At 34.2% G+C, this 60,948-nt stretch overlaps 6 protein-coding genes across 9 annotated transcripts; 2 read left to right on the top strand and 4 right to left on the bottom strand.

Annotated features, from left to right (window-relative positions):
• Window positions 1-10,041: 10,041 nt before the first annotated feature.
• Window positions 10,042-12,678, bottom strand: LOC110734259. The gene is made up of 6 exons (XM_021914339.1): window positions 12,613-12,678; window positions 12,363-12,428; window positions 12,208-12,276; window positions 11,348-11,435; window positions 11,038-11,230; window positions 10,042-10,417 (listed from the first exon to the last, which is right to left on the bottom strand). Exons 2-6 carry the CDS (start codon window positions 12,425-12,427, stop codon window positions 10,266-10,268), a joined length of 567 nt encoding a protein of 188 aa, XP_021770031.1. The 5' UTR covers window position 12,428; window positions 12,613-12,678; the 3' UTR covers window positions 10,042-10,265.
• A 3,050-nt stretch (window positions 12,679-15,728) lies between these two features.
• On the bottom strand, window positions 15,729-16,688 carry LOC110734118 (Werner Syndrome-like exonuclease). The gene has a single exon (XM_021914173.1). It carries the CDS (start codon window positions 16,560-16,562, stop codon window positions 15,894-15,896), a length of 669 nt encoding a protein of 222 aa, XP_021769865.1. The 5' UTR covers window positions 16,563-16,688; the 3' UTR covers window positions 15,729-15,893.
• Window positions 16,689-21,004: 4,316 nt separating this feature from the next.
• Window positions 21,005-27,344, bottom strand: LOC110734261 (KH domain-containing protein At4g18375-like). The gene is made up of 8 exons (XM_021914340.1): window positions 27,126-27,344; window positions 25,915-26,513; window positions 24,924-25,403; window positions 23,742-23,978; window positions 23,384-23,659; window positions 22,536-22,585; window positions 22,334-22,430; window positions 21,005-21,510 (listed from the first exon to the last, which is right to left on the bottom strand). The coding sequence occupies exons 2-8, from the start codon at window positions 26,497-26,499 to the stop codon at window positions 21,379-21,381; spliced, it is 1,857 nt and encodes a 618-aa protein (XP_021770032.1). The 5' UTR covers window positions 26,500-26,513; window positions 27,126-27,344; the 3' UTR covers window positions 21,005-21,378.
• Window positions 27,345-28,711: 1,367 nt separating this feature from the next.
• LOC110734262 (transcription factor bHLH160-like) lies at window positions 28,712-33,120 on the top strand. Of its 4 annotated transcripts, none has more exons than XM_021914343.1 (4): window positions 28,712-29,121; window positions 29,932-30,246; window positions 31,866-32,225; window positions 32,624-33,120. In XM_021914343.1, the coding sequence occupies exons 2-4, from the start codon at window positions 30,061-30,063 to the stop codon at window positions 32,693-32,695; spliced, it is 618 nt and encodes a 205-aa protein (XP_021770035.1). In that variant the 5' UTR covers window positions 28,712-29,121; window positions 29,932-30,060; the 3' UTR covers window positions 32,696-33,120. The 4 variants fall into 4 exon arrangements, with proteins under 4 accessions (XP_021770035.1, XP_021770034.1, XP_021770036.1 ...); XM_021914342.1 differs by having other exon boundaries at window positions 29,965-30,246; XM_021914344.1 differs by having other exon boundaries at window positions 29,986-30,246.
• Window positions 33,121-33,741: 621 nt separating this feature from the next.
• Window positions 33,742-45,354, top strand: LOC110734263 (flowering time control protein FCA-like). The gene is made up of 16 exons (XM_021914345.1): window positions 33,742-34,101; window positions 34,467-34,537; window positions 35,447-35,525; window positions 38,839-38,921; window positions 39,020-39,071; window positions 40,473-40,517; window positions 40,615-40,650; window positions 40,777-40,853; window positions 41,021-41,087; window positions 41,686-41,765; window positions 41,850-41,914; window positions 42,873-42,930; window positions 43,440-43,715; window positions 43,832-44,005; window positions 44,093-44,287; window positions 44,961-45,354. Exons 1-16 carry the CDS (start codon window positions 33,870-33,872, stop codon window positions 45,024-45,026), a joined length of 1,656 nt encoding a protein of 551 aa, XP_021770037.1. The 5' UTR covers window positions 33,742-33,869; the 3' UTR covers window positions 45,027-45,354.
• Window positions 45,355-47,343: 1,989 nt separating this feature from the next.
• Window positions 47,344-49,765, bottom strand: LOC110734264 (probable WRKY transcription factor 23). Its single transcript, XM_021914346.1, has 3 exons — window positions 48,871-49,765; window positions 48,318-48,467; window positions 47,344-48,120 (listed from the first exon to the last, which is right to left on the bottom strand). Exons 1-3 carry the CDS (start codon window positions 49,449-49,451, stop codon window positions 47,634-47,636), a joined length of 1,218 nt encoding a protein of 405 aa, XP_021770038.1. The 5' UTR covers window positions 49,452-49,765; the 3' UTR covers window positions 47,344-47,633.
• Window positions 49,766-60,948: the final 11,183 nt, after the last annotated feature.

Genomic DNA, 60,948 nt, shown 5'->3' on the forward strand with positions numbered 1-60,948 from the left:
GAATGTGGTGCTCAAAATATAACAAATCCTAATCCCACTACACATTCAAATGTCGGGTTCAAGCCAACCTTATTTCCTCCAACTTCATACAATATAAACATAGCCCTTTTATTTCTTTCTCTTCTCTTCTTTTTTTTTTTTTTTTCAATCATACTTTTTCCCTTTTTTTTCATTTTTTATTTTTTTTTTCACAAAAAGAAAGGGACTCATAGCAAATTAGGAATTAGGAAGACTTTTAAAGACTTTTAAAACTCTTTTTCTTTCTTTCTTTCTTTTCTTTTCTTCCTTCCTTGCTTCTAATAAATCAATTCCCTTCTTTCTCTTTGTTTTTTATTTTTTTTTCTTCTTTTTTTTCTTTTTCTTTTTTTTTTCATATACATCACTCATAGGGCTTTAACAAGTGTAATGCACCTTCAAAATAAACCTAGAAAAATAGCTCTATGGCTTTAAACGTAGGGTATCAAGAAGGGGTTAAAACACAGCTCAAATTGGCTCAACCTACGGGTGAATGAAAAAATAAAAATGAAATTTATATAGGCCTAGAATGTGGAGGCTCTATTCTCTACAAGGAAATTTCAATCATTTTTTCGCAACATGCATCATTCAAGTCTCAAACAGTCAAAGAGCAAGACCAAGAATTCAATTATGTGAAGGACAATCTAATCGCACATGAAGAAACACGACTGAGATAGAGTGAAATCAGTCAAATATGGCTCAAAACTCTCACCGGGTACACAAACTATTCACATAAGTAAAGCGGGGAGACCATCCTGGCCACAAACCAACTCAATTCCAAGTAAATCGGTGAATGGGTTTTCGAAAACTCTTTTCGCAAAGCACACATATATGATTGTTATCATAGAAGTATAGGCATGTAATGGCATATCAATCAACACTAAAAAGAAATAAACTAACCAAATACTAAAAGAAAACTAATATATACATAGTGAAAAGTGAATCCTCCCCCAAGCTAAACCATATATTGTCCTCAATGTATGCATATAACAGTGTAGATGGACAAGGGGAAGGGGAAACAATCTTACCACAAACCATTGCCATAAAAGGTTATATACCGTCTTACATAATTAATAATCAATCCAATGCCAATCAACTCATGACAAAAACAAAGAAAAACAATTTATTTTCATTCATAATCGCTTGTTTCACAAATTGAATTGGAAATTCAAATAGGACAAGGATGACATCTAATACTACACGGCATGAACAAATCCTAATCTCATAATCAAGTCAAACCAATATCCATGGCAAAAAGAGAGATAGATTCTCACAAACTTGAAAAGATAGATAAAGGGAAGAGTATACCAATGGTGTGGTGGGTGAAAATCCGCAAGTGAACCTCTTGAAATAAGATCAAGGACCTAGAAATAAAATGCAATGAACCATAGTAGGAACTCTTCTTAGATCATCACTTGCATAAAACACTAAAAGTTAGATAAAAATAAAAATAAAATAAAATAAAAAGAAAAAAGAAAAGCAATGTTAGTAAGCTTGGTTCTCCTTGTTAAATAGCTCATCAATGCCCTTAATAGCTTGTCAAATGCATCTGCATGCATCTCACAAAATATTAGATAGCAAAATATAAGAGAAAGAATATACAAGACACAAAGAACTCTAATAAACTTCCAAAAAGAAAAACAAGACTCAAAAGAAGACTCAAAATAAAAAGAAAAGTTATTTACAACTGTATTAGACTCAATAGGAATAACAAAAGACATATTTACATTAGTGACACCCAATTGAGAATCCTTATCTGCAAAAGTATCATGGATTGATGGAGGTGAAAGGATGAAAGATGGAAGATAGAAAGGTAGAGAAGTAGGAACATCAAGTTTCCTTGAGAATGGGACGTGAGGCTCAAAAAACAACGTCTTGGATAAAGACTCACTGATCTCCTCTCTCAAAACCTTACATTCCTCAATAGTGGGCCTCTCATCCTTAAAAACATTTATTTCACCTTTACATTCCTCAAAAACCTCGAGATTCGAAAAATTACCCTCATCAACTTGACTTCCATCCACAATACTCCCTAAATCATCATCATCATCATCTACATATCCAAACTCAAGAGGACTAACAATACCAACATTGGTCTCAAATTCACTAGAAAATTTATTAGACTCTTCCTCATTCAATTGAGCATTTTTAGTTTTAAGATCATGAATTATAGATGATAATTTAGAGTTCATACTAGTAAAACTAGCACTTATCTCTTGTAGAGATCTCTGGTTACTACTAAGGCTAGCACAAAACTCTTGTGTAGATCTCTCAAAACTCTCAGTATGATTTTTCGTACTCTTCAAATGGTTTTTCATATTAAGTTCTGCGGAAGATATGAGCTCTTGCAGACGAGAGACAGTTTCAGAATCATATTGGGGCTCTTGTGGATGAGAGAAATTTTGGAAATCATAATAGCTGGAGGGGTCATAATTGTGCACATAAGAATCACTATACGGGACATGAGATAACTTATAGGAATCCATGCAAAAATTTTGAGAATTTTGATCAGATGTATCAAAATCAGAAACATGATAATCCCAAGCATTATAGCCATAACCCCCATAATAACCATAAGGATAATCCCCATTATAATGATTCCAATCCATGATTAATTAGCAAATAAGCACAAGGAATTAAAAGAAAAAGGAAAAAAAAAAAAATAGTTACAAAAAAAATAAAAAGAGGAAAAAAAAATATTTACAGACTCAACTAATAAACTCAAAGAAAACCAAATTAATCCGTTACCTTCCCCGGCAACGGCGCCAAAATTTGGTAGGCGGTCGCACACCTAACAAAAATAATAAAAACCTAACTAAACCTCCTAATATGTAGTAGGGTAAGTCAGGGTCGATCCCACAGAGAAGGTTGGACTAAACAATGGTTTCTATGAATTACAATAACCGAATCAAGATAAAATAATGAGTTGAATAATATATACTATGAATTAACAAAATAAATCTAATAATAATAAAGACTCTAGAATTAAGTATTACCGCTAATATAATCAATACAAGATAAATTCCTACCCCAATCAATTAATTATATGCTCACAAGGAAAAGTAATCCCTAAATAATACCAAGGACCTCTCTCGAGTATCAATGGCTTCTCTAACCCACAATCAAGCCTATTCTCATGGAATCATGCAAATTAGAGACATTAAGCACATTACTCTAACTTCCTAATTATCCATTCAACTACTCTCGTGATGAATATCAAACCCTTAATTGATCTATTCAAATCCGTTAAAACCCAACTATCGCTGCGATTAAAACAATGGAATAATAACAATACTAATTATCTCTAATCTAGTATTGGCATAAGCGCAATCAATTAAGCATGAACAATATAAATAATTAATTGAGAATTTAAAAGAATAAATCAAGTATTAACCATATTAGGGTTCAACCTAAATCTAGAACAACAATCTACTCTAACATATTAACAAAAAAAACAAGAACAATAAATAATAAAGAAAACATGAATAAATAAAGAGATTAAAAGAAAATACCGAATCTTGAATTGAATTGAAGGTAGAAAGCTTGAATCTTGAATTACAAAAGTAAAGGAAATAAAAATAGAGAACTAGTTCTTAATAATAGGAGTTGAAAAAAATAAATAAATAAATAAACTTAATGAATTAATAAAACACCACTTAGTATAAATATAACCCTAGAAAAGATAAGAAAGTCGGCAAAAAGCTTGGCGCACAAGGATCCCAGGAGGCACGGACGTGCCTAGTGTGAGGCACGGACGTGCCTCTCTAAAAACAAAAACGCTGCTGAGTCTGTCTTCCAGGCACGGACGTGCCTGGTGATGGGCACGGACGTGCCTGCTCTGCTGCGCGTATCACTCATCTTAAATCAGTCATAACTTCATATCCAGAGCTCCGTTTGAGGCGTGTAATATATCGTTGGAAAGGTCTTTAAGTCTACTTTCCAATGCAATTTGAATCACTCTATTATCATTTGTATATCAAAAGTTATGAGCATAATAGTGAACAGGTGTCATAATAGTGGACGAGTAAGGTCTCGTGAAGGTTCGTGGGCCTCGGCTCAGCTTCGTGACTTCATAAAATCTCCAAATTAGCTCCGTTAATCCTGAAAACATCAAAAACAACGAAACTACCCATAAAAGCATTGAATCATTGAAACTAAACCAAATTACACCAAAATGGACTAAAACACTCGACTAAGCTGATAAAATCGACTAAAAATAAGCTAACAAATATGCACAAAACACGACTTATCATGCATTTTTGTTGTTTGTTAGCAATATTTATTGACCCATAGTGTTATGTTACTTGTGATGTGTAATGTATCGTTTATTTAAAGTTCTCAAAGATTTAGAGTTGAGAAGCTCTAGATGAAGGTGTCTTATCACAAGGGCACTATTACGTATATGAGAACCTACCTATATGAGTTCGAAGTTTAGCCGCTTCAAGAAGTCTAGATGGACATATAGACTTTGATGAACTTATGAAAGATACGGACACATGGCTGTATAAAAGTGTCGAGTGATGATTAATTCAATTTGTCTTGTGTGTACTTCACCTTCGAATGGTTGGATATATCCGTGTGATTCAATCCGTATGGAAATCATAGGATATGATCATCGTTAAGTGTGTTGTACTAGGTGTCAATTCAATCCGAATAGACATTGGCATTGATGCATGAGATGTGGCTTAATTGTTAGAAGTGGAGAATGTTTTAAAGGAACACTCTAAATGGGGGAGGACTGTTGGATATTTAGAGTGTTGATGGTTGCGTGCTCGCGCCCATTATGAGCGCCCGCACAACGTAGGCGCGGCCGCGCAGAGAGCGCGTCTAAACCGCGCACCTCTCTGGAAATCAGCAATTTGGAAGGGTGTGGTTGGCGCGCCCGTGCGGCTGGTGGTGCGACCGCGCGTCCTGGTGATAACTTGTTATTTTGTATAATTTTAGAGTGATTTTGAGACTTATAATTGTGAGAAATCAATGCCTTAGTTCACTAATTACTCTATTTTTATGCATTTTTTGTGTATCATATGCTTCACGGGTTTGCTAGCGTTTTGGTGCATATTTAGGTATAAATATGGCACTTTGAAGCTTTTGAACAAAGAAGAAAAGAAGTTTGAGACAAGAAGAAGAAATAAGGGAGCTATGGAAGAATGAAAGAAGCAAGGAAAAGTGTCCAAGAGTGAAATAAGAGCATTTGGAAGGGTTTTGGAAGAATTTTTTCCTTAAGGTCAACTTCAAATGACCATAACTTTTTTTCTACTCAAGTTTTTGAAGTGATTCAAATTGGAGATTAAAGTTCATCTCAAGAGCTTTCCAACGACTACTTACATGCCTTATTCCAATGAGTAATGAAGAAGTTATGACCTTCCGAAACAAAGCTGTTTCGCCAGAAAAAGCTGCACGTCCGTGCCAATTTATGCACGACCGTGCCAATTGATGCACGTCCGTGAAAGGTCAAGCAGAAGCTACTATTCTCATTTTTACAGGTCTGCACGTCCGCGCAACCTTTGGCACGTCCGTGCCGACCTGGAGACGGGCCGCTTCTTGTTTTCTCCGTCCTTTTACTTGGGGGTTATATAATATCCCTTTAGCTTCATTTGTAAGGGGGGATTTTCTTAGTTTTAGTTTTAGCTTAGGTTAGGGTTTTTAGAGAGAGAAACTCTCATTTATTAGAGAGAGAAAGTGAGAAAAGCTTGTTAAGCTTGGAATATGAAGAATTGAAGGAAGGAGACTTGAAGATTTGGATACTCCTTGCAATATCAATGAGAATTTCTTACTCTCTCTCTCCTATTTTGTTATTCTATTTACTTATTTTTGTACCTTTTCATCCTTAATTACTTGTTTATGTTAGATTAGTGTTTGATTTTATGTTTTTAGTTGTTAATTCCTTTAGTTTTGCAATTTATTATGATTTGTGAGTAGTTCTTTTACTTGGGATGGTTGAAACCATTGATGAATTCACAAATACTTGTTTGTATGTGTTGATTTAGCTAATGTGGGATGTTAATTAGTTGAGCTTAAGTGGTTTCATTGTTAGTTCTTGTAAGTGGCCATTGCTAGAACTATTTATCTAAGCTTTCTCAACGAAGGATCGAGAGATGAACTTGAGTTAGCTCCCTTATGCTTAATTGACTTAAAATGCCATGAGAATAGGAATTTCTAGTCAAGGGAATGTTTATGTCATCGTGATTATGCTTTACCACTTGTTTTATGCTTTGTAACCACGAGAGTAGGTTATATTCATGACTCAAGTAATCCCTCTAGCTTGAGAGAGTAGTTGGGTGTCTTAGATGACTTCCCCTAATTTATCCCCAAATTGCTATGTCTTGTATGTTAAATTGTTGTTTGTGAATGACTTAATTGGTGGATACCATCCCAAGATCCTTTTTATTATTGTTTGTAGTTTTTCTTCATAACTCATAACCTAAAAAGACTTGACTTAGCTTATCACAAATCGATATTTGTTAGTGCTCCCCTTAGTCCTTGTGGGATCGACCCTTACTTGCCCTTTCTACCCATTAGAGAGACCAAGTTAGGTTTTTATCTTTGGTAGGCTTGACGACAGCCTATCACCTGGTGGAGCGCCCGTGCTGCTGGTCGCCCCTAAACCGCGCCCCTCACTGCCTTCTTGTGGAATCTCGCAGATTTTGGGTGGCGCGCCCGCGCTGAAAAGTGGCGCGCCCGCGCCTCCCTTTTTTGCGGTTTTTCCTGACGGTTGAGTCTTTTATTAAAAGACATATTTTCATGAAAGAAACATACAGAAGTTAATTCTTCATCTCTCCAAAAAGTATTCTCCACATTTTCTCTCAAATTTCTTGCAAACTTTTGTGAGAAAAACTCTTTCAATTAATCCAATCTTGGTGAATTTGTCATCTTTATTTCGGTTCTTAGTGCAAAGAACGAATTGCTGTCTTTTGTATCTCAAAGAGGATTTTCGGATTGAACCCAAGCACCGTTGTGGGGGAAATTAACCTCTTTAGGAAAGTGTGTACACGCCTAAGACAGAGTATCAAGGATTGAGACTCAAGCGGTCATCAATATTCTCATGTTCATATCTTTCAAGGCTTGGAGTTGAGGCAAGTTTAGTTTTCTTCACATTAGTGTTTTTTATTGTATTTCTGAATAATATGAATTTGGTGCTTGGTTTGTAATACTTTAATTAGTATTTGGTTATTGTACAATTTGATTTGAATTATACTTTATCTAGGTTTTGTTCCCACATTCTTAAGTAGTTCTTGTTGTTGAATTACAATAAAACTTAACAGATCACATAGTATTTTGTTTGAATCTGACCGATGTGGGACTTTTTGTCAATTCAGTTAATAACATGATTTTACATTGTTACATGCCTTTTCTACTTTCTTTGTTTCGTTTTAGATGCATAATTTTCTAAATGACGAAGTTTCAAATTAGATGCATCACTTTCCATTTTAGTAAATATATTCTTTCTATCTCTCTCCAAAATTTGTCTAAAAGTCCGTGTTTTACAAAATACGTGTAATTCATCTACTTTGAAACAGAGGAAGTATTTAAAATTATAAACTGTGGAAATAATTAGGGTTTAACAAAATCAAAAGATCGAAACTACAACTAACTACAAAGTGAGTCTTGAGATCTTGAATGAAACAACGAAAAGATGAAGATGCAGTTGGTCTCTCGGGTTCATCCCTGTCATCTTATGTCTGATGGTAAGAGGCGAATTATATGATTGCATGATACTTATCCTGAAACACAATTTCGTCTTCTCTTTCAATTCAATTTCTTATGTCCTACCAAAATTCAGAACCACCGCAGGACATCAATTAATACAACAAAAGCAACAAGAACAAACCTCAACCAAAAGTTCAATCAATCTAAAAATCGAAAAATAAACAATAAATTGATATCTATGACAGGACCTTCTTATGAATCTCATCCTTTGATACTTAGAAAAATTCTCTCACTTATTTATCCGAATTCCCTAAAACAAACCTAAATTAACAATGATGTATCTCTGGAAACAAGGAAAGAACCGAATTTCACGAAATTAAAACCCTAACAAAACAGTGATCAAAATTCAATTTCGAAAAATATCACGATCAAACAAATTAGGAAAGAAAGAAAGAAAAATGCCAAAATTCTAAAACTGAGAATTGGGAATATGAAAAGTAAATACGGAGTAATCAATATCAATTTAAAGTAAATCAATTAACCTTATACAAGCAAAAACGACCACTTTGGTTTTTGAAATGCCAGATGGCAGCACCAACAACACCACCAATAAATCAGACTCCTGAGACACCACCTCATAGCAATGACGATCATTTCAACTTTTCAATTGCCAAACGGGAAGCTTGACAGACACCAATAAAACTTCCACTAATTTTGACAAAGTTGCACTACTGATCGAGCAAAAATGAGGTGCCAACGAGTCATTTTACAGTTTCTCTGCTCCATAAAAATTGCAAAAGTCTAAAGTTTTTTTTTTACCAACAAGTTGCAATTATTATAAAGCTGAGAAAAGATTTGAAATTATGTCAAGTGCTTATAAATTCAAATTATCTCAAAATCTTAAGCGGTTCTCCCAACTACACTTGCCCGAATAAAATAATATAAAATACGGCTATTTCGCTAAATGCCGCTAAGTAATTTCAAAATTCACCAAATGTCATCAATGTTTTCAAAATCACCAAATAACACTGAGATTTAGTACAATATCACCAAATGCCATTTCCGTTAGTTGACCGTCAGTTGACCCCACCACTTGCCACGTGTCACCTTCTGATTGGTCCGTTTTAAAAATATATTTTTTTAAAAAAATAAAAAAATTAAAATAATAATAATAAAAAAAATGCAGAAAACCCTTGAAACCACCCCAGCCACCACCCCTTCCACCACCCGCTCCCTGCCGCCGAACCCCGAAACCCTGCCGCCGGCGACCTGCACCCTCACCGGCAGGCGCACCGGCGGCCGCCGAAGCAAGCCCTCCCCCTCCCCTCCTCTTTCCCGTCGCGAAACCCCTCCCTCCACTCACCACCAACAATCAACTCCAGCTCGCATCATAGCCACAACCCCACTCATCCGCCAGCCCGCAATAATTGCACCTCCATTATAGCAGCCTATCGTTACCTCTCACCACTACTCACCACTCACACCACAACGCTCAACACCGACCACCCCAACGCCCACAAAACCACCATTGCCGCCCAACAATAGGACAAAAATCAGAGCAAATTAAGAAGCCCAGTGTCGAATTCAGCCCTTATAACCCCCCAAAATCCTTAATTGTACTTCGTATCTCCAATCTTTGAGGCAAATTCTCCTTTTCTAGATTCTAATTTAGGTAGATTTTCTTTAATTTATGTCTCTGTAATGGTTTTTGATTGAAACCTTTTTTCAATTGATAATTTTTATCCCAAGAATTAGTGATTGAAAGTCCAAACTTACCAAATTAGGTTATTTGATGATAAAGTTTTAATGCCCTGTGCAATTCGCCATTAATGTTCATCACAGCTTCTGCAAGTTTTGTCAAATTAGTGTGTTTGAGGGAGTGGTAATGAGGAGAGAGAGGAGATGAACAGTGGTTTTGTCGAAGGGGTTTCGCGACTGGAAATAGGAGGGGAGGGGTTTTGCGTCAGGAAAGAGGAGGAGAAGGGGAGGGGGGTTGCTTCGGCGACCGCCGGCGCACCTGCCGGTGAGGGTGCAGGTCGCCGGCGGTGCGGTTTCGGGGTTCGGCGGTATGGAGTGGGTGGTGGAAGGGGTGGTGGCTGGAGTAGTGAATAGGTTTCAAGGGTTTTTAGTTTTTTTTTTTTTTTTTTTTAATTTTTTACTAGTTTTTTTTTTTAAAAAACGGACCAATTAGAAGGTGACACGTGGCAAGTGGTGGGGTCAACTAACGAACATTGACGGTCAACTAACGGAAATGACATTTGGTGATATTGTACTAAATCTCAGCGGCATTTGGTGAATTTTGAAAACATTATGGCATTTGGTGAATTTTGAAATTACTTAGTGGCATTTGGTGAAATAGCCGTATAAAATATGATATATTTTTCAAAAATTATATATAGAGTAATAAACATAGTTGTAGTAGATTCAACAAACAAAATGCCCAATGACAATCTACAAAAAAAAAAGAAAAAAAAATATGTTTATGACTTGATTCGCAATTATAGTGCTTAGTACATAACATGGTTTTTAGGGCCATCAAACAGGTTGAAACATGCAACCATTGTTTACAGAATTCAAAACTTGGCTGCCAAGTTGACATCCTAGCCGACTGTAGAACCACGAGCTCGAGAGCGTAAAGCATAAGGCTCAGACAAATGCTTCATATGAAATCCATGGGTTGGATGCTTAATGGTGCCAAGTGACTCGTCAAGTGACTCATCAAGTTGACAAAAATCACAGTGGCTAGATTTACCTGTGGACAAATAATTTACTTCGTAAATGAAGTTCATAACGAAATGTAAACATAACTAGTAATTTGAAGAATAAAGGCCAAAAATCTCAAATTTAACGATACGACATAGAGGCTAGCAAACATTATAAGAGCAAGAATTAGAGCAGATATAAACCAATATCTTACATGCTCAACTAGAGGCTAATAAATTTGCAACCTGCACTTTCTCGATTTAAAATTAAACATGATATTGATGCGGCATTGTAAAATATTAATTTTATTTGTCCGGAATCTCATTTTGTTCACATGTTAGCCCTCCTGCCCACCAACTACAAACCTAGAAGCATATCATGAGCAATGAAGGCCAATTACGATGCACCCCCACGATCTCAAACACAATCAATAAATTACATACTTAACTAGCGATGGTAACAGATTTTTAAGCTACACTTTCCCGATCTAAAATGAGACCCGTCAACACAAATTGACACGACGTCTTGCACACCCACTAGTAGAAAAAATCAATTGCTGCAATCATATTGCAGGTATCAGCAAATATGTAACCTACAACAGCCTAAGAATCTAAGATGCTGAACAGGAAAAATTCGGAAGTTTGAGGGCAGAGAGAAGCTTCTTCTTACCTTTAAGGATACGACAGGCATTGACAACCCAGCGACCTGGTTCATGATAAAACTCCACAAAGAAGAGCTTGGCGGAAGAATTGCCATCCCCATCAAGAGCGGATTTCAGCTTAGCCGTGAAGTTTAGATGCATCCACATTGGATGGCTGAAAACTGAGCAATCCATGGGCTCAACAAGTTCATAGTTGGTACGCTGCAAATAACACATGGAAATTTTGACAAGAATGAAATAGATGACACAAGAAAAAAACTAGAAGCATGATGAAAAGGAGGCTAAGCTAAGTACGTGTAATAGAAAGAATTTACATACATGTCTCTTGTTGTAGTATTCCAGTGCTATTTGGGAGAGTTCAAGATTTTGACGACGATAGGCCTCTGTGTAGTCCTTTTGCGGATAACTTAAAATTAGGAAGTAAATATACAGGTACAGAATTAACAGAGAAACATTAGTACCCATAATATTAGCGTAAACTTAATATAATCATAAGAGAGGTGATAATCTGAGAGCTTTGAAGGTGTATCCTATCCGTGTATGACAAATATATCGTATAAGGGGTATAACCAAACAAAAAGGTTAAATAACTCACATTGATATAAAAGAGGAAATGAACTCAAAATTACAGTTTCTAATTAACATAAATTTTAAATTATATTTTGTGAACTTGTTACGAGTTAACACTTAACATAGTTGTAACTTGAATATGGGAAGTCCAGTCCTTTCTTGTAAAATCCCAGTATCAAAATTTTAATACTTGATAATCATGACGCGTTATTTTTGGTTAGGGCAGAAACAATCATCGGGAAAAGCAAGGTTATAGGAATGAATCATGATGCGTTTGCGTTAGGTTAGGGAAGAAACAATCATCGGATAAGCAGGGTTATACGAATGACTCATGATGCGCTTGCGTTAGGTTAGGGAAGAAACAAACATCGGATAAGCAAGGTTATACGGATGAATCATGATGCGTTCGCGTTAGGTTAGGGCAGAAACAATCATCGGGATAAGCAAGGTTATACGTATGAATGGCTACTCCACTAAAGTCTAAGAAGCAAAGAGGGAGCATTATTACTCATGAACAGAATCAGCCATTGCTAAGCTATGAGCTACTCCACTAAAGTCCTTTATTATAAGCTCAAACAAACAAATTAATGATAAACAAGATAACTTACACATAGTCCTCTGGTACATCAGGATAAGGATCAGTTACATCACGAAAATCATCGTCGTCTTCAGCTGGACTGACCCAAGAAAAAAAAAATCAAAATCACTGGATGATTTTATTACTGGTAGAATAATTCAATTAAACAAAAAAAATTAAATTAACCTGGACCCTGTATTCTTCTGATTTTTCAGCGCCCTGGACCTTGTATCCTTCTGATTCATCTTCATCCTCGTTAATTGAATTGAATTACAAACCCAAACTCGTAAAAAATAAAATTAAGCAAGCAAATTAAACCGTTTTTAAAAAATAAAAAATAAGATAAGATAATCTCAATTTCAATTGTGCAAATTATGCGCTAAATCATCAGAAAATCGCTATAATAAATCGAGGAAGAAGACCGCCATTGACATACCTTGCTCCTGGGTTCGTTGTTTCGCGTTTTCCCCAATTTGCTCTCCTCTGATATATATAAGCCGTATACGAGTAACTCATAGATATTGTATGGGCCTTAAACATTTGGGCTAATGATGCTTCTTACTATTGATATAGATTAAACTTCTTAGTAGCCCATTTAATCTATTTAAATTCAATTGAAAACAATTACATTTCATATTATTTGTGAGATATAAAAAATTTTAAAGTTGCAAATAATATAAAAAATTCTAAGGGTGGATAAATATTGTCTTGCAATAATTTTAATGTTGTTGAACTATTGTATTGGTTATTTTACAATAATGTAACTTGTTATGTTTGCTTTATGGATAACACGTTATGTTTTTATTTTTGCTTCATTGATTATTGTATTGTGTTGATATTGGTAATAAATTTAAGCTCTTACCCAAATTAAATTAAATTTATTTTGATTTTTTCATTGTCCTTCTTTTATACGAATTGTGCAATAACTTGTTTTCTTAACTTTCGACATTTCCTCCTTTTTCTCCATCCAACTTTTTTATCCTTTTCTTGGTCACCAAACCCCTTCCCATTTGCTCAATATAATTTAGGGTTCTAATTTGTTAAATAATTGGGGAAAGTGATATGTTATGGATAAAATTAAAATGTAACAAGAAGTAATAAAGATCAAAAAAAAAAATTAACTTTAATTATATAAGAAATCAAAAAACTACAAGAGAAAAGGATAAAATTTAGTAGTTTGAAGCTCCAAAGTCGAGTATAATTACTGATAATAAGCGAACCAGTCTTGAAATCCTTGAAAAAAATAGTCTACAACATAAGAAAAGTCCAAGTGGTTAATACTCGCATGTATTAGAAGTTGGTTTAGTTATGTTGATATTATGTTGATAATATTGTATATTTGGATGTATATCCTTTAGGAGTTTTAGGCAAGTTAGGTTTTCTAATGTATTGTACTATATATGTCTTTGTGATCATCAATACAAGGTTAGGCCATTTTCTCCTAATATTCTTGAGTTTAACATATCACAACCTCTGTAATTTCTAGAGATTTTTTTTTCGATCCTGGTTTGTTTCTCACATTCGTAATTTTTCTTCTTTATTTTTCTGCAAATTTGTGAGATTAGGGCTTAATTTTTTTTTTTTTTAATTTTTCCATATAATTGGGTGTAGTCGAAATAAGGGTTTTTATTCCCTAATTTTTGCTACGTTTATTTACAAGTGTGGTGTGTGCTGCACTCGATTGATCGAGGTTCGGTGTGTGGTACGCCGTGGTGTTTGGTGTGCGTGCTTGAGGTGCGTTGTTGTCTGCTACTATGTGCTAGGCGGGTGCTTGTGCGCAAGTGCAGTGTGTGGGTTGTTACTTGCGTGTGGTGATTCGAATGCGGTTTCTAGTTCGGATACCGTAACAGAGCAAATTATTTCTGATGAAAATAATTCGTTTACGCCTTTGAATTTGAGTGGGAGTTCGACGGAAAATCTTGGTTGTGGTCAACGTGAGAAACGTCCACCTTCGTGGATGCGTCATTATGTCACAAACACATTCATTACGGAAAATATAGACACCACTTCTTCGTCAACTGTCGCCCCTTCACAATCTCGTTCTTTAGGTAAACCTTTCTTATAGCTTGTCATGTTGAATATAATAATTTTTCTTTGAGACATAGGTGTTTTTTGATGGGAATTACGAAGGGAAAGGAACCGTCTTTATTTAAAGAGGGGTTAAATGTGCGGGTTGGCGCAAGGCGATGCAAGATGAGATTGATGCCTTAGAGCAAAATGGTTCATGGACCGTTGAGGATCTTCCTCCCAGCAAGAAAGCGATTGGCAGTGGTTAAGTATATAAAATAAAATATACCGACAAGTCTTAAGTGGAGCGTTTGAATGCGCGTTTAGTTGTTCATGGAAATCGACAAGTTGAAGGTGTTGATTATAATGAAACATTTTCTCCTGTTGCTAAGATGGGTACGGTACGTCTTTTTCTTCCTGTTGTTGTTTCTTTGAATTGGGAATTGCATCAGATGAATGTTCATAATGCTTTTCTTCAAGGTGATTTGGATGAGGAGGTTTATATGCATTTTCTGTCGGGCTATGGTACTCCAGTTCTGAGGAAAGTTTGCAAGTTGAGAAAGTCTCTTTATGGTTTGAAACAGGCTCCGCGTCAATGGTTCGCTAAGCTGTCAAGCGTTTTGCGACACTTTGGTTTTAAACCATCTTATGCTGATTATTCTCTATCCAGTTATGTTCAGGGTGGTGTCTCATTGCATGTGCTTGTCTATGTGGACGACTTGATTATTGCAAGTTCTTCTCATGATGCTATTGTTCGTTTCAAAGCATATTCCTTCTATATGAAGGATTTAGGCGTTCTTAAATTCTTCTATATGATGCTATTGTTCGTTTCAAACCATTTAAAACTCCATTTTTGTTACCCAAAAGAAATGAATATAGATAGATATACATTGGATAAAACATACAAGGAACTGGAGAACGGTCCTCTACTGCACTAGTGATTCGAAGATCAATGGTTGCCGTTAATCACGCTCTGATCGAACGGTCATAATTCATCCACCAGACTTGGTTTTCTGTCTCCTTAGAACTCAAGGTTACATAGGTACGATCCTATAGAACAGCTCCTGTTCAAGTAAGGTCGTATCCTATTGTCTACTTGTCTTGGTTGATAACACAGTATTTTGTTTGTATATGACCGTTGCGGGACTTTTTGTCAATTCAGTTAATAACATGATTTTACATTGTTTCATGCCTTTTCTACTTTCTTTGTTTCGTTTTAGATGCATAATTTTCTAAATGACGAAGTTTTAAATTAGATGCATCACTTTCCATTTTAGTAAATCTATTCTCTCTATCTCTCTCCAAAATTTGTCTAAAAGTCCATGTTTTACAAAATACGAGTAATACATCTAATATGAAACGGAGGAAGTATTTAAAATTTGGCCTCTCTTTTAAGTGGTACACTTTTGTAATGCAAAGTTTATGCATCATTCGCGCTGAACAGAATGTTTCGTTGAGATTTTGTATTTCATTCGTGTTTATGTTTTATAAGAAATAAAAGTACGAAGAAGCCGTATAACCTCCACACAACTCATATAGCCTATATAAAAGAACATAATCAAAGTCATCTGAACTTTGAAGCCCTAGTATAATCAAATGATATCAAATTAAGTTACAATCTTAATAATTCATAATACTTGTAGACAACAATTGACAACTATCTATCATAATAATAAGTACTCGAACTCCGAATAGCTCACGTAATCAGTTTTAAAATGGAGTAGTACCTATGTACCCTCCGAACAAGCCATTGCCTAAATAAAAGCATATGAAAGCATCTGAAGTGGCTGCTTCAATCTGTTTTAGGGATAATGTGGTAACACCCCAGTTACTCAGAGCTGCAGCCGTAAAACTATCCATCAGATGCTTCTTCACATCTGAAAAACACAACTCTTTCACTAAATCCAGCAGGCCAAACCCTTTATACACTTCTTTCTCCTTGATAGTTGCAGCCAACTGGCCTAAATCAACAGCATTCCTACACTTGATCCCGTAATCCCTCTCCAAAGCCTCGAGGCAGTGTCTAATCCCGACACCCACAAAGGATAACCCTCGGAGTTGGAGGAAGTTGGCCAGTGAACAAGGTGCTGCTTTCAGTTGCAACAGCTGGATAATCAGACAACTTGTTCCATAACAAAGCTTTAGTATTGCAACTCTTTCCGAAACCAGGTGGCTACCTCCAGAACCATCAGGACTAGAGGATGGTCTAAACTCTTTTTCAACACTCAACCCTACAACACATTTACAACTATTACCACGTACATTTTGGCTTATGCTGACGAGCAATTCCCTTAGACTTTGATCAAGCTGAGCTATGGTTTTTATTACTGTGGTTTTTACAACTCTGCTTTCTAGTCGAACCTTGCAAGTTATCGACATATTTGTTCGGTGATTTTTGTTCCTAGAACCAGTATTTGAGAAGGTATCAAATGAAAAAAGAGATGTAGAGAAAACAGGAGGAGAAGGTATCAAGTTAACTAGAAAGTAACCAACTTTTTCACTCCACTAAGTAAAATACCTTCAATAATTGTACTTTCATGCCGAAAGATTTGAACATAAAACACAATTCTCATAGCCTTACCCCACCACCACCTACAAATTTGATCGCGCTAAGTTTTCTATCATTTCTCTCTTTTTCTAGCATAAGGGTTACTAGTGAGGGAGGGATGATAAAATGATAAATTCAACTTGTGCAATAATAAGATCAAGAAATACCATCAGGTAAAACTACTAGTTAACAAAAATAACATCCAAATTGTAACACATACATTGTATTATTCGCATATCACAAGTTCACAATCACAGCTACTAATCTTAAATTACCTGTTAATACATAGATTAAGAAACCATCAGTCTAACAATACACACCATTATGAAAGTCATCCTTCCAATCACAGGAAGTATTATATCTGGGTCGTACTAAAAATCAGAACAGATAAGCTTAGAAAAGCACGGTAGGTAGCAGCCTCAACCTGTTGTTAAGTGCAGCAGCACCCCAGCCATCCCAAGCTTATGCGCTCTATTACACAGTATGCAAATAATATAGTATCAGTAGGTTTTTACACGGAGAGCAGCTTGTGAATTAAAAGATCATAACACAGTTATATCACCAAAAAAAATTTACCCTAACCTCTTTAAGTTTTTTTCCCAGGCTTACAGTAGAGTTTATGCAGGTATCAAGTCACTAAACGCAACCAGTATGTCTACTCCATTAATAATTAACTGTCCATCCGAAAGATTTGCCTCAATTAACATGTATAGATTTTGGTGTATGCAACTCAACGTCCAAAACAAAAATGCTCACATAACAAGCGTCCTGTTATGGTGTTGGGAATATATGGGTTATTGAATTGTAGGAATAATTAGAAATCTTTCATTATATAAGTATGATTCGATAGAGCTTCTGGTATCAAATGCATCTAATGTAATCAAGACTTGAGTAACTTAGTTGAACCGTATTTTAAACTTCATCCGTTTCTACATATGTTCATTTTTAATCAGTACCACAATTGACAGTTTCTGATACCAATTCAATCTAACTCGTCACCTTATGTACTCATTTGTGTACAACTGTACATTAACATTTGAGGACCAGATTGAGCATTTGACAAAGCATCAATAACAGAAATGTGGTAAGAGTAGCAAAGAGTATGCTAGTATGAAGTTAAAAGCTGCGCCATCGCACAAAATTGTTCGCTTTTGTGTTTTGTCAAATTCAAAGAGCATTTATTCATACATAATATGGAGTAACATCCAAGGAATATTTGTCCTTCAGGAAAAGGGAAAAAAAAAAAAAAAAAAAAATCAACAAATATTTGTCTGGAGGTATAACTTTAATGTATCAATATAACAACAATATTAATAAGCGATGATCAAAGCTCAGATGCATATTGATAAAGATCAACAGGTCATAAGGCGGTATGTACACAAAAGAATATTCTCCAATAGTCGATATGAAAACTCAACAATACTAGTCTACTACTCCCTCCGTCTCATAATATAGTCCTTGTTTGTGTTTTTTCACGGTATTTAAGAAATAGGAGGAAAAAGTGATTAAAATACATTGATAAAAGTGAAAAATACAATTATAGACATAAGTTAGAGAGAGAAAGTGGAAAAAAGTACAAGACATGTGCAAAATTCAAGAGTAATTTTAGGAAGTACAATGAATAAAGCTAAAAAAGTGAAGGTATATGATCTTTACATACGATCCAAAAATAGAAACACGAACAACATTTTGGATCTCCAAAATAAGAAAACAGGAACTATATTATGGAACAGAGGGAGTAAGTATTATTACAGGACCTGCAACAACTACTAATCCAAATAAAGCCAAAAAAAAAAAAATTAAAGCAAAACAGGTAACCAACATATAACCTACACAGCTTAAACCACCTCAAAAATGGAAGCCTGTTATATTATGGGACGGAGGGAGCAAGTATTATTACAGGGCCTGCAACAACTACTAATCCAAATAAAGCCAAAAAAAAAATTAAAGCAAAACAGGCAACCAACATATAACCTACACAACTTAAACCACCTCAAACATGGAAGCCTGTTATATTTATGGGACGGAGGGAGTAAGTATTATTACAGCACCTGCAACAACTACTAATCCAAATAAAGCCCAAAAAAAATTAAAGCGAAACAGGCAACCAACATATAACCTACACAGCTTAAACCACCTCAAAAATGTAAGCCTGTTATAACTGCACAAGCTATGTTAAGTCACAGCAACACTGTAAAACTACCTGCACAGACATCAAGCCCCCGGCACAAGCTAGCACATTGCAACAAAGTCACCAATATCAGCCAAGGAGACGTTTTCAATCAACTCCCTGGAGTTATAATACCTCAAAAAGCAGCCAAACTCACAGGTATGATAAAAATGTAAGCATCCTTTTATGGTCAGTTTTGGGACACAACTATGCCTACCTGGCTACCACTAGTTCATCTTCTCTAAATTGCCTAGAAAATGAGAAGATCATAGCAATTGAAAAGCTTGTGCCGCATATACATTATAGAAGCACTATATTCAACCAAGCTAACTATATCTAGAGCACTCAAAGGTAGTGTGATAAACTAGAATGAAAGTACAAGCTACCTAAATAAAAGGTCCAGACTCTATAACTACCTTCAGACTCTAGCATCTTCTTAACCAGAAAGCAGAAGGTGGGATGTGCTTGCTTTATATAGCCTACAAAATGATATCCTATTTTGGTTTTCAGGCTCACCAACAAAAACTACCTCCCAATGTGAACCCAGCTCCCAAAAAAAAACCACAAGCAAAATACAAGTCATAACTAGATCGACACACAGCAGGGGCAAGGATGTAAAGAATGCTAATCAAGAAATCTAAAAAAACCCACAATCACAAAAAAAAAAAAAAAAAAAAAAAAAAAAAAAAAAAAAAAAAAAAAAAAAAAAAAAAGAGAACATTTTGGGTCTAAATAGCTTTTCTTTTCATGCTTCTTGTGTTGTCCACTCTTCAAGTAGCTAAGAGACCTAGTACCAAAAACCAAAACAAGAACATAAGATAAAGATTTCTAAGTTCATCGTGGTTTAACAAGAAGCAACAGATGTTCCACAAAATTTGGAGGTTACGCAATCTACCCATAATTTCTAGAAAACCAATAAGCCGACAGCAATGGAGCCAGAGATAAACAAATTAAGAATAAGAATTCACGACTAGAAAAGGCTCCTCATAAGTTCTTAATACTCTCTTTTACTACCTCTAAATCCAAGCTTAAACTTTATGAGGAAATGATAATTTTGGTTTTTAGAGTCCTAAACATCTTCCTCCATTCCTCTGATGAGTTGTTTAAAGTTGCTAGCCCATTGGCATAGTTCCACATAAAAACATTAATAAGTTTCATCCCAATAGCACAGTGAACGTACATAATTTACTCTCTTTTCTTCGATAACACACACCAAGTTATAATTCAGGATGGAAAAAAGGAAACATAAGGCAGAGAGGAGCCAAAGATAGCAGGAAACCACAAGTAATATACATAGAGTAAAAAAAGCTTTGGACATCATAACATTTCTCTAAGAAAATCCAGCTTCAAAAAAGCACAGAAGAAAATGAGTTACTCCAAAGAGGGGACCTGTAATTGCTAATTAACAAAACCAAAGATATGAAGAGATGGGAGTCAGGATTAGAATATTAGACTGTGGAGACAACCCTCACAGAATGGGAAATCACTATGAATTGACCAAAATAACTTCACTACAGCAAACAGAATTTTTTTTTAAAAAGGGAGCTAGGAGCCTAGGATTTGAGTGGAGCCTAGGATTTGAGTTTGCTGCCAAAGACCACAGCAAAATATGCTTCTTGTAATGGATTAGTACCATAAAAGCTGGTATTAGAAATTAATGGAGTTAATAAACTCAAATCCAGGTAGATACAACTCTTTCAGATTTCTGAATAAATAACTTCAATGGCAGGCAGATACAAAACACTGAATTTCAGAAGACAAAGAAGGGCAGAGATCTAGCTATTGTGTCTAATGGACAAATTAGAAACGTGACACTTTCAAGGCAACATGATCTCAAATCAAGCATTATGACACAGATCAGGCCTACATGAGTAGAAAAGGGAATATAAACATTCCCTACAGCATTTACAAGCTTCAAATTCCGAGCGCTATATCTCAGATCTTAAGCAGACAATCTGATATTGACTGACATGGAAGAGCATAAGAGGACATGAAAAGCAGTTGCAGTTTTAGATGGAATATTATAGCAAAAGATACAAAAAAAAAAAAAAAAAAAAAAAAACCTGAGAAGCTATATAGTAGGAGGAATGGAGGAAAAGCATATGAACGCCAGAACATGCAACACTGATTTGATTATTATGTTCAGTAGAAGAAAAACCTTTCAGTCAGAAACAATATGTTATTCATGGAAACTGCAAGAATATAGATGGATAGCACAAAGTCAAGAAAGGAATGAAGGATCCTAACTAAAGCAAGGCAGCCCACAAAAGATGAGTAGACTAAGTAGCCATGAGATCTAAGCTCCATCTAGACAGATCTGTGTGCGAATCCTCTGGCACAATATCTTGATTGGCATTTTTGATGGAGACAAACTGGTGGAATATTCTAAAAAGGAGAACTGGTGGAATAGCCTAGGGGAAGTGCATAGAAAATAACACCCTTATAGTCCAGTTTCAACTTTCCTGCCAAGAAAACACTTAAGTAGCCATAATGAATGCCTGAATTAAATTTTCAGCTGAACGCTTCTGCTCAGGTGTGCCAGATATATGTGCCACACGGTCTCCACGAGAAGACTTTGGATCAGAAATCTCTATTACTGCTCCAGATATCTAGAAGACCAAAAACAAGCGAAATTCCAAAGAATGTTAGATACTTAAAGCCTCATCTTTTGAACCAACACAAAGAGGAAAGGACTCGCAGAAAAGAAAAGGAGTTTAAGAGCAGCAAACACAAATCACAAAAAAAACCCTCACTCCATACATTCAATCCACAAATCCAAAGGTCAGTTTCATGTTGGAAAGTAAAAATGTCAAGAGCTGATATAATTCCTTTAAAAAATCTCACTCAAACTTCAATTTGATGAGTTAGTGGACATAACAAAACCATAACACTTCTATTCGTTATAGAAATAAGATAAGCTGAGTTAAATTGATGAGCAGATGAGGTAATCGGGTCCTTAAGCCGATATCTGGCCCTATCAGAAAATAAAGGTACAGCACTACTCAATTACTCATAATTTCAAAAGCTTGTCTTGTACTAAACTAATAACATAATCAAGTCAAGAAAAGAAAAATAAGAGAATATAAAATGGTTGAGTGAGCATGGCTCAGCAGTGCTAAATCAATTAAAGCTTCAACAGTCTGAAGTTACGATCATAGACACAAGTTGAGTAGTAAATCTAGTGAATCATAAGCAAAAATCAGTAGTACATAGCTTGACTCAGTCATTATCAGCCATAAAGACACATTTTGAGCACATACATTAGTAATAAGCAGCTATGTAAAGATAAGGTTATCAATAGGAATGAAACCACTCAAAGCTCAGCTATCCACCCAAATTTGTAAGCATATGTTTCAACAATGTATACACCAATGACTCATGAACAAAACCAAAATAGAAAATCTCACATCAAATCAGGAAAACAGAATGTACCTGACGAATATTGGAAAGGTTAGCCCCGCTTTTTCCAATAACTTTACTTACTGCACTAGCGGGAATCATTATCTCCAGAGTAGAGGATTGCAGCAATCTTTTCCATGCCATAACCAGAATAGAAAACAATCAACTCAGGCAAAATATTTAGCTAGAAATAGAAAACGGTTTTTTAAGAGAAGCTGATTAATAATAATAATACCCTCCATAAAGCTTGGATGAATATGAGGATCCATATCCATCATCTCCCATCTGGAATGTACAAAATCAAAAATTTGTATTAATATACACAAAGGGAGAACAAAATTATTCGACATAGAAGAATAAAAACAGAGACCTAAATCCAGCCTCCAGCCAACATATATTTTGACTGTTAAGTAAAATTGTAAACTATTGTGTGTGTGTGTATATATATATATATATATATATATATATATATATATATATATATATATATATATATATATATATATATATATATATATATATATATATTCAACTAAACAACCCAGAATCAAAGGAAAAAACAAAAAAACCATGGAAATATTTTTAAGTGCTAAGTGAGGGGAGGAGGTAGTCTTGAGAAAATAACTTAGAAATTAATTCATAAAAGCTATATCTTCGATTAGATGCTTATATCTGCGAGGGGAACATAATAAAAAAATACAAAAATAAACCTTTTAAATCCTTTGTTTCTGCAACCAAACCCCAGATATCTACAAGAGAATAAAAGGGAGGAGACACAACAACTCATACAACATCAATATTGAATGATTGTCAAAATGAGGAAGTAGCTATTGTGCAGCTTGAACACCATACCCCATACTGAAAATTCAAACTAGAATTCCGGAGGGAAGCAAGTAATCCAACACAAAGATGGGATTTGTGCTACACCATAGCCATAACAATCATATATCAACACATACAAACCCATAAGCCTTAAGCCAACATTATGAAGGAGGTCCTCTTTTATACATAGATCAGATCAGTAACAAACCCAGATCATTGCAGCTAAGTGGAAGGTACATTTAAAGAGTGAATTTAACATACCGACAATGATCCGTATTTGTAATGGCTACTAGAAGTATACATGCCAAGATTGCCAACCCCATTTCCGGACTCAGTTCTTGGTTCATAACCCAAAGGATTGACTGGAGGAACAGTTTGTAAAACAGGAGGCAGTGAAAATCCACTGCTACCAGGGTATAAAGAATCAGGAGCAACAGAAGGATTGCTAGCACCAGCATTATCTTTCAGAGCATCATCACGGAGCCTAAGAATAATTTGTATAAGTGCATCTCTGACATTTTTAACTTCTCCAGATACCTAACATGATATATGAAGTAACAAAAAATTAACTCATCTACAAGGAATAGTATTAAAAACTTAAAAATTAGAGGATTCGTACCTCAACATATTCATCACCTTCATCAGCACACTTGGGCTTGTCTCCTTTTGAAATCCGGATATCAGCCCTGGTCCTTTTCCTAATCTCATTGACAATTGAGCCGCTCTTCCCTATAATGCACCCAATATTTCTAGATGGAATAAGAAGGCTCATAGTAACGTTTTCAGCATCTTCATTGATCTTTTCTTGAAGTAATAGAACAGCTTCGATTGCCTTTGATTGTAAATCATCCAATGACTGCCATGAAACAGCAAGTCTATCACAAGAGTTCCATAATACAAATTTTAAAAAAACATTATAAAAATTAAACCAATACTTAGCAAGAAGTCTTAGGGTAAAAATTGACAATTCCCGTAAACACAAGAAGAAAGAACATATACAGCCATGTCAGCCAATACAGGATAACTGTAATCTTTGAGAAGGACAACAGCAATGACCAAGCAAGGCTTGGCCTGGTGGAAAGGTTTGAATCTCACAACCATGAGTTGTGGGATCAAACACTCACTAGGGAGAACATTACGTTATAATTTTTTTTACCTTATACAAATACTTAAGAAGCATATCTACTTCACAAATTTTAGTTCGCCTTTCAAGACTAGAATAACAGTTGCAAAGTGGAAAGAGGGAAAAAAAAACTGTTAAATTATGACAATTCCATATCAATTCAATAGAGACCACTGAACTTATATGCACCCAAGGAAAAAAAAAAAATCAGCCATTCAACTCTACATTTATATCCTCCTAGATATCAGCTAACGAACTCAAAAAATGATTTGATAAGAAGGAACCTAACAAAGCATTAATGGTAAATATCCACACAGTACCAAAGAGCTTTTAGCTTTGTGGGGGAAAAAACCCACATTTCCGAAATGCAATGATTATTCAAAAAGCTTAAGAAAAGCTATATACCAAATATTATCCCTTCCATTCATTCATTACTACTAATCAAACTAATTGATTGTTAATTTCTTCAAAAAAAAAAAAAAAAACTAAATCATAGGTAATAGTTCCTAGATGGCATGAGCTGTCAAGAGTACAACAGCATAATCAAGTATGCTGATCTAGGAGGAAGAAACCAAAATGCAGGGCAAAATAAAAATCATAGTGGGAACAAGGTAGTAACAGATAATATTAGAGAGAAGACATATGTCAGTTGTAGTAGTAATAAAACAAAAGTCATACCTCAGTTGAAGTTACAGTAATCAAACATTCACTGCACTTATCTCGGGTAGCTTTAGTATCATCAACCTCAATGTGTGTACCACTGGCCTGTCTTACACTTTTGATAGTACACCCTCCTCTCCCAATGACACGCCCAATCTTATCAGAAGGACATAAAACCCGTACTGTCAGCTCCTCAGATCGAGAGGCCCCACTATAACCAGGGACAACAACAGACCACATGCTTCCTGAATCAGCATAGCCTGGAACAGAAAGTTCTGGTGCATGAGCATCCATTAGAGAAGAAGACCTAGAAGGAGCTATGGGATCAGTATAAAATCCACTGGCAGGATAAACAGGCATGTCAGCAGGAATAATGATGCTTGGTGCAACCTCGGGCACACTAGTTTCAAGGGGAATTTCTTCTTTAGGAGCAAACTTATACATGATTGCAGAAATAGCAAACAGCGCTCTTTTAACGGCCTCAGAATCTCCTGAAATCTGATTAAAGACAGAGGTTTAACAAAAGCAAAAGTTATTGACATCAATTTACAGAAGTATGTGTTATCAATGTGGAGAAAAAAGTTGAAAACACCTTAGACATCAAAGCCAGTAAAGAGAGGCAGAGAGCAATAAGGATAGTGAGCATTCTGCACAATTTTTGGCATAAAACTTTCAACTAAAAGTATTAAATCTACATGCCATATTGGCTACTCAAATTACCATTGCTAAGCCAGTTCAACAAGAATACAAGATCAATTGATGATAATCACCAATTCACCACTGTAGAGAGGCAAGGTTATCCTTACTGTGCATAAAGACTACAAACTACGTTCTTTTATTTTACCTTTAAAAAAAACAACTTGCAATAGATGGCAAACTAAGAGGCTGCATGAGAAATGTTGTAAGCAATTCACAAGTATACAGATCAATGCAAAGGGATGCAACTCATGCAAGAACTTGTAACCCAAGAACTAAGCATAACATAGCCTTATTCCAAAGAGCGACTGACCTGAACAAAATTGTCAAAATCCATAGCACATGAATGACTCGAGTCCGTATCATCCTTACGAGTGACCCTAATATTAGCCCTTGTCTTGCTTCTCAATTTCTTTATAGTGCTCCCCGACTTGCCAATTACATTAGCAGATTGACTAGCTGGGACGAGAATGTTGCACTCTTCCATATCTTTTTGCCTCCTCTCAGAATCACCCAAGCTGGACAATGCATTAGCAATGGCAGCATGCATTCTAAGAAGAGCATCTTGAGCAGGGCAAAGGGGTGCATTATTGTTATACTCCTCATCAACTTCAATATCTACCTTCTCCTTTACATAACAATAGATAGTAATCACCCTTTCCTTGGCACCAGGAAATGGATCCACCACCTTCACCTTTGCTCTCGTCTCCTGTCTTATCGAATTTATCACCTTTCCAGCTTTACCGATCACACTACCGATAACCGTGTCAGGACACAGAATCCTGTATGCAATCAATTCATCACCGCCCTTCTCCTCCTTATCAGTCCGTCTTCTCTGATTCTTACTATCGCCATAGTTTTCTCTCTGACCTCGGTACCGCTTACCCGTTTCACCCATATATTGATAATTTTCTACAACAAAGGGGAGAGTTGGTTCAAATTTTAATGCAATCCCTTAACAGAACATGAGAAAATGATAACAAATATCAACCCTAGAATTGTGCAGATTAAATAGCCAATTTACTTCACCACATGCACATTTTGTAAGGCAATTTTATTCACAAAAAACGATAATTTCATGCAGATGATTTACATTATACGAAGTATATCAGGTTCTTTCTCAGCATAAAACTTTAATCCAAAATTATAATCTTTTGCCTCAGGACCAACGATTCTTTCAATCAAATCTTATTTCTATCTATAATTCAATCGAAACCCACATTGTGAAAATTAAAGCCAATGAATAAGAACCAATTTCATGATAATCAGCCATTGTTATAGGGAGTTTAAAAAATAACAATCAGCAAACAAAAAAAAAAAAAAATGATTAAGCAAAACCAGATTCCACAACATCCTTTGCCAAACTAATAAAATTGAAACTTACCTCAAGAAATCCAATAAAAATAAAAACTTTTGTTTAAACCCCAGAAGTCGAAAATAAAATTATTAGAATTCTAGAAACCTAACATAGAAGAAAAGCATAAAGAAACAGGAAGTTCTGGAAAAAGGATAGGAGATACTAACCAGAAAGAGAGGAACTTTGGAGAAGAGAGCACGAGGGATTCAACTTGAAGGATATGCAACAATGCAAGGATCCTATGAATTAAAAATTAAAATCGAAGACCATTAACATACAACGATACAATGATACATACAACGATAGTACTCCGTAGTCCGTATTACTCTTTACTTCGTCGGACCATGAATTTCTTTTGGTTATGGCTACTTCGCTTAGGCCCATATTGGCCATATAGTGTTTTGTTCAGTTTATATAGAGGTAGGTCTTTTGGTCATGCTTGGCGAAAAATTTTAGGTACCAATTAGCGTTTTTACTTTATTAAAACGTTAGCCGGAAAAAAATATATATATATATAAACGGCTAAATCTTGCTCTAACCTGTGCCGTATGTGTTGTCTGTTTTCATTGTCGACAAGCGCCCACGTAATCACATAGACAACTCTTTAAATTTTATGAGAAGGATAAATGAAAGCAGATCTTTTTGTTAATTCATAATTAGACTTACCAAGGTTGTTAAATCTAGCCATGACGAACGGACAATATTAGATTTCATTTGAACCATAAACCAAACCTGATTTTTCTCCGTTGAGTTTGATAGATGAATTTTCGTCTTCCACGTTTGAGAGGTTTCTAAATCCGATTGAAGTTGAAAGGTTTTAGCATTGGAAGGACATTCCCCCCTCCCCCCCCCCCCCCCCCCCTCAACCCTAAACCAATATTGTGGGGAAGAAGTTGTGTTGTCATAGAAGAAGGATAGGGTGACATGGGGAAGGACTAGAGAGGAGAGGGCGTTTGGATGGATATATAAGAGTTGGATGTTTGAAAAAGTGTAGAGTGATTAATAACTCTATGAAAATTTCCACCATATTTTTCGTACACATGTTCAACAATGCGGTGTGTACATAAAATTATGCACAAGTTAGCTTAGAGCACATAGCAATGTGAGCGGTGAGCCTAGTGTAGAATAATTACATTGTTTTGTTGGTCCATACTAAACAAATCACTAAAACGTGGAAAGTTACTTTCACCTTAGGTTGTAGTAGCCAAGGGTGTGTAAAAAGTACAGTCACCCTAAATATGTATGAACCAAAACTAGATCCAACAGTTTCGTTTTCTAAAAATGTATTTAAAAAACGGTCGTAACTAGTTTCAATTTTTATTTTTTTTAAACAAAGACTTTTTGCTATCCAGTTATATTAAATCGTTTTAAAAATATTATTTTTAATTAGTTTAAGAATCCTAATGACTAGGTTGAATAATTAGTCACTAAAAGTCTAATCAGATGAATATGTCGTTGCCTAAATCTAGGTGGTCATTTATTTGATATAGAGAGTAGAAATGCCTACAAAGTAATAATTTATGTGAATTATATTTCATTATCGATTTAATGAAAACTACACAAAATTATTTGATTAGTAATGAAGTAACTTTTCATAGGAACTTTTATTTACCAATGACTAACCGGCCATACTCACCTCTACAGCTTTTCTAATAAGTAGTACTTTAGATTACAAAGACTCGTACTTCACCTTATGCAAAGATATGTACTTGCATGCTAAGGCACTTGTACTAGCAACATGTGCATTAAAAAAATCCCACCTCCTCCAAACATATAGTACTCTCCACATATTACTATAACTCAATCATGTCTAAATATTCTTCATTGGACTCATGAAAGCCAGAAACTCTTTCAACTTTCTCTCTCCTCTTTCCTCCCTCTCTAACCTCCAATTTTAATCATTTTAACTCCTAAATTCCAGCTTAATCTTATCTTTTGCTCATTTTTATAAAGTTCCTCACTTTATTTTATTCTTTGTTTTATATTCACTTTGTATGTTGTACACTTGTACTACTCATTTAATCTCGTAGTACTCCCCTCTTCTTCCTACCAAATGAACGTACTTCCACAATATTTACCTCATCCTTAGTTTTTAGCTCTCTAATCAACTGGTCAATGAAGTTGATTTTGATGATTTATTAGCTCTTAAACCAAGATTAATTGGTTAGTTCATCTTCCTCTCTTGTCTTAAATTTGATTTATTCTCTTAGATTATGTGACTTCTGTATAATATATGCTATTTCAACATATTATGATTGCTATACAATTCATTTGTCATACTACTAAAACTTGTATTTCCAAATCAAATAAACTTTGCAACTTGTGCTTAAAACATTGTTTTCATGCTTGTTATTACGAGGCAGTACATGTAATTATTTAATAATTATTGTACTTTTTTTTGTATCCATGTCAACTAACCATCTGGTTATTCTTTTTCGATTTTTAAATTAAAGATAAAAACAGTCATCGTGACATAGTTAACAGGATGCATATTAAAAATAAAGAAACTGGCCTTAAAAGTCAAAACAATGATGGTACCTATTGTATTCAAAACAATCCGTTTCTTTTTAAGAATAGAAGATTCAAGAAAGAATCATGCTTTATGTTAACTCACATAGAGTTTTCTTCTTAACTATTTATTTATAACACGCTATAAATGGTTTTGATCCTTTTTATTCATCGGTCATCCCTGACCGCGATCATATAAAAGCATCGATTATATATGTATTATTTACTTTTATGTCTAACCCTCCTTTTGGAAATCCCCTCTACAATGAGGAAGATGACTTCTCTTTCCCATATCAACCACCAAGTGATGATCCCATTAATTTTCCACCACTTATTGAAGATCAAAATACTTTGCCTAATACATCATCATTACCCATGTCAGAGTATCAAGATTTAAGCATATTTCTTGGTGAAGATCATTTAGAAGATTATACACTAATAGAACAATATGGTCCCAACACACAGGACCCAATTAATTGGGTTAGTCCAATTGAACAGGTTGGTCTTGAACATGTACAGCAGGGTACAACAGCAGAGGGCTCATCTCAGGGGCATCATGAGTTGCAATACTACTGTCCCACCACGACGACAACGATGATGACAACGACAACGACAACGATGATTGATGATCAAACTGCTGCCCCTGCAGATGGGGGTGTTAGAGAAGGATCGTCTAGTAAGAAACTTGATCACAATGCTAAGGAAAAAGTAAGGAGGATGAAGCTTAATGAAACATTTTTGGCACTTCGTTCTTTGCTCCCAGATTCTAGAAGAGCTAAGGTACTTATAACATTTTTTTTACATGATATATTATTGTTTTTGTTGCTTGTATAAATAAGCAGTTATCATTTGATTGATATAATCAATTAATATGAAGTAAAAGATAAGAATCTCTGCCTCATGCACCCTTCAAAGTTCAAACAGTAAACTATATATATTTCAGCTAATTTGAAGTGGACTTAGCTTGTTTTTAATTAAGTGTATTTTGTACATTAATCATCAAAACTTAGGTCTATTAATTCTACCTGAAGATGGAAAGGAATTTAACATAGAACACCAATTTAAATCACACCAATAGGACACATATGATATAATACACCTATATATCATATATGGGTGACTTCGTTTGGAGATTTTTTTATGTTAGATCACTTAGATGATTTTGGATTGTCCTTGATTATTGGCTGTTCAGATTACTTCTTTGTTATAAGTGTACACAATGCTCGAAAATTAGGCTATGTTCTCCTTAGCTTATTATAAGTAAGTTTCAGCCAAAAAAAAGCAAGTTATAAGCACCAATAAGTAAAGTTCAGCAGAAATAAGCTGTGGAAAGTAGAGCCCTTGTAAGGAGAAAATAAAGGCACATAACAAGTACACCCAATTCGATACACTACAATACTCTTCTTGATCTCATTTGATCTTCTTTCAAATGCCAACATTGCGAAGTGCTGACAGTAGAAGATATGGAAGCCCTATCTACAAACAAGTCTAGCTTAGAGCCCTATTTATGTAAGTCTTCTAATTACATAGATTTGATTATTGCAACCTAATACGTACCGAACCTGCTCTTTGAAGCTCATTATAGCTGACAAACCGAAATAACTAGCCCTATAACGCACCTTGAATGAAGTGAAATATGAAGTATTCCATTGCCTCACTTGAAAGACGAGGCAAACTAACAAAGCCTTGAACAACAATGCTTTGATTTCTTTAAAAAAAGCAAGAAACTTCTCATATTTTAAAAAGCAATGTCTGCTAACTTGCTAAGGGCTAAGATGTTTCAATGTGCCCCCTTTCTACACAACAATTTCTTAAACATTGAGCTCAATCTCAGGCTGATAAGTCATAACGCTTATTCAATAGCAAAGATGGCACAGAGTGTACTTAATCTTACAAACATGACTTGCAATAGAGGAGGTGGGTGATAATACAGCAAGATCAAGCATAATTTACCACTTCACCTACTACAATTCCACTCTAAACCTTAAAGATTATAATTGAGATTGTTTAAGAATACTTGTAAACTTAAGCCTCTCTAAACCCTGCCAGCACCAAAGGAGTCAAACACATATCTCTGAGAATGCGACTTTCTGAAGATTTACATGTGTCGATTATAGCATCTCTTAGGATACTCTGGGAATTTCTCTAATTAAGAATAACTATACCGAGGGGGGGGGGGGTCATTGCTTGTTCTATATTCATAATGCTTATATAATTGCATCCTTCTTCCTGATTCTTATATGACGGGGATACTCTTGTTCTAAGAATGTGCTACATCTAGTTATTATCCAAACCCCAGAAGATCATACACTTGCTACTGCAACATGCTTTTGTGCAGTGTAGAACTCTTGATTACTTAACTGGCATGTACTTGCTCTAATAAATGGACAAATTTGCAGAAGAGGTGGAGTGGACCATATATAATTGATAGAGCCCTCGATTATGTCCCTCAGCTTCAAGCTGAGATAGAGAAGCTAACACTCGAGAAGAGCAACATGCTATCAGTACTAGGGAAGAAGCAACAACTTGTCGTAGGTAGCAGTGATGTTCGTGATGCAAACAAAGATAAAAAGACACTAACAGTCTCGATGAATGAAGTAAAAAGCGGTGAAGTGATAGTACAAATATGTGAACAGAACAACAAAGTTGGTATCTTGTCCACTTTGATTGAGAAATTAGAAGGTCAAGGCATCCATGTCCTAGGTGCCTCTTCACAACGTGCTTGTGAAAACAGATCCTGCTTCCATCTTCATGTTCAAGTATGTTTTCTTTGCCAATCACAGACATACATAAAATCTAGTGTTAGCAGTAATAAGTAGAGAAAGTGCATGTCTAGGGCTGCCAACTGCATGAAAAACTCAAGAGGTTCCAGTGATTAGAAGTGTGATTCCTCAAATGATTAAGGTTGAGGTCAGGATTCGATATTATGTGGCCTTTGTGCCTTCTCACAGTCCCAGAAGGCTAGAAGCAAGAACAATTTCGTTCTTTTCACCTGAAAACCTCTAATACGAATTTATTTGTCTTACATTGAACATTTGACCTTGGATAGCCCTTATTTAAACTTATTGTTAAACTTTGGGATTTATGAATTTTAAGGTTGTAATCAACTGATTAAGGATACATGAAATGGGTCTTACTGTGTTTAACTCTTGTGCAGATGGGAGAAAGCCCAGTTGAAGCTGATTATGTTGCAGTCTTACATAAGAAGATAATTTCCTGGTTGTCCTAGAATAGAGAAAGAAATGCTTCATTTGAAGACTGATTTATGATTTACTAATTACAAAATTGAAGCCTGCCTCCTATTTTTCATAAAGGAGAAGAATGATGCAATTTTTTAGAAGACAAACTACAGGACATTTGAAAATCGCAAGAAGAATTACATCCTCGTATATATGTGCACGCAATTTTTATGCTTCATTCATATACTTGTAGTTAATTATGATTTCATTATATGTATACTCTGAGGGATTGTTTCTTATAGGCGAGAATTTATCATTAGAATAGGATGATTTTTCCAACAATTAGCAGTTCTATGGAATAGTATTGTATCTTTGCTTGTATTGTTTGCTTACTGTGAAGTTGTAGAGTATCAAAACCTTATGTGCACAATTAATTTAGAGAAATGGTGCAAGCTGAAGATTGTTGTTGAGTATCAATTTCAAACCTTTGAAACATGGCCCCTTGGGACTAACAAGAGTCCAACGCAGCACTTTAAAAAGTTATTTCCACAAAATGTAGCACCATCCCAACAAAATATATATGCAAAGTTCTTATCACATTATTGAGCTTCTATTACTATATTTGCGAGCCAGGTACTGGGAGTAGAGGGGAGGATAAAGGATTCCCTACCCCCAAGTACCCTCACTTGGTAGATTCGAAACCCCAAACCTCTAGGATTTGAGGTAAGAACTTTTCTAAGTGAGCCAACACTTTGTTGGTTTCTATTACTTTAAAATATGGCTACAGTAAAAAGTTATATAATTATGCTTGTAGTATTCTACTCAATGTCTCAGTGATCATCTCTTACATACTTCCATCATCATCATTGCTTCCTATAGTCATCGTGTAATCGTGTGTGAGATTTTCAGTAATACCATTATCCTTAAACGTAATGCGCAACACAAGATCCATGCAACTCTTAAAACACGCCATATGAGATACGACCACACCCAACAAATGCGCGCCCTTATGAATGTCATGATCTCAATCATCTATGCCTTCTTTGTAGCAAAATCATATCATCAAACTCAAAAATTCAATCAAAACAAGTCCACTAGAAAACTCAGTAAAAAAAAAAAAAAAAAGCACAAACTTTTGGTCAACTTCATAGACTCTTAGCACCCTACAAGAATACAAACCAACATACTCAAGTGATCATCATCAACTCGAGCAGTTTTTCGAAAATGGAGTCACACCCTCCACCTTTCAACCCCAACCCATGGGACCCACTTCCACCACCACCTCCTCCTCCCAACTTTCAATGGGGAAATCCCGGATTTCCCGGCGACGGTTTTCCTCAATTTCAACCCTTTCACCCTCCTCCCGATCACTCCTTCGCCGCCGCCGGTGGTGGTTTCTGTCAGCCGCCGCCGCAGCCGCAGCCGAAGCCTCATTTCCAAAGGAAGCGGAAATTTGGTAATTTTTTTAAATAAAACTGATGAGTACTAGAACTACTGTTTCAGTTTTTGTTAATTGTTTGATAGATTGTTGATTTGTATGTTAATTGAACTGATTACTACTAGTTAGAACTATTTGCTGAGAAAAAATCTTAACTTTACTGGAATTAGGGTTTTGATGATTTTGTTGTGATAGAAAGCTTGATACTGTCCACTGTGTCCACTGGTTGGGATGTAACTTTGCTATAATTAGATACACTTGTGAATGATTAAATTTTGGTAGGAAAAGCTCGTTTCTTGATCAGGTAAGGCGGTTCGAGTTTGAAGCTCTTTCTTTGATGGTGTGAGATATGTTAGGTGATGTTATTGCTTTCTTTTTGATAGATAGAGTTGATGATGGCAGTTTTGTGAAGCTTTATGTTGGTGGGATTCCTCGAACTGTGACCCAAGATGAGGTATGTTACTGTGGTATTATGAGCCTGTTTGTTCATTTGATGTGCTGTGTCAAGTTCCACAATGTGTTCATTTTTAGGATAATTATTTGATGCTTGTCAAATTATGAATTCTTGACATATTATCAAAATCCTTGTTATACAGAAAGTTATAGGTCTAGAAGTCCCTATTAACACTCACTGTGATAGTTTTCCCTCGTATTTTTGGTGTCATTACTGAAAGCATCAACCAAAACCACTACAACAACAAAAATAAATGAATAACAATAGTTAGAAGAAGAAGAAGTGAATCTTAGAGGCTTTTATCATTTGTGTTTACAGATCTTTGCAGCTGTTAATATGGAGTATGTGTTTTTCTTTCCAATCTTAATCAATCTATAAGTGTTCCTATACCCTGCAATTGCTGCTGAAGTGAGCATGCCTCTATCATATTTAGTTTAAAATTACTACTCCATGCATCTCATGTAAAGGTCACCCTTGTCCTCTTGAGAAAGCCAAAAATGTCACTCCTTGACACCCTCCATCTCTTGGTTTTTGTTAACAATAATATATATATGGAGGAACAATGCATACTTTGTACACAAGACTACAAGTCACAAGGCTGGATATCAAGCATGTTGCTCCCTTAAATTAGCTGAGAATGTCATTTCTTCCTATACGAATATGAAATTCATACTTCATAGTGTGCTACTTGAATAGAAATGTTTTGGACTTTTTTTGGCTTGCATTACCTGCTTATTTAGATTATTTTGGAAATACATTCACTCACTATGTTCATTCCTTTTTTCTCGCTTACATGTGAGTTTTATGATCTTTTTCTGATGAAGATTACTCTGAGAGTCTTCCCTTTTACAATATACTTGTTCTATCTGAGGTTTCACATAGTGTTCTGGCCTATGTTCTTAAATGTAGATTTTTTGCTTGTTTCAAGAGCATGGAAATGTCGTGGAGGTTGTTCTTCTTCCTGATAAATGGACTGGTCAACAGCAAGGTATACACGTATGCAAAGAAATTGCTTTATGCTTTAGCATATTTGATGACTATGTAATCCTGTTGTCCTATAAATTTTGTCCCCCTTTCAACTTTTCTACATGTCCCCTGCTAATTGTAAATGTTAAATTCAGAATAAGTTCTACAGGTTTCCTTAGAATAAATGAATTTGCAATGAATATAATACCTTCTAGTCGCACCATTTTATGGAAGCACATGTCTTAATTGAGTTTAATATTGAGCATCATAAATATTTATTCAACAGCATATTGGCATTTGGCAACTCGTCTAATGATGTCTCATTTATAAAGTTAAGGGACAACAATTGTTACTTTAAACTGGGTAATTTATAGTGTTTTATCTAACTTCCCAGGATTGGGAATCATATTATTTTATGTGTACAAGTTTATCTTGTTGTTGGTTGCTATCATTTTGTATTGTTTATAGTTAAGGATGTTGGGGCAATTATATATTGGAGGTGATTTAAATAGGCATGTTGGGGCGAGTCGAGATGCCTACAAGGGTGTTCATGGAGGCTTTGGGTATGGGCAGAGGGACGCAGGTGGTGAAGCTATTATGGATTTTGCCCAATCATATGATTTAATTCTGACTAGTACTTGGTTTAAGAAGCGGGATTCACATTTGATAAAATTTCCGGAGCAGAGTAAATGCAACACAAATAGACTTCCTGCTCACAAGGAGCACGGATAGACAAAGTTGCTTAAATTGCAAGGTCATCCCAGGAGAGAGTGTGGTTGCCCAACACCGGCTTTTGGTTATGACTATTCGTTTGAAAGAGAAGACGAAGAATAAAGGAAGACAATAGGAGCCAAGGATAATATGGTGGACTCTAAGGGATGCAAATGCTAAGGTTTTTATAGAAAAGGTAATAAGGAGGCGGTTGGGATGGAGAGGTGGATCCAGACATGACTTGGTTATGAATGAAGAACTGTTTTCTAAGAGTGGCCAAAGAGGTCTTAGGGGAATGAGGGGAAGAACTTCGCTAAGAGATACTTCGTGGTGGAATGAAGAGGTGAAAGCAGTAATTAAGCAAAAAAGGGAATGTTATCAAGCCTTGGGAACATGTAGGAGTGACGAAGCCTTTGTAGTGTATAAGCAGGCTAAGAGTAAGGCAAAGGCAGCCGTTCACCAAGCGAAAGAAAAGGCTTATTAGGAGGTTTACGAAAAGCTTGACTCCTAGGAGGGAGAAAAGATCATTTATAAGATAGCAAAGAGAATACAAGAGGCAAGGAAGGATATTGGCATGGTAAAGTGTGTCAAAGATAAGAACCAAATTGTCCTGATACAAGAGGAGGACATCTTAATGGAAGTAATGGAGTTGTGACTGGAAATACCTCCTTGAGTGATGAAGAAATTAACATGGAGTATGTGCGGCGAAGTAGGAGAGGAGAGGCGGAGATTGCACTGAGGAAGATGAAGCTTAAGAAGGCGGTTGGTCCTGATGGTATACCGATAAAGGTGTGGAGGTGTTTGGGTAAGATTAGTATTGATTGGTTAACAGACCTCTTTAACAAGATATTGAGGGTTACAAAGATCTTGCAAGATTGGAGGAAGAGCACCTTGGTCCCGGTCTATAAAAACAAAGGAGACGCTCAAGACGAGGGATCAAGCTTATGAGCCACACTATGCAGTTGTGGGAAAGAGTGATTGAACACAGGTTGAGGGCATGCACAAGCATTTCTGATAATCAATTTGGTTTTACGCTTGGGAGACCTACTGTGGAAGCAATCCATTTGATAAGACAATTGATGGAGTTTTATAGGGTAAAGAAGATGGATCTTCATATGGTCTTTATTGATTTAGAGAAGGCATATGACAAGGTGCCAAGAGATGTATCAACAAATGTGAGGATATGTGGAGGGTTGACAAAAGATTTCTGTATTACAATTGGATTGCATCAAGGGTCTGCATTAAGCCCTTTTCTTTTTGCAACGGTTCTAGATGAAGTAACTAGACCAATTCAAGATGAGGTTCCATGGTGTATGTTGTTTGCGGATGATATCATTTTGGTGGATAAAATTAAAGATGGGGTTAATGCCAATTTAGAGCAATGGAGAAAAAGGTTGGAATCTAGACGGTTTAAGCTAAGCCGGTGTAAGACTGAATATTTGGTATGTCGCTTTGGTATTCAGAGGGGGACAAGCATTGAAGTGGTGAGTTTGGATGGGAAGGATTTGACCATGAGTGAATGTTTTGAGTATCTTGGGTCAACCATCCAGAAAAATGGTGACATTGATCAAGATGTGGCCCACAGGATTAAGTCGGGGTGGCTTAAATGGAGAGCGGTCACGGGAGAGTTATGTGACCGAAGCATCCCCTTACAGTTGAAGGGAAAATTCTACTGCCATAATGGTATAGAATGTTGGGCTTCTAAGAAAGAGCACATTAAAAAGATGGAGGTTACGGAAATGCATATGTTAAGGTAAATGTGCAGGAACACTCTAAGAAATAGAATCAGAAATGAGGTTATTCGCAAGAAAGTAGGTGTGGCAAGCATTGCAGACAAACTAAGGGAAAATCTCATGGTTGGCTTAGGCATATAAGACAGAGATCCGATGGTGCACCGGTTCGAAGAGTGGAAGAGTGGGAACATGGAGGGGTTAAACGAGGGAGAGGGAGACCGAAAATGACTTGGTTGGAAGGAGTTGTGAAGGATATGAAGTATATGGATTTGCATGAGGATGAAGCATTGGATCGTTAGGGATGGAGGAGGAAGATTTATCGATGACTACACGAATAATCAAATTTGGTTCATATAGCCGACCCCACTTATGGGATTAAGGCTTTGATTGATTGATTGATTGATATAGTTAAGGATGTGAATATTTGCTTCTCCCAAACCCGTCTCAAAAGTATTTAGGCTGGGTTGTCTCTATGGTCACTCTTTATTTGTTTATCCTTTCTTGATGATCTAGTAATTGGTCTAATTTTCTTATGATTTTTCTACTACACACTATGGATGTTCAATTAAATGAATTATCCTCATAAAGATTTTCTCTGATTTATTCTTAAAGTTAGTCAGCTAATAAATGCAAGAGGAATCAATGGTCGAAGTTGTGCCTTGAAAATCATTTGAAGTCAATTCGGACTGTTAAAATGGGATACAGGGAATAGTTCTTTCTCTGATTGCTTTCCTCAATACACCTACTAAGTTCACTTTATCTTTGGATCTTTTAGACCAGAAAGGGTGTAGGGGTGGGAAGGGGAAGAGAAAAGTGGGAAAAGCTAAGGCAGAGTACTGTATCAATTTCCAAATTGCCATGACTGTGATGCTAATGACTCAATGTCTGCAGATTATTGTTTTGTGAAGTATGCATTCACTGAAGAGGCTGACAGAGCAATAATAGCCTTAAACAATCAATTTACTTTTCCTGAAGTAAGTCAATAGAAGTTGGAGAAATTATTATTGAGTTTCCTTTTCCCTTGCTGTATGAACCATGGATAAACCCCATTCATATAACCTCTTATTTACAGGCTATGGCTCCCATTAGAGTAAGATATGCTGATGGAGCCAGACAACGACAAGGTATTTCCTTAATTGTGCGAAGTATTGTGTTATGTTCTCTCTGTAACCTTCTTTTTGTATGTGCATCATATATGAAGCCTGTGTCCTTGGTCTGTCAAACATTGTTTGCTTTTACTTCTTTGTTTATGTACTTTATTTATTCATTTTTTATTTTATTTTTTTTGTTTCTTTTCACCTTCTATTTTATCTCTTCGATTTGGTCCATTGACCATCTGAAAGCAATTGATTATTGAAGAATGAGGAACATAAGGTTTTCAACCCTGTAAAATTTCTTCAGATTAAAGGTGATAGTAGTAACTAGTGTGTGGCTTGGTTGATGACCCAATTATTTATTTATTTATTAATTTTTTTTGAGCATCATATTGTAGTATATGGCTATAAGCTCTGGCAGGATAGGCAAGTTTGGGTTTTCTTTCGAATATTATCTTGAAAGCCTTTGATATTATTTTAGCTTAGATTGTGTGTTGCACCTTGCACATTTTTAAGTAAAGCTGTTCTTTATCCTTTTTGGGTCATTTAAAATGGGAGAACCATTCCTAATGTCTTGTATGCTACAATTCAAATATGTTCATCATTTATTGACTATCGAACTGGAAAAATGTTAGTTTTCTGATACATGGGAATCAAAAATGTAATTAATTAAAATCATAAAGTTGTTTCCTTAAAGGAAATTAAAATTATCTTAGAATCATTACCTTGTCAAAATCAACTTTTACTTTTTCCGTTTTCTTTACTTGACCCGTAGTTCTTGGCACAATATTTAAGGAGAGGAGAGAGAAATTGTAGTTGGTGCACTGGTTACTTTATCTCCCGTTGAGAGTACAAGAATTGTTGTCCCCACATGCACTTTATAAGGGTAATTTGGTGAATGTGACTACTAACTGCTTACAAAATTTAGTATGGATCAAGTAATATGACATTTTCATTTTAGGAATGTTAGTCAAGTATATATAAACAGAGGAAGTAATAGAAGAACAATTGAAAAAAGTGCAAAATAAACAGTCACCTGATTCAACTTGGATATTATTGAATTAGATAAGGATTTGTTGCTAGATAACTAAGATTAGGACTTCTTATCCAATTTTTTGTTGGTCCCAAGTTCATAAAAGCAATCTTTATTGACGCTCTCTTGGATGCATGAATGACATGGCATGTTATTAGTGTGGGAGGTGGGGTGCCCACATTGCACTTATTTGTGTAGGAATGCTTTTAATATAATCATCAGTTTTAAGTGAGAAAACTTTGTAATAAAACTGCTACATTATCATCTGGGCTTTTGCCATGTTCTCTAGAGCTGTTTGTCATATTATTTTAATGTGTAATGGAATTGATATGGGTCATCTTTCTATGTGCTTACTTTGTTTTCTTCCCCGACTTGTTTTTGTGGGGCACTTTCTCTAGGTTTGGAGCGTCCAGTGCAACATGATTCCTGCCTTGCTAGACCAGGTACTATCTTTAAAAGAAGATAATGTATTTTGCTAACTACTGATTGGGTGCTCACTTTTTTCTTTCTTTGTCACCTTTTTGTTGAATTGCTCTCTAGGCTTGGTGCAAAATGATTCAGCCTTTTCTGGACCAGGTATTTACTTCAGAATAGATGAGTTTATGTTTGTCTATGACTAATGTTACTTGTTTCTCTCTAAAATTTGAAGGTATTGTCATATATATTTTTGAGAAATTTATCTTTCTGGTTTATGTGTCGCAGCAATTGTCGGACAGACTCTGCACAAACTGTATGTAAATGGCTTTAATAGAGAAGCTTCAAAACGGGAGATTGAGGAAGTATGTTAACTCTGTGTATCCTTGGCCAATAACTTCAGAAATAATTGTTTTCTTTAATGTCATGAATTAAACCTAAGTGGAAAATACGTTGTTTGTGGTATCCAAATTAATTTTGATGTTGGCATCTTTGGATAAAATAGCTTTTTAATAACTTTTCCCTTTGTCAGATTTTTTCTACATATGGTGTTGTTGCTGATGTTTACCTACTGCGTGATGAATCTAAGCAAAGCCGTGGTTTGTTTTTGTATCCTTAATTTTCCACTCCCTCTTTTCATTTCTCTTATACCAGTGTGCGTTGATTATGTAATGGCTTATGTTTGCTATTTCTGCTGCCTACTTTGATAATTCTCAAATCTTACCCTTAAAGATTTACCTTGGCCTTGATTATTTTTCGTATGATGTGATTGTGATACATTTTATTTTGGCATGATTTCTTTTCTTTATGGTGTGAGACTTCATAATGTGCAACAACATTGACTCATTTTTCCAAGTCTGTTGTTGCTTCTTGTCACCATCTTAGCTGTAAGTAGTAAGTGCTGAGTGTGGTACTGTTGTTGCTTTTTATCTTTTTTTAGTATTATTGAACAACTTTATGTGAACTTGATCAGTATTCATCCACCATGTTTGCTTTCACTTTTTAAAAAATTTGTGACATCAATTAGTCTTGTCACTCCTGTGTCTCAGGCTCATCTTCAGCTGAAACCTCTTTGGGTGGTGGTGGATTTTTAGTTTTGTTACTAATGTTATGTTTCTCTTGCTTCCTTTGGTCACTGTGTAGATCACTTTCTTTTTCCTCTCTTAATACTCAAGTGGTCATGTTCTAACCATGTAGGATGTGGCTTTGTGGGCTTTACACAAAGACATATGGCTGAGGCAGCAATCAGCGCGCTAAATGGAACCTATGTGATGAAAGTAAACCTGCTTAACTTTTATTTTCATCTTTCCAAGTCCTCTATGTTGATGATTGAATTTACTTGGTACTCAAATTTTCCTCAGGGGTGTGACTGTCCATTAGCTGTTCGTTTTGCTGAACCTAAGAAGCCAAAGAATGGAGAACTCAGGTAATTACCCTTCCATCACTTGGTTTGTCTACAAATTCAGAATTCCTATAGCCCCTTTACAATCTGTAAACTTGATGCAATCTTACTGCATAATCTGGGGATGCTTTTAATTTTACTGGCAATGAAGCTAGTATTGAGTAAATCTTCACACTTCAGTTGTGGAGCACACCCAAACAGCAATATAGATGTCAAATATTGGAACCATTTTCATTGATAATGATAACAATAGTAATTAACTCCTGATGGTCATATTTTATTTTTTTTGAGAAATCATTGCCTGTGTAAACAATTTGCTGTCCTTTAGACTTTTAAAATTCAAATCGGAGTTGCTTTCATACGGGGATGTTTTTGCTATTATCTTTCATCTGTTTAGAATTGGAGAACCAATTGCTCTCTAAATCTAGCATGGCTGTTTGGATGATACATATTAGGAGATAATAATAATAATAATGGGTGGTTTAGAAATGGAAAACCAAGTTGCTTCTGGACTCTACAGTTGGAACCTGGGAATATACTTTTCTCCAATATCCCAGAAATTAAGGGAGGTCATTTAATTTAGAAAGATTATCAATAGGGATTCTGTTGGTGGAAGTGTTATTGTTCTGTCTTCTGATGGTTCTTGGTTCTGGTCTCTTGTTGATTTGTTGTTTCTATTAAATGTGGCTTCTATATATTGTCAAATGTTCTGTATCAGGGTATGTGTTGGCCATGATAAACTAAATCAGTAATGCAACTCTCTTTTCCTTAATGTGGGTTGATTAATGATCTATGTTTTTGCCCTCATGAATGATAGATTGATGCAAATTAACACACAAAGCCATAAGAAATGTGAATTTCACTGTCAATCAATCATAGCCTTTATCCCATAAGTGGGAAATGTAAATATCACTATGGCATCTAAATATATATACTTCGTATATGTTTTACTTTGCTACCACTCAGATACTACTTTGTGCAGGCCAATTCCAAATCCTGTGGATATGCGGGGAAGTAACAAGTCCAATGCTCTACATCTGGTTGGTACTAATAGTACATACTAGCCAAGCTGGATAAATTGATATTATGCGTTCTGTTTATTAAAAAAAAGCATGTATGCACATGACTAGAATAACTTTTTTTTAAAAAAATAATACTTTTTTTTGGGGGGGAACTCAACCTCTAATATGTCAAGATCTCTTGTTGAATCATTTTGCTAAAGTAGGTTTTCTTTCTCAATTGAATATCAGTTGCTGTCAGCACAACTACTTTTTGCAAATAATGTTCTGACCTTAAATTTGTTATACTGCATTGATATATCTTGTATGTCATTTTCTTGGATTTACCTATTGAATTGACTTCAATTTTCTTTTCATCATTTTAATTATTATATAGTGATTGAGTTTATTGGACAAATTCTAATTAGAAATACTCATATGTGGTATTAATTGAATTGCAGTACTATGCTATTAAATAATTTCTATTTTGTCTCTGGTTTTTTTATTTACCATTTGAGAAATATTTAAGAAATTGTTTGAGCTTTCTGCAGGGTAACTCATCAAATTCCATGCAAGTAAACATCACAGGTATACAAGGTGGCAGTTTTCCTACAGTGGGAAACAGGTTGGAGTGTCCTGCTAATGAAATGCAGAAACCACTTCACAAGCCAATTTCTCCTTCACGGTTTTCTCAGATGTCATTGCAACACTCACAGTCTTTGAATGGGAGCCCTCAGCCCTCCAGACAAACTGAATCTCAGCTTTCAACACCGTTGCATTCGAACCAAAAATCAAATAACAGTATAGAGCAGCAAAATGATGATCAGGTTTGCTTCAACTTGTGTTTTCACATTATTTGCCGTATATTCATGGACAACTTTCTGTCTCTGAGCTCTTGCCACATGTGTATCTAGTTTCTCATTTTTGTGTCTTTTATTTTCAGTCACCCCAGACCTGCAGAGATACTGGCTCAAACTCAGTTATGCTGATCTCTGAACCTGCTTCGTGTCCATCTAGAAGTGATTTGTCAGAAAATCCTATAGACTGTGATTGGAGTGAACACATCTGCCCTGATGGTTGCAAATACTACTTCAATTGTGTGACGTGTGAAAGCAGGGTAACATTTCAATGTCTTGTTTGGCTTTAACCTGTTTCCTCGCTTCTGGTTCTTATCTTGTTGGCTCGACTTTTATGAATTTTATAGTGGGAAAAGCCAGAGGAGTTTGCTCTTTATGAACAACAGTTAAAGGGGATGCAGGTGCAAAAACATTCTTGTCAAGAGCCCCTCTCAGCTTTGGAGGCTTCATCTGTTGAAGAAGACTGTCAAATCCAAGCAGCACCTGATCAGAAGGAACCATGCGATTTTGAAAAGCCCCAGTTGACAATGTCGTGCTCTGTGGTTAGTCTTCCCTATGCTCCCGTTACTAATTATTTACTCGCTTTTTTAATTTGTTGCATAGTTGCATATAATGTTTTTGATGTCTGGAAAAGGTTATTCATTTCTCTAATTAGTAATACTGTTTTATGATTGGACTTTCTGATGATGCTCTGACTTAAATATAGCATTGTTTCTTAATAAATTCATGTCATATCAAGAATTGAGACAGTGTAACAACTACTTCCTGAGGGAGGGTGAGGAATTTAATTTTAGCAAGTTACTCCTCAGTCCTCACCCTTCATTTACTCATCTTTTGTGCCAATCCTCTAATATTATGTGCTAGGAATAAAAGATCAGATTGAACCATTGATTGATAGTATAACCTGTGCGGCTGTGCCAGAGTTCTTTATATCGATGGTCATCGTTATTTGGTATCTTATGAGGGATTTTTGACATAGCTTAACATACAGTAACATTACCCCAGTGTCCATTGTCCAACTGAGATTCTGAGAAAAATTAGCATGTCATTGGCAACACATTATATTAATTTTTCCAAGGAATAATTTGGTCCAATTACATTTTTTAGGTTTGTAAATATAAATTTTTCATCCAATTGAAGTTATGAGGCCTTTTCAACTTCTATTTTTACTATGAAAGTTGGCCTTGAATCTATGATGGTTTTGTTATACTGCAGGAACATGGTCATGAGCAAGTACAAGCAGAAACCAGCGCACTTGGTGGGCCGTCTTTTGTTCAATAGGTAGCATCTCAATTTTTTTTCATAAAAAAGATATATTATTTCCTTTCCTTTTGCTTGTAACAACTTGGTATTAGATCTGTATATTATCTATATAACGACCAGGAAACTGTATCAAAAGGGAAGTTTCTTGCTAGCTCTGCATTTAACTGTAAGTATACCAATGATGTGCTAATTCGGAATCACGCATTGATCATTGTTTAATCCACGATAATAATGGCGTACAACCTTAACAGGACGCCTCTTAGGTAGAACAAAAAAGGCATGTACTGCTGTGAATTGTGGTATAATTTGTTGAAATGCTGATCAATCTATGGTCTTATTTAACTTCCACCAAATCTATCAGGAAGTATAATTATGTTTTTACACAGGAAGCTGAGGTCAAAATCTTGCATGATAGAATATCATTATAAATTGATGTGAGACCGTCTTACATAAGATTAGTTCATCTTTATACTCCGTACATTCTTTACATAATGTTAATTTCATTCCTTTCCTGCTTAGAGATTCGACTCATCTAATGCATAAAGTAAGATGAACAAGTAGTTTCAGGGGTAATATCCCTACTTCCAGATTCTCCTCAACAATGTTCTATGAACTTAGATCTCGTATCTTACTTCAAATTATGACATATTATATCTAGTTATTAACCTTGAGAATATTTCATAAACACTACAACCAAACATAAAAATGCACAAACAATTAAGACAAAAGTAACATAAATACATTTATATACAAGTGATGCACACAGTTTATGAACCAAAATACAAAAGTAATGTTAAAATAGAGTGTTTGAACACATTCAATGAAACAAAAGGCAGAAGAAGAGGGCAGGCAGCAGCAAAGCATGCACGAAAGTAGCAAAAAGAATGCACATAAATTCAGCGTGATCAAAGTGGGGTATATTTATATACTTGTATTAACTACTGTTACTATAGTTGTTGCCTCAACCTATTTATCTTATTACTTGTTTTGTTTTGTGTTGTCCATCCGTGCGTCCTCTTTTGGATATTTCAATCTACTTCATCAGTGACTATCAAATTGCTGCATTGTTTTGTGTTTTTAGAACTCCCATGTTTTCTGTCAAAATTTCTCCAAATCACGGTCTATGGAATGTTGACGCTTTAACTAATTATGATCTACGAATTGACATTATGTCCAAGTTTCACTATTTTGTCACCACCTCATCTCATTAACAAAATTATGTACTCCATACTAATTTAATCATCTACTAAAACACATCTTGAAACATAATCTCTCATTCTTAGGACTGACATACGTTATACCAAGTAGCTGATTTTTTTTCTTAATGTACGAATCGCTATCTATGATAAGAGTATATAACACAATGGAGTATATAGTTTGATGAGTATAAAACTTTATTTTACTCTATATCATTTGCTTGAACTTCTGTATAGGATATCTCAAAATAGTAATCAATTATTTGTAGACAAAGAGAGTATTATGTCATATGAGTATGTTTTTTTTTTATTCATCTTTCTTGATGTAAGGAAAATCATTAAAATTCAAATGAAACAACATTAATCCTATTTAGCTTGAAACTAAAACAGTAATAGTAAAACTAGATTACTGTATCTGATTAAACTTATTTTTGATATTCAATTATTAAAATGGTATGCAAATCAAGATTAATTTCAACATACAACCAGAAGAAAAAAAAATAAAGGTAAAAATAGATTCTGAAAAGAAGTGTATGAACGTGGGCCTTTGCTTTAACTTAAAATATAATCCTGAATATAGTGTAGTCTATATATAAAGCTCAATTCCCCAGATGAACAATGCAAAACCGAAAGTTTTTCTGTCATTACATACCATATCATACGTACTCTGTGTTGTAAACCCTAGCTACTACTCCTCTTCTTTCACCTGTTTTGCCTAAAACCCCTCTTATTTTTCCTCCATTCCCTATCTACTCATTCAATGCTTCTTCCTCCTTTTCAACCCAACAAAGATACTTGCCCACTTCTTCTTTTTTACCTTTTTTAGTCTTTTTTTTACTCACACTAATAGTTTATCAATAGAGAGAACAAAAGTACAGGCAATGAGGTAAGCTTCATTAAACTCTTGTACTACTACATCAAAGGTATTCATCATGAGATCGATGAGAACGATTATGATCATGATCATACTAGTATGTGGCCATGTTTAGAACGCGCGCAACACGGTTTAGCTGATACTGCCTCACACTAATTTACTGTGAACATCGAACAGTCAGTAGCTGTCTATTACATGATCTCATCATAACTCATATGTGCGTACAATTGCGTGTAAAATGAGAATTTCAACTAAAGGAACCATATAGAAAAAGGGAACTAACATGTACTAGCATAGTAGTAGTTTTTCCATATCATACCCCAATAACCAAAAGTTGATACAATGACAAATTCCTCATATATGAAGAAGCTAAGTACTAGTTTATATGATGATGATGAAGGATCTTTTACACCAAATTACACTAGCTAAGATCAGTAGTGACAGGATACTACTAAAATTACAAATCTAGTCAGCAAAATAAATAAATTTTAAAATTTCAGAAAACAAAAATACACATTATAAAATACTAATACTATACTATATTATATGATCATCTTACTCTTCTTTTTTCATAATAGAAGGAACTATATCTTGTAGAAGTCCATGATCTCTAAGCAAAGCTGCACTAACAGGAGTAGAATTTGCAGCACCACCACCACAAAAGCTCTTTTCTTGTGAAGCTAATATTGAACAACTATTACCAAGATTATTATTATTAATATTATTTGGTAATGTAAGACTATTATTACCAAAATGATTAAGTTGAGGTACCAAGCTAGTGACATAATTCATTTGAAGCTGATTGTTAACCATTTGCACTGGCAGGGCAAAGGGGGAGGCTGCACTAGCACCACAACCACCACCAACACCGACACCGAAACCGGAGCCGTAACCGGGGCTCGGCATAACCCCACGTGGAAGGACAGTACAAGGGTGGGTATGCTGACCTTCATAAGTTGTAACAACAATGGATGGATCAGTGAAAGATCTTTCCACTCTTTTCTTAACATTACATGATGCACTGGTGCAACGGTAGTAACTCCTACAAAAACAAATCCCAAAAAATTAAAAAAGCATATTAACACTATCAATTTTTTCAGTGTAACAATAATTATTATACACTGAATTTGATGAATTTCGATTGGATGGTTTATTATATGGTATGGTGTAGTGTATAATATAAAGTTTTAAGAAATAATTTTTTACACAAAAATGGAGTAAATTAAAGAGAGTATATACCTTGGGAAAGGGCTGTTTTTGACAGCTTTTTGGCCGTACTTTCTCCATCGATAACCATCTTCTAGATGATCAACCTCACTCTTTGTCATGAAAGCAAATCTTGGCTCTCTCTGCCGTTTCTGATTTGTCTTTTTGGCCTTTGTCGTCGATCTTTTTAAAACACCCAAAATACACACAATAAATAATTAAGGTTAGAGAAACTCCGAATGAAATTTATTTTAATTAAGGGGTATTTTATGAATTGATTATTCAAACTATATATTATATGCTTAGATAAAAAAAACTATATGCACAAAGCAAAGCGCAATATGTACAGTATCATTACAGATTTGGTACCAACAAATCAGAATTAGAATCAGAGTAAAACACACTAAAAAAAACCTCTTTTGTATGCATTTTATCGGAAAAACATTTGATGACCCACAACTTCAAATCCTCTTAAAATCACAAAACAAAAAGAACCCATTTTCCCATTCACACTCCTTTCAAATGGGTTTATCTCACACAAAAAAAAAAAAAAAAAAAAAAAAAAAAAAAAAAAAAAAAACCTTACTGTTTCTTAGCCTTTTGTTCAAGTTCATCTTCACCATCTTCTTGTTGGTGTTCTTCATTTGATGCAGAAGAAATCGAAGACGAATTTGGAGTCGTCGGAACATTATTACTATTACTATTATTATTATTATTATTGACAACTTCAGAAGATTCTGGATTAACAACAATGGAAGAAGAAGTAGGAGGAGGAGCAATAGTAGTAGTAGTAGCAGCAGCAGCAAGGGTGGGATCAGGTGCAGGAGGATCCATTGAAGCAGAAAAGACTTGATTTTGTGAAGTCCCATCATAACCATTGATCATCATCATATCATACAAAGAAGGGTTTATATTTTGAATCATATCTTGCATACCTAACAATTCCATAAACCCTGTTGTAGTTGATGATGAAGAAGAACAACTCATCTTGTTTTGATTATGATGATAATCAAGTGAATCATAGCTTTCAAAACAGCTTGAATTGGCTAATGATGTTGTTGTTGATGAAGATGAATGATGATTTTCACTTAAATAATGGTAATTACTACTACTATTATTGTTGTTGTTCATCAAAGTTTCCATCTTTACTGCTTTCTTCATCTCCATTTTTTTAGATAGAAAATTTTCAAAGTTTGTAGCTTTGAATTTTTACCTAAAACGATTCTCTCTCTAGCTACCACCTTAAATTAGAGAAGAGAGAGAAAGAGGTGAAAATGAAAGAGTGTTGAGGAAGAGAGAAAAGAGAAGGGAGATTTTGGTTTTACAGTAGGATGGATTGAAAAAAGTGGAAATGGGTACAAAATCAATATCAAATTAAATATACAAAAAAAAAATGTTGTATTATTACTATTACTCTAGTAAGAAGTAGGTTATATATTTATTGGTGCTAGGTTTGAAGGACTCCCTAGCTAGCCTAGCTAGCTAAAAGATTTTTATAATGTATGGCTTAAATATATCCAATTTGAAATTATATTAGCCCATTACCCATACATTAATGAATTCATGGATCATTTAATTTATATATATACAACCATTCTCTACGTAATAATGTAGACCATATATATAGTGTTATGTTTTTATAAGTTTAATACCTTCACTTTCGAGATCTGAATACAGAGTATCTATCGACAAGTATAATTTAACATTGTTTTTAAAATTTTAAAACTATAAAGGATTTTCTAACTGTTTAAATAAACTTCCTATGATTTATTTTATTTTATTTTTTCCACTTTGTTTTTGGTATATAAAAGACTTTGGTTTATGAGAGTGATGAATAACAACATTTTCACTTGAACTTATTAATTTAATGTAATTATAGTATATTAAGGTGAAAATAATAACTTGTAGAATGACGTATTGTGATTAGTGAAAAATCTTGAAGAAAAGATATACGAAGTATAAAAAACGAACACGTGTCGGTCAAGCAGAGTACGGACAAAGACGTGGCTTGGTTGGTATTAAATGCAAAGAGAGTTTGGTCGAAGGAAGATGCTGGCGAAGTCGCCGTTTTAATACTGTTTAAGGTTTGACCATCCTTTTTTTTTTATTATTTGTTATTTAAAAAATAATGTAATTAATTAAATTAAATTAATAAATAAATAAATAAAATAAAGTGTGAATTGGGATTTGAGCTTTGTGGGGGATAAAAGGCAAATGGCATGACATGAATAATGGAATTGAGGATACGCCGCTTGAAAGAAAAGGAAGAAGCTTCGTTCGTGTGCATGTGAATGTGAATCCTCCAATTATGCTATGCTATCCACTTAATTTGTTTAGTGTTCGTTTACTCTTTTCTTTTCAAATTTCAAATTTTTAAATACCCAATGCGCTCTTAGATTTGTTTAGTTAAACGAATAAGACACATATTGGATTATGTGTAATGATGCATGCTGAATGATTCTATGTGTGTTCATTGAGGCTAGTTAAACCTAACTCACGGTTAGTTTAATCCATTAGCTATATATCGTGCTTGCTTATTTAAGACAAATTTTACTCGTTTATTGTGTATTATAATGTCGAGTTATGTCATGTCATTCTACACATTTATTGGCAAATTATCTTACTTTCTTCATAAATTGAATATGTCTCGTGTCAATGTACGAGCGAGTTCACTCTACGTAACTTTGGAGTGAGAACAAGTACTAGCTTTATAACTTTATTGGCAAGAGGTATACTTTTATGCACCGATCGAGCACAAAAATGCATCAAAGCACTTTAAAATCCAAAGTATTTTACATAAACCCATGCAAAAAAATGAAAAATAAAGGCTTTACTAAGACAAATAGCTAGACAATATGCATGACATGCATGATCCTCCAAAATCCTTTGCTTTATTTCTCTCCCTTTGCTTTTCTAGAAGGCCAGATTCTTTTCTCACCGATCCCTAGAAAGACATTAGGAAAGAATAAAATAGTGGGGGTGGATTTTCATGAATTGATAGCTCAATAAATATGTTATTGGGAATTTCGGCCAATTACATAACAAAATTATTACTCTGCAAAAAAGTGAGGTTAAAGTATCAATTGTTTAAGGTGTTCCCTCTTATTCAAATGTAGGTGGTTTTAATAATTTATACACGTCAAGAAATTAATTAAACTACTTCATAGGTGATTAACGTTAAAATTACATAAATACTACTCGTATTCTACATAGAGTAACATTTGGTATTGTACGGATGTAATAAATTAGGGTGTTGAACTAACAATTTGAAATTGTAATAAGTAAATCTGATAAAGTATTAACTTAGTGTTAAATTCTTTCAAAAAAAAAAAATAGTTTTAAATAACTTATAATTTAGGAAAAAAGTAATTGAGTAAACAACTTATTATATGTCCAACGGGTTCAATGAAGTGTGTAAAATAATAAAAGCTAGTCATGTCACAAGTACATATTAAGTGGCCTGATATCGTATTGTTGTTATCATAATTGATTCGAACACTAAGAAAATTAAATTTAGTATCAGTTATATTCTTTAGTTTCTTCAACTGGGAGATTGACACGAATGACAATAAAGATAACATATAAATAAGACTAAAACTGAGCAGATTAGAGACGAAAGAAAGTGAAAATAATATACGTTATTATGGAGAAAAGTTGTCTCCAATCAAAATATAGAAGCGTGAAAATCGAAGGTTTTATGCTACCCAGTAGCAAAATTAAAAGACAAGCGTAACAACAAAATGGAGTATCTTTTGTGTATACATTCCAATATCAATTTTAATAAGTTTTGATAACTTTTCTTACTGTTTTTAGTTGGAAAAAAAGAAGAGACAAATGGATCAAAATAGATTCCAAGTGGAAAAACTAAGGTTTTATATATACAAAAAATGATGCCATATGCTAAATAGAGACAATAAATAAATGGCTCAATTGCTTTGAACCTAACCCTAAAATTAAATTATGGCAAACAAACATTATATTACATAAAAGAGAAATTAAATTATGAAGGAAAACAAAAAGAAAGGTTAAATTTGCAAATGCATAAAAGAAGATGACAATAATGGAGGATAGCTGTGTTTCTTTTGTGGACATCCAACCTTTTTTTACCCAAAAAGAAAAATAAAGTAGAAAAAATAATAATTACAAAGTTTAAATTTCACATATATTTCTTGCAAAGCTTCTGCACGTGTGACATAGTGTAAAAATTTGAGGCCTGATGAAAATGATTACGTGCTGAGGTAATTTACGTGCCTCTTTTAAAGATCTTTCGTACCTTCTCCTCTCTCTCCGCCTATGATTTTGCCTTTTTATTCCATCATCTTATATTCGATCTTGTTTCTTTCGCATGCATGTTCTATATCTATCGATATTGTAATTATGTACTTTATACGTACATTTCTAATTCCGATAAGTGTCAATTTACATAATGTATACCGGAATTATTTAAGAAGAAGATAATGTAAGTACGATTTAATATATCATTTGAGAATTAGGCTCGTCTTTTCTCGAGGCAGAAATTTTAAATTTTTAATATTATCGTTACATTGTACCTTTTATTATTCTATAATTTAGTTGACAGTTTATTGTGCCACAATATCACTCTTATGAGTTATGTATGGTAGCTTAGATTGATTATTAGAACAAGATGGACTATTTAAAAGCTCCTAAAAGAGAATTATAAGTTATTTTCACTATGACAGTCTTTCTCCTTTCTCATCTTCTAATGCTGGTTAGTTTTATCTTCCTATATCTAAATGAGATATTTTTGTGATTAAACAAAACATTTTATAATAATTATACGCATAGTTATTTTTTCAAACTTTTTTATGATATTTGTGAAAATTCTATGAGGTTTAAAGATCAACTTTCAAAAACTAGAAAAATTCTAACAGTCAATTGAAAATTAGCCATGAGGCCCATGACACATAAAATACACTTCGGAGGATGTAGATACATGACTAATGTTGCATTTGATTGCATCATTTGATTTGTTCAAATAATTCAATCTTTATATAATTCGGTACGAAGTATTATGTTGCGTGTATAATGATACTTCTAGTACAAGGCCATGCTAGCTAAAATTAATTTATTTCTTTACTTATTTATATTCTTTTGTTTTGGCATAATAAATGCTAGCTAGTGTGTTCTCTAGGAAACTTTTTGTACAACCTATTATTAAAAATGTTATATTGTTTTCTCTTTTATCACCTTATTATTAAAAATTACGGAATATTCTTATCATAAAACTATTTATTTGTAAATTAAAGGGAAAATGACTTTAATTAAAATTTACAAATTAAATTTATCCCAACAAAATAAATTTATATCAACTTATAAATTATGTATGTGGCAATTATCATGCAAAATATACGGAGTATTTTGCATGATCAACCGACGAATGCATGGCATTGGCATGGGGGCCAGGCCAACCGTGGAAGATCGCTAGCTTTTCTAATAAAGAATTTAGTAATTACTTTAGGTTAACATTTATCGGTTATTGGGATTAGCATCAAATCTATGGTAATTAATGGTAATCTTTTTTATCTTTAATATGGATATGATCAGGATTATTGTATTAATTATTTACTGTCAATTAAAAGGAATATATTTTATATTAATACCACTAAAGTAAAACTAATCAATAGTTTTATGTTATGATAAAGTTGATTTCATGATGAATTGTATTCATCAAAGCAAATAACACCTTGAGTAACTTTCTTGGTGGATTTTTATCCAATGAAGGCATCAATTAATCAATCATGTCATGTTGAAGGGACCGATTGATGGTGATTATTAATGACTAATGAATAGGGTGTAGCTTAAATTTGATTTATCCGAGCTTATTATAGTAGTTGTGAATTAAAGTTGTGTTAGTTTTATATATGAACCTAATAAATTCCTGTAAATTGGAATATAATGCATCTATTGTAGTATAATTGGTTTTATAATAAAGCAAAAAGGGTAGATCATTCTAGTGTTGAGATGATGCTATATAATTCGTTGACTAGGCTCTAACATTCTAACCTTAGTGAGTCTGTCACGAACTAATTTTGTTTAGATTAAAGATACATAAATCTTAGCTTACTAAATATTGGAAACTTTTTAAAGAGATCGGAAACATATCCAATAAGCTTATTAACTTTGGATCATTTACAAAACCTATCCATTAAGGTGAGAAAAACACTTTGCAGAAACACATAAGAAGATGTCAATACCTAAAAAATATACCTCAGGTCAGGTATAAAAACTTTTTACAGATACTGTTAAATTTATGTCGTAAGTCATAAACCATCCTAAATTACGTGATATAGTGTAGTTTTTCATTTGATTTGGAGTTTTGTATAATTTGGAATCCATCAATATATATTATCACCTTTATTTAGATGTTGATCATAGTTATTTGAAGCTATGTGACAAAATAAACTTTTATAATCATAGATTAGCAAGTAAATTAAAATTAAGTAGATGTATCAAGTGAAGGCGAATAATTAAGGAATGATGCGTTGATGACTTAAGATTATGTGAAACGAAATGGGCCACGCCACCCTTCACCTTCACCTACGGGCCGTGTCGCCATCGCATCGCGATTCGATACCAATAAAAACAGGTCTTCTTTTATCCCTTCATTATCTCCCACGTGTCTTTTTTACTTGGAGCCCCACAAAACCCATCATGTCCCTCCACGTGTTTCATCGTACGATTCTTATTCCTCTTTATCATCTCACTGGCACGTGCGTATTTCATACTCGTAGTTTTTTTTTTTTTTTTTTAGTTAAGTTGCTTGTAGCCTTTTGTAGGGCAGAGAGATCTTCCCTAACCTCAGCTTGTTCTATGTGACATCTCCTCATTGTATTATCTCTCATTATCTAACACTAATACTACCCCTTTTTTTATCATTTTTTTTTTTGACAGGAACACTAATCCCACCCGTATGGCATCATTATGTCACATTTATTAATATCATTAATAGCTTGATCTAAAATTCGTGACACGTCTAAATTAGGAGATGACTAAGCAAGGCATATACGAAGTAATGAAGTATAAGACATAGATCTTGCTTGGGAAAAAAATGAGTTGAGTTGACTAATTTAGATGGTTGACTATTATGGTTATTTGGTAAAGACATAACTTAATGAGTATGTTGTGTTCAATTTCCAGATTTCTAAATAGTTGGAAAATGAGCTTATAATAAGTTGTCAACTTGTCAAATTAAAAACTTACATCCATACTACCCCAATTTAGTACCCTAACCTAGTACGGAGTATGTATTTTTCATTTCAAATTATCAGCTAATTTTACCAAACATATTTATATAAATTTATCTAATAAAACTAATAAGTAGTTAAATCATTTTGAAACAGGGGGAGTATAATGAGACATTTAACCTAACTTTATTGAGTTGCTGATCTTTATTGTTTACACACGCAGAAATGACTTTTATATATTAATCTTAAATTGTTGAATATGATGAATTGAATATTGTGAAATGTCTTGGACTGTGCAATCAATTAAACCAAGAGAATTATCCAAGAAGTTTTTTCTCGACGTATATATATTCATGAAACACAAATTTATTCCACTATTGTCGTCAAAAATATATATATATATCTACTCGTCTACATGTTCATGGAACCTTCTTCTTAATTATAACGGATTAGTAGTGGAGTACTATAAATTAAAATGTCAATTGTCAAGTCAACATATATAGAATGTTAGGGCAATTATTTGAGTTTGAATCAATGCCTTTCTTTTTCGTCCCATATAAAATTATTTTGATACCATAATAAAGCATAGCTTTAAGTGATAAGATACACTATAAAATGACAATAATTATAACCAAAAAATGTATATCTAGCCGTCGATTTGTATGAGATACTAATATCCGTATATAATATAAACAAGCAATATGGGATAGAGGGAATACAACGTAATAAAAGTCTTGCAACAAATTAATTGTGTTTAGATTATCCTGAACATGCTTACATGCATACTACTCCTCCGTCCCTTATTTTTTGCCCCATTGCAAATATATGGGTCAAATTTTTATAACTTTGACCATGAATTATCGTTAATCTATAAGTGATAATATATTCATGTAGGATCTTGTTAGAATCGTCTAATAGTATATTTTATTAATATCAAGTTTTTATAATTTTTACGCGTATATAAATAGAGATATATATGTTTAAAGTCACGTTTTGAAAACCGTAAAAAGTCAAATGATGCAAAAAATAAGTGACAGATGGATTGTTAGCTTGACCGGAACACTCTAGTGGATTGATATGCATTTGCTTCTGGTTTACATTTGGGAGCACCAAATGGGACACAAATTGCACTGCTCACATTAATAAATTTAAAAAGCTCTTTTGTTTTCTTGTGAAGAGTCGTCTTCTGTCTATAGTTTTTTATTTAAATAATACTTTTCCATCATTATTTTAAAATATTTTGATATATTGATACTGTATCTACATGCACACAGCACACAACACATGTATATATGAGATATAATCCATATGACCATATTACATTAACATTGAAATTATTAATTTTGTATAAAATAAAATTAAAAGTAAGAAAAGTTTAGATGATTTAATATATATAATCATTAATGCCAACAACGTTATAGAGTATTAAACATATAAGCATGTTATTATATATACGATTATTATTTAGGTCAATTATATAAATAGTTGATAAAATTTTAAAAGATGGTACTTATGGTATAATTAATATTTTGGCTACATAATAGCCTTTATGTACAACTTTCTACAAAAAATAATACGCTTCCTACCACGTATATACAATAAATACATGTATTGTATAATACTTCTGTATATATAAATGTATATATGAATAATTATTGAGACTATTGGCTATTGTCTATGGTCATTACTTGTCTATCTCGACTGATTTGAGACGCAACAAAGTAGGTTGCTTGTACCAATCGTCATTTAATGAACCTTGTCTTAGCTCCCGATTATTGATTCTTTTTGGTTGCAAATTGCAAAAGGATGATAGATAATTAGATAGAATAAAAAAATGAATATTTTAACTCAATTTTGAGAATGGATCCAAAATACTAATATCGATTTGACCTAATAGATTATTTAAATAATATATAAGTGCAGCAATACCAATGAAATTGACCTACATGTATTATTTTAAAACAACAAGAGGGAAAAACAAATAGTGAACACGATAAATGGCTCATCTTAATTATCTTTCTAATTTATGCAACGCGTCTATAATTGAGTCCTTTTCTTGAACCATGATGTGAAAAGTACAATACATATCGATCATTCATAAGACTTATTACATTTGAGAGCATACATGCATGTATAACCAAATACTGTATTATTATTAAACTGTACATCTGAAATTCCGAGTGCATATAAGAATTCTTCATAAGCTTTGCTTGCACATTTGTATGGGATCGGAGGAGACCCTTGTGATTATATTGTGAGTTGATGACAAAGATACATGACCTTGTCCAAAAAAGTGCGTAAATCAACAAGTTGTATATCTGTAAGATTAGCTTGCATAATAATCAATTAAATTATTATTTTTTTAAATAACTCTGACAAATTGTAAGGATATTAGAAATGCATCTTGAAGTTCCTAATTACAATTGAACTTTTTTTTTTTTTTGAAAGGAATTACAATTGAACTAATTAATATCGTATCATAACTAATTATTCTATGTTGTTTCAAGATAAATAAAAAAAAATTAAATAAAAAAAAAAAATCAAGAGCTAAAGGGAGCTATCAGTTAGGTTTTGTGTGGGGCAGGCGGGTTCACAACACCTGTCTAATCGAAGTAGATGTAGCTGATAGTCCTCCACCATTAGCGGCCCCGTCAATAATTTGATTGCCATTTGCCACTTTTTTATATTTATGCTTCGTTTTTTTGGACATAACATAGCCTAACATAGCATCCCTCATGTCACAAATCATAACTCCACTGTAAATGTCAACTAACTTGATTTTTACGCAATATCTACTACAAATATTATGTTAGAAAAACTGAATAATCTACTTGTGAGTTGAGAGTAGTTGTTGTCTCGTATTTTATAAATAAAATCAAAATGACGGATAATTCAATTCATAAAAGATTAACATAAGATTAATATGGTAGTTATATATCTTAACTTTTTCTTACATTTTTTTTACGGTCGATCTTAACGTATTAAGATTCTATTGTAGCTCACTTATGAGTATCCCACATTAGAAAAAGAAGAGAGATAGTGCCATTTTATAGGGAAGAGGAGATATTTTTACCATTATCAATTGATTTTAATATGAAACCTTCTTATACGTCATTTGTGAGCAGAAATCTACAATTAGACTAGTCACCATACTCACCAATAGTAGCGTTTTCATATACTACCAATTTTGACTAATTTAAGGTGAGATTTTTATTTTTTATTTTTATTCTTTTTATCCCATATATAGTTAAAATTGATGGGATTCCAATGATACTTGTTAATGTCATTTGAACTAATTATATTACAATTATTGTTTAAAAAAAAAAAAAATTATATTACAATTAAATCTAAATAGAGATCGAGAGTATGATATACATTGAATTTGGCAAGGATTAAAAGTGGATCATCCTTAATCAGAGATTAGATAACAACGAAAACAATACGACAGGACTAGATGACAATTCTCGTATTCTAGAAGATTGAATTAATCTTATATTTGACTATACAATAAATGTTAAAGTTAACGTACAATATGGTCTTGGTTAAATGATCCTTTCTATACTAATTAATATTAATTAATGTTAATGAGTCATCAATTTTAGATCTTTCTTTAATTCGTTATAACAATTGGTAGCACATGCACCAGACATTTCTTTAACATCCAAGTCGGATGTTATGGGGACATAATTTTAATATACAACAAAGAACAAAAATTTATACATAAATAATTAAAAATAATAATTAAATAAAACAAGTAAAAACCCATGTATATGTACATGTCTTTGTCTTTTAGGATGAGATCATGATTGTTATAAGTTTATAATATTGTGACAAGGTGGATTAAATTACGGAGTAGAAAAAAAATATATACACATTTGCTTAATTAACGCATTGCACATCACATTGTGACAAATTTAATTAGGGATTCGATGAAAATCCATTACTACGAGTAAATTACTGTATGGAACATACAATGCTATTGTTTCTTGTAACATATAAGATCACAATTTAGGGCCCGTAATCTAGGTTAGCCACGAATATTATAAGAGACCGTGCTAGGAATTGCAGTCGTATTAAGCAATTAGATTATAGTTGGGGATAATAAAAGAGATTTTAATTAGAGGTAAAAATGAACTACTTCGTATAAGCCTTAAGAAGATTAGTTTAAAACCACATTTTTTGTGGATGTCAACTAAGTCTGGTAGGATAAATTCTAGCTTGTGGGTGGTACGTAAAAATTACAAATCTAAATCCATCCATACGGCGGTCTAAAGAAGCCATCCATACTGCGGTCCAACGCCTAAGTGAATGTATGTAGGTGACTAGGTGTGGTGTATTAAAAACTACAAATCAAAATCAATTTCTTTGGGAATAGGATGTTTATGGATTATATACCATTCTTTTCTTCTTAAGTCAATGATGCAGCCATCAGCCCATCACTACCGACCTGATTTTGTAAATAACAGAAATGGAGTATGTATTTTTTTGAGGTTTTTTTTTTTTTTTTTTTTTTTTTTGGGTTTTGTCAATAGTGGATTAGTGGGTAATTCAGACAGAAAGGCCCAATACATTAGCTACTCAGAATAAATTATTATATTGGGCCTAATGATTGGGCCAGACCAGTATCACGAGAAGAGCTTTAGAAGTTTGGTTCGGCCCACTTTTTGATCATCTGCAACACAAACCTATTACGTAGTACTTCCTATGTTCTTTTTTATTTGACCCGCTTTGACTTTTACACTATTCATCACCTCTCTTTTAATTGTCTTTTGTGAATTATATGTAAGAAAAAACATATTTATGTGGGATCTTGTTAGAATCATCTTAATAAGTAATATCACAATATATAACTTTTATTATATTTAGTTATAGAGAATTAAAGTTATTGATGGTTAAAATTGTGCATTGATAAACGTGATAAAAGAAACAGTTCAAGTAAAAAAGAACGGAGGAAGTATATAGTATATACAGTAGTTAACTAGGGGTTTAGGGGCATATAATATGTTGTTTAAGCAAACAAGCTTCATAAGTTAAAGTCACAGAAGTGGTAATCAAGACCTGAGATACAGAGTAAATCTTTCCCTTGCGGTGCCTGTTAGTACACTCGGATAAACATTGAATGCAGTGTCGATCTCCTTACGCCATTCTACAACATATGATATAGATTAAATTCAATTCTTATTCCATTATTAATCTCATTTTATTCAATTGCCATAAAAAAACTCATGTAATTTCTAAATATTAGCATATTGAACAAAAGTGTTAAAAGTTTGCTAATTTTAGCTATCATGATATTTCTTGCGACTAAAGTGTATACTTGTACAACTGTACTAGATGATCGAGTAGATGCACGCGTACACATGTATGAACCCTAATATACCATAGAAGTATTATATGTCTGTATATGTGTTTGTAATATGTAAAGTTTTGAATGCTCATTTTTAATCTTGGGGTCGAGG

The sequence above is a fragment of the Chenopodium quinoa genome, unplaced genomic scaffold, assembly GCF_001683475.1.
Source record: "Chenopodium quinoa cultivar QQ74 unplaced genomic scaffold, ASM168347v1, whole genome shotgun sequence".
Taxonomy (NCBI): Eukaryota; Viridiplantae; Streptophyta; class Magnoliopsida; order Caryophyllales; family Amaranthaceae; genus Chenopodium; species Chenopodium quinoa.

Coding starts and splice junctions, on each gene's coding strand:
- LOC110734259 (XM_021914339.1), bottom strand. CDS start 12,427: ATGAAGATGAATCAGAAGGATACAAGGTCCAGGGCGCTGAAAAATCAG. Junction 11,231..11,347: donor AATACTACAACAAGAGACAT/GTATGTAAATTC, acceptor TGTTATTTGCAG/CGTACCAACTATGAACTTGT. Junction 10,418..11,037: donor TGCCTGTCGTATCCTTAAAG/GTAAGAAGAAGC, acceptor ATTTGTCCACAG/GTAAATCTAGCCACTGTGAT.
- LOC110734118 (XM_021914173.1), bottom strand. CDS start 16,562: ATGTCGATAACTTGCAAGGTTCGACTAGAAAGCAGAGTTGTAAAAACC.
- LOC110734261 (XM_021914340.1), bottom strand. CDS start 26,499: ATGGGTGAAACGGGTAAGCGGTACCGAGGTCAGAGAGAAAACTATGGC. Junction 23,979..24,923: donor TTACTGTAACTTCAACTGAG/GTATGACTTTTG, acceptor GTTTCATGGCAG/TCATTGGATGATTTACAATC. Junction 21,511..22,333: donor ACCTTTCCAATATTCGTCAG/GTACATTCTGTT, acceptor TTGGTCTTCTAG/ATATCTGGAGCAGTAATAGA.
- LOC110734262 (XM_021914341.1), top strand. CDS start 29,698: ATGTCTAACCCTCCTTTTGGAAATCCCCTCTACAATGAGGAAGATGAC. Junction 30,247..31,865: donor CAGATTCTAGAAGAGCTAAG/GTACTTATAACA, acceptor ACAAATTTGCAG/AAGAGGTGGAGTGGACCATA. Junction 32,226..32,623: donor GCTTCCATCTTCATGTTCAA/GTATGTTTTCTT, acceptor ACTCTTGTGCAG/ATGGGAGAAAGCCCAGTTGA.
- LOC110734263 (XM_021914345.1), top strand. CDS start 33,870: ATGGAGTCACACCCTCCACCTTTCAACCCCAACCCATGGGACCCACTT. Junction 41,915..42,872: donor CCAAAGAATGGAGAACTCAG/GTAATTACCCTT, acceptor TACTTTGTGCAG/GCCAATTCCAAATCCTGTGG. Junction 42,931..43,439: donor AGTCCAATGCTCTACATCTG/GTTGGTACTAAT, acceptor AGCTTTCTGCAG/GGTAACTCATCAAATTCCAT.
- LOC110734264 (XM_021914346.1), bottom strand. CDS start 49,451: ATGGAGATGAAGAAAGCAGTAAAGATGGAAACTTTGATGAACAACAAC. Junction 48,468..48,870: donor GAACAAAAGGCTAAGAAACA/GTAAGGTTTTTT, acceptor TGTTTTAAAAAG/ATCGACGACAAAGGCCAAAA. Junction 48,121..48,317: donor AAAAACAGCCCTTTCCCAAG/GTATATACTCTC, acceptor TTGTTTTTGTAG/GAGTTACTACCGTTGCACCA.